The sequence below is a fragment of the Macrotis lagotis genome, chromosome 1 (assembly GCF_037893015.1).
Source record: "Macrotis lagotis isolate mMagLag1 chromosome 1, bilby.v1.9.chrom.fasta, whole genome shotgun sequence".
Taxonomy (NCBI): Eukaryota; Metazoa; Chordata; class Mammalia; order Peramelemorphia; family Peramelidae; genus Macrotis; species Macrotis lagotis.
The window spans coordinates 30,526,573-30,598,661 of record NC_133658.1 but is presented as its reverse complement, the minus strand read 5'-3'; the positions used below and the strand labels follow the sequence as shown (position 1 = coordinate 30,598,661).

The 72,089-nt window shown below is 35.1% G+C and overlaps 2 pseudogenes; one reads left to right on the top strand and one right to left on the bottom strand.

Annotated features, from left to right (window-relative positions):
- The first annotated feature begins 18,223 nt into the window (after positions 1 to 18,223).
- LOC141495227 (small ubiquitin-related modifier 1-like) lies at positions 18,224 to 19,731 on the top strand (annotated as a pseudogene).
- Positions 19,732 to 39,512: 19,781 nt separating this feature from the next.
- On the bottom strand, positions 39,513 to 49,852 carry LOC141494380 (eukaryotic translation initiation factor 3 subunit H pseudogene; annotated as a pseudogene).
- Between the last annotated feature and the right edge of the window lie 22,237 nt (positions 49,853 to 72,089).

Genomic DNA, 72,089 nt, shown 5'->3' with positions numbered 1-72,089 from the left:
AGTATTTTTATATTGTTGGAAATTACTTTGAATGGGATATAGTTCTTTTTGCTGTATCTTCTTATATGGAAATACTGAGGATTTATGAGGGTTTATTTTATAGCCTGTGACTTTCCTAAAGTTGCTAATTGTTTTTAGTAGTTTTTAGATGATTTTTTTAGGATTCTCTAGGTATATTATCATGTCATCTGCAAAAAGCGAGAGTTTTGTTTCTTCCTTCCCAATTTTAATTCCTTCAATTTCATTCTCTTCTCATTGCTGAAGCTAACATTTCTAATACAGTATTGAACAGTAGTGGTGATAGTAGGCACCCTTGTTTCACCCTTGATCTTATTGGGCATGCCTCTACCTTATCCCAGTGCATATAATGCTTGTTGATGGTTTCAGATGGATACTGCTTATCATTCTAAGGAACAATCCATTTATTCCTATGTTCTCTCCTATTTTTAGTAAAAATGGGTGCTGTATTTTGTTAAAGGCTTTTTCAGCATCTATTGATATAATCATATGATTTCTGATAGGTTTATTACTGATATAGTTAATTAAACAAACAGTATTCCTAATTATTGAACCAACCCTGAATTCCTGGGACAAATCCTGCTTGGTCATAGTGTATTATCCTAGTGATAATTTGCTGTAATCACTCTGCCAAGATTTTTTAAAAAGATTTTTCCATCTTTATTCATTAGAGAGAGATAGGTCTATAATTTTCTATCTCTGTTTTGACTCTTCCTAGTTTGGTTAGGCATCAGCACCATATTGGAGTCATAGAAATTGTTGGGTAGAGTTCCATCCTTACCTATTTTTGCCAAAGAGTTTATGTAGAATTGGAACCAATTGTTCCTTTAATATTTCATAGAATTCATTTATGAATCCATCTGGCCCTGAAGATTTTTTCTTAGGGAGTTCAATAATGGCTTGGTGGATTTCTTTTGCTGAGATAATTATGTAGGTTTTTTTTTTATTTCCTCTTTATTTAATCTAGGTAACTTATATTTTTGTAAATATTCATTCATTTCACATAATTGTCAAATTTATTGAGCAAAATCATTCCAAATTATTACTTTAATTTCCTCCTCATTGGTGGTGAGTTCACCTTTTCTCATTTATGATACTGGTAAATTGATTTTTTAACTTTACTTTTTAAAATCAAATTAATCAGTGATTTATCAATTTTATTGGCTTTTTTCATAAAACCAACTCTTGGTTTTATTGATTAGTTCATTAATTTATTTATGAGTTCTTGCTTTCGATTTTAATTTCTCCTTTAATTTTTAGAATTTCTAATTTGGTATTTATTTGGAGGTTTTTAATTTGTTCTTTAAATTTTTAATGGTGTATTTAGTCCATTGATTTCCTCTTTTTCTAATTTTTTTCATGTAAACATTTAAAGATATAATTTATCCCCTGACAGCTGCCTTGAGTTTTTTTTTTCCATAGGTTTTGGTATGTTGTTTCATTATTGTCATTATCTAGGATGAAATAATTAATTCTGTCTATAATTTATTGTTTGATCCACTCATTCTTTAAAATGAGGTTATTTAGTTTCCAATTAGTTCTGGGTCTATACCTCCCTGGTCCAATATTGTATATGATTTTTATTGTATTATTATCTAAGAAAGATGTATTCACTATGCACTATTTCTGTGTTTCTGCAATTGATCATTAGGTTTTTAATGCCCTAGTACATGATCAATTTTTGTATAAGTGCCATGTACTGTAGAAAAAACAATTATATTCCTTTCTATCCCCATTCAACTTTTTACATACATCTATCATGTCAAGATTTTCTGACAATCCATTTACCTCCTTAAATTCCTTCTTGTTTATTTTATGCTTAGATTTATCTAAATTTGAGAGCAGGAGGTTGAGGTCTCCCACTAGTACTAGTAGTTTTGATATCTATGTTTTCCTGTAACTCATTCAACTTCTCCTCTAAGAATTTGGATGCACCATTTGGTGCAAACATATTTAGTATTAAAATTGTCTCATTGTCTATGGTAGCTTTTAGGAGGATATAGTTTCCTTCCTTATCTCTTTTATGATATCTATTTTTTCAGCTGCTTTGTCTGAGATAAGGATTGCTACCCCTGCTTTTTCACTTCCGCTGAAACAAAATACAATTTGCTCTATCATTTAATGATTACTCCATATGTATCTCTCTGCTTCAAATGAGTTGCTTGTAAGTAGCATATTGTAGATTTATGCTTTTTAATACAACCTGCTATTTGCTTATTTTTTATGGGAAAGTTCATCCCATTCACATTCAAAGTTATAATTACTCTTTATTGCCCTCCATGCTATCTTCCATCTGTTTATATTTTACCCCCCCTTTTTTTTTACTTTATCCATATTCCCTAGTATTTTGTTTCTGAATATCACCACCTTCAGTGTGTTTGCCCCCATGTATCCAAACCTCCTCCCCTTTCTTTCCCCTTTGCCCCTTCTCCCTTCTGTTAGTTTCTCTTTCCCTCCCCCTTCCACTTTCCCCTTTTAATACTTGAAAGATAAAATGAATCTATCAACTTGACTGAGCATATGTATGTTAACTTTAGGCCTAATCTGATGAGAGTAAGATTCAAGTAGTTCTCACCTCCTCCTTTCTTCCCTTCTATTGCAATAGGCCCTTTGTACCTCTTTATGGAATGTGATTTACCTCATTCAATTTCCTCCATGCTCCATCTCTTTACTGTACCCCTTTTTAAAGATATATTGTTTTTAAATCATTCTATCAGAACCACAGATAAGTCATGAGTGTCCATCACTTCTGGCTAAGTAGTTTCTCTCTAATAGAGTTACAGTTCTTGAGAGTTATGAGAATCTCTCTCCCAGGTGGGGATATAGATAATTTCATCTTATTGGATGGCAGTTTTTTTCTTTATCCTTTTTGTTTTTTTATCTTTTCATGAGACTCTTGTGCCTCCTGTTTTATGTCCAAATTTTCTATTTAGTTCTTTGCATCAGGAAAAGTTGAAAATTTCCTATTTTTTTGAATGTCCATCTTTTCCCCTGGAAGAGAAGGCTCAGTTTTGGTGGATAGTGGATGCTTGGCTGCATTCCAAACTCTCTCACACTTCAGAATATGACATTTCAGGCCCTTCGATCTCTTCATGTTGATGTAGTCAAGTCCTTACTGTGGCTCCTTGGTATCTAAATTGTTTCTTTTTGGCTGTTTGCAGGATTTTCTCTTTTATCTGATAGTTCTCGAATTTTTTTTTAACAGTGTTCCTTGGTGTTTTCATTTTAGGATTCCTTTCATAGGGGATCAATTTATTCTTTCAATAACTATTTTGCCTTTTGGTTTCATGGTATCAGGGCAGTTTTCCATCATTAAATCCTGTATATTTTTTTCTCTTCAAGGTTTTTAGGAAGCCCAGTGATTCTTAAGTTGTTTCTCCTGTATCTATGCTGGAGGCCAGTCATTTTCCCAATGAGATATTTTACCCTTTCTTCTATTTTTTCAGTTTTTAATTTTCTTTAATAGACTTTTGTTGTTTTCTCATTAAGTCATTTGATTCCACAGATTCCATTCTTTTTCTAGAGAAGATTTTTTTTTTCCCTTTTACCTTCTGCAATGCCCATTCCAACTGATCAATTCTATTTTTGAAGGAGTTCTTCATTTTCTTGATTGTAGTTTTGCGAGAAATATTTTCTTTTTATATTTGTTCAATTTAATTTTCTAAGGATTTGTTTTCTTGTTGTGAGATGTTAATTTTCTCTTGAGTTTCTTTTCCCACTTTTTCCAATTGATTTTTAAACTCCTTCCTGATTTCTTCTAGGAAGTCTTTCTGGGCTGGAGAACAGTTCATATTCTCCTTAGAAAGTCTAGATCTCTCTGAGTTTGGGTCTTTACCTTTAAAGTAGTTTTCAGTATGCCCCCTACTAATGGCCTTTCTTCATTTTCTTAGGATCTTATGATTGGGGAGGACCTGGTTCACAGATCTTTGGTGTTGAAATTCCTAAAGTCTTTGCTCACTTGGTTTAGTCAGCCTATGTGGGCTGGCCAGTAGGTGGCTTTCTCTGGAGTGTTGTGACCTTGATTTGAGGCCCTCTCCCTAGGCCTGAAGAGGGGTAGGGATACTGCTGGATACTGTTATCCTTGAACACTGTGAGCTGGGTGATAATTTTAATATCCCTATTCAGCTGAGGGAGCTCTGCTGCCCATGCTTGAGTGTGGAGTTGGTACCTTTGGCTTCACCTTGCCACTGCCCCTGTACTGGCCATCTGCTCTCTGCTCCTGGCTCACCCATGATCCCCAAAGACAGACCTTGTTGGTAGATGTTCTTCAACTAGCTTCTTTTTTCCTGGGTTTTGTCAGTTGAATTTCTGTTAAGAGGTTTCTTTACTATTATTTCTGAGGGAAACCAGGAGACCTTCACACAGTGCCTGGCTTCTCTCCATCATCTTGGCTGGAAGACTTCATGAATCTACAGTTCCTTTAAATGGAATTTCTCTTTCAATTTATTTCGCTTAGGCTTTGTTGTTGATTTATAGAAATGCTAATGATTTATTTTATGTGGGTTTTTTTTATATCCTGCTACTTTGCTGAATTTATTAATTGTTTCAAGGAGTTTTAAAGATGGCTTTCTCAGGTTCTCCAGGTATATTTCACTCTGCAAAGAGTGAAAGCTTTGCTTCCTCATTGACAGTTCTGATTCCTACAATTTCCTTTTCTTTTCTTATTGCAAAAACTAAGATTTCTAGTACTATAATGAAGAGTAATGGTGATAATGGGCATCCTTGTTGCACCCTAGTTGTTATAGGGAATGTTCCTAGTTTTATCCCCATTACATATATTATTTGGTGATGGATTTAAGATACTACTTACTATTAAGGAAAACTTCATTTATTTCTATACTTTCTAGTGTTATTAATAGGAAATTTTGTTGTGTGCTATCAAAGGCTTTTCCATACTCTATTAAGATAATAATATGCTGTCTGTTCGTTTGGCTATTGTTATGTTCAATTATGTTGTGGTTTACTAATTCTGAACCATCCCTGCCTACCTGGTATAAATGCTACCTGATTATAATGTACAATCTCATTCTAAAATTTTATTTAAGATTTTTGCTTCAGTGCTCATTAAGGAGATTGGTCCATAATTTTCTTTGCCTGTTTTGGTTCTTCCTGAATTAGGTATCAGCACTATATTGATATCTTAAAAAGAATTTTGGAGAACTCCTTGTCTTTTTTTTTTTTTTTACAAAAATAGTTGTGTAGGATAATAATTAATTGTTCCTTAAGAGTTTGATAGTAAATCCACCTGGACCTGGAGACTTTTCTCTTAGGGAGTTTATCGATAGTTTCTTAATTTCTTCTTCTGAATGATATTATTTAATTAATCTGGGCAGTTTGTATTTTTGTAAATATTCATCCTTTTCAATCAGGTTAATGTATTGGCATAGAGTTTGGCAAAGTACCTATGAATTATCTATTTAATTTCTGTACTGCCAAGAAAAAAGACATATTCTTTTCTATCTTCATTAAGTTTTCTGCAGAGTTATATTATATATGTTTTCTAAAATATTATTCACCTTCTTAACTTTTTTCTTGTTTATTTTGTGGTTAGATTTATCTAGTTCTAAAAGAGGGAGGTTGCTGTCTATGGCCCTTTGTAATTCACTAAGCTTGTCCTCTAAGAATTTGGATGCTAATCACTAGTTACATACAAGTTTATTAATGATATAGTTTCATTTCCTGTGGTACAAAGATGGTTTTCCTTATTCCTTTAAATGAGATCTATTTTTGCTTTTGCTTTATTTGAGATCAGGATCACAACTCCTAATTTATTTTACTTCACCTGAAACATAATATATTTTATTCCATTCTTTTACCAGTACCCTGTGTATCTCTGCTTCAAAAGTGCTTTTTGTAAACAATATGTTTTAAAATTCTGGTTTTTAATCCATTCTGCTATCCATTGTTGTTTTATGGGATATTTAATTCCATTCACATTTACAGTTAAGATTTCTAAATCTGTCTTTCCTTCCCTGTTGTTTTCCCATTTGAATTTTCTCTTTCCTTTCCTCTTATTCTTCCTCACCAAAGGTTTATTCCCTATCCTCTTTAACTTTTCTTTTGAAATTTAATGTTGTTTATTTTCACCTATACATTTTCCTTCCCTTTTATCAGTCCCTTCTTCCATTATCTTTCCTTCCCTCATCCTCCCTTCCCTTTAAAGTAGGATAAACTTTTAAACCCAATTGGAAATGTATCTTATTCCCTCTCTGGGCCAAATCCATTAAATAGAATTTACTCAGTATTTATACCCTTCTTTCTCTCTAAAATTAAAGATCTTTTTTCCTCTTTAGTTTGTGCTATTTATTAATCAAGTATTATTAATCAGTTACCATCAATTACAGCTTGATTGCTTGAGAAGCTTCCATCAAAGTATAATCACAGATTGACTGATTCATTGCTTAATTTTCTGAGTGCCTCAGAAGCCCTAAATATGCTCCTCTCTTCTGCCTCAGTTTCTATTGAGTACACTTCTTAAGGGTCTTGAATTATATCAAATTATAATTTTTTCCTTAGCCCCTTTTCAAGTACCCTCCAATGACACACAATCCTCATGAGCAAAAATATCATCCTAAGTAAAATCATTTCATGAATCTTTGTACCCCTCTACCCAAGCATACTTTCTTCCATACCCCCTCTTCATAGATCCCCATCCAGGATACTTGACACCTCATTCAGCACAGTATGGATTAAGAATTTGATTTAAATAACTATAGAGTCTTAAGGTGTTCTAGGTACTGGGACACTCTGAAGGTCTCTCTTAAGAACTTCACAATTGTTTATAAGGTATAGGAGACACTGACTCAAGGCTGCCCAGCTTATGATGCCCCCATCAGAGAAAGTTCTTAACTCTGTGAGCAAAGTAGAATTAAAGTCAGAATTAAGCTGATGCACTTAAGTTTAGAGTAAAGAACTCTGCTTTTCATAAATTATTTTTGTCTCAAATATAGTGATGTCATCCTGCTCCTCTTCAATGGAGAGACAAGACCCAACCAAACCCATATCCTCTAAGTTCAATCTCTTCAATTATAGTCAACCCTTTTACTGTCCTAAGAGAAATACATTTGTCAAGAATTACAGGTTTTATATCTTCCCTTATAGTGTTGTATACAATTTGATAGTCTTGACTAACATCTGCTTTGTTTTATTTTTTCTTTCCCCTTTACATTTACCTTTTTATGTACCTCTTGAGTTCTGTATTGGGCAAATGAATTCTCTGTTTAGTTCTGTTTTTTATTTTTGGTCAGGAAATTTTTGCAAGTCCTCTATTATTAAACATTCATCTTTTCCCCTGACAATATATGCTGAATTTTTCAGGGGGGTAAATTCTTGGTTAGGGATGGGATATTTAATATGCTCAAGGATGAAAGAAATTATACATATATATATATATATATATATATATATATATATATATATATAACAAATAGAAGGGAAAACAACTTTCTCATTCTAAGCCACTTGAGGATGAGTGTTGATGTTTATCTTCTTGTGCCCAATGAAATGTCTGACAGGGTACATGTTTAATAATCTTTTCTTGTTGAATGATTGCTATTACAGAGAAATTACTTTAAATAGACAGAGATTTTTTTCTCTTTTTTTGAGAATCCTATTCACTTAGCTCTTAGATTGGATCTGAAAGATTATCTTGTCATGAATTCCTATCTCTGTATTGATTTTTATATATCCCTCTGTGTTCAAATGTGGGTTTAATCCTACCTAGATGCATAAACAACATGGGACAAATACATCTTTGTCTTAGGATTCTGATATCCCATGGAGGCAAACTTTTTCTGTGATCAAACATGTTTGATTTATATAGTCCTTATGACAACACTCTTCTTGGGATGTATTTTCTACATTTACTTTCTTCATGGTTTGATCAGCTTCTAGCTCTTCAATTATCTCTTCTGTCCAAACAGTTCTTCAAACTATGCATGTGAGAGGAACCGTGGTAGACACAAATAACAATGAATTTGATGCCAGAGGTCTTAAGAAGTGTGGAACCTCTGTCACATAAGCTGTATCAAGTAAATCATATTCCTACAATAGGCATGTTCAAAATAAATTTCCTATCTCACATTAATTTTATTTCTATTCATGAGGTGAGCAAGGTTTATTCTTATCAATGGAATCAATGGAAAGATATTTGATCATTGGACACAATTATTAATCCCTGCAAATATGTTCAGTTCTTACAGCTTTTTTCTAATTCAATTCATTTATTTTGTTCATGATTTTTTCCTGTGGCTCTTTGAAACTGTCTCATTTCTTGTAATCATTTTTGAGGAAATTCATTTATCAGAATTTGTTCATCCCATAGTTTGTGCCATTTTACAACTGATTGAAATGCCTTTAGATTGTTCCTTTATTCATCAAATTTCTTCTCTTTCCATCTTCATCAGTGGAAATATTAAACATTATTCACATTCTAATGCATCATATTAAGCCTTCCCTGTTCTTTCTAACTGAATGATTTTTCTAAGTTTACTGAATAATAAATACAGTATACTATCAGTATGTAATTTTGTAGAATTAGATTAATTTATTTCTCTACTTTTATGTTTCTTATAATTTTGGAGCACTGATACCTGAAAATAGAGCCTCTCACATACTGCCTTTCCAATATTATAGTTAATTGGTGACATTTTTATCTCTTCAGTAGACATTAATTTCCTTTAGTACATTGATCACACCTTACTAATTAATAGCATCTTTTAGAATTTGCCTAAAATGCAACCAGCGATCAATAAGTATTTGTTGAGTAGCATACCTTTTGCACTAAATTCTTAACTCCCATCCATTTTTCCAGGCTAATTTCCTAGAGAAAAATGAGTACTATTCTTTCCTTAGGGTTGTAAGAGTACCATTCAGGGTAATAATTACCAGGCTTTTACTATAGAGGTCCCCATTGAACTTCAGTCAGAGTTAACTGCATTTTTTGGGAAAAAAAAAATTACTAAATAGATATAGGAAGGTCAGTTTATAATCACCACCCCTTCCCCCAAAAAACCCTCCCAAAATTACTTTTCCCTTGCATACCAAAGATCTAAGAGGAAAGTGGTCTCAAAGTTAAAGATCACATGTGGATAAAAGTTGAATTCTCAGCTCCTGAGTTTTGGAAGTCCTTTTCTCACACTATGGAATACTCATAAATTTCTCCTTGCCTGTAATTCTCTCCTGGGTGTTAAAGGTCAAAGCACTTGCATCATGTTTTAGCTCCCTTTTCTGGGAATTGTGCTCAAATTGTTTTTTTTAAAACTCTGATACAGATGCTAATATGTTCCACTGATACTCTGGAGATATTGCTACCAAATTCAGTGGAAATGGGGAAGAAATATTGCTACCAAACTCAGTGGAAAAAACCATAAGGAAAGAATAGCACTCATTTTTCTCTAGGAAATTAGCCTGGAAAATGGATGGGAGTTAAAAATTTAGTGCAAAAGATATGCTACTCAACAAATACTTATTGATCGCTGGTTGCATTTTAGGCAAATTCTAAAAGATGCTATTAATTAGTAAGGTGTGATCAATGCATTAAAGGAAATTAATATTTACTGAAGAGATAAAAAATGTCCCCAGTTGTCTATCTTATGTTCTTTTGAAATTCACATACTTATCATACATCCAATAGGCAGGAAGAAGAGAGACTTGCTTCTCACTTCTCAAAGAAAAATACCTCCAAGTATTTATATCATAAGCAATCCTTTATTGCCATATTTTGCCACCTCTTGACAGCTCTGATATTCCCATTCACAATTCAGAATGCTTCCTTTTATAGATAGGCCCAATTATGTACCTGATTATTTTATCTAATCACAAGATATATCTGGTGTGATGCTATTTACGTTCCTCAAAAATGTAAAGAACATAGTTGTCATTATTCATTTGGTTCAGTGATGTTTGACTCTTTGTCAAAAACCATTTGGTTTTCTTGGCAAAGATATTGGAAAGATTTATCATTTCTTCCTTCACTCATTTTACAGATGAGAAAACTAAGGCATCAAACAGGTTTGACTGACTTCCTCAGGGTCACACAGCTAGAAAATGTTTGAGACTGAAATTAAACTCAGTTCCTCCTGGCTTCAGGTTCACCAGGTTGAACGAAAGATCTGCTCCAAATTACTTAAGGGTTTGTTAACACTATTTTGCCCTTTGTTTGATTCATTTAAGAATTCTAGGGTACAATTAAGATGTTAATTGGCCCCCTATCCTTGTAGAAGAAGGAATGAACCAAAATGATCTTCAATTCCATAAAAAAATATTTAAGTCCTTTCCCTGCAATGACCCTTCTTTATCACTTTTTACCTGTGTCATATAAAGTTGTATAAACGTGAAATATTCTTCAACAAACTGTAATGTCTTTTAAGGTTGGGATTCGTTTTTTTTGCCTAAAGTTCCCCATTCACAGTTTACACTTAAGGAATGATTGTTGACAATTGAACTCAAGAAGCACAAATGACTGGGTTCCAGATTCCCCTTTTTTCATAGAATAACAAGAATCTCATTATGGGAAGAACCCTAAAAAAATAAGTCCATCCTATATTTTCAAAAGAGTTCTACCTTTAATATGCCAAGTACATGGTAACCAAGATTTTCTTTCATGACCTACAACAAAAAAGAATCCACTACTTCCTAAGACAATGTTTTCCATTTCAGGGACTCTCTTGTTAGAATTTTTTTCTTATCACCTAAATTTGTTGGTTTGTGACTGAAGATTTCTCCTAATTTTGTCCTCTAAAGAAAGTAGAATAAATTTCATCAGAGCAAAGTTTTTGGAACATCTTGAAGATATTTGGTCAGTACCTATGAATTATTTTTCCTAATTAAACTAAAAAAATCATTATGTGCTCCTTCAGTCAGTTATTGAGTGAATTGATGGGAAGGGATCTTTATTATCTTGCTTTCTTGTGCTGGACCTTATATGTTAATCTATTTCCTTTGTAAAATTCATAAATGCATTTGGAGACACCAGTTCAATTATATTAATCCATGGAATCATTTCAACTCTTTGAACTTCCTGAATATCACCCAATCAATTGCTGCTTGCCAAAAGTGATAATAATAATTGTTTACCTTTAGAGAGAAATCGCAAGATTATAAAACACTCTGTTCTTCCTTTGATTCAAGAGACAGAGTTCAAAACATTAATACCCTCAACTTGAAATAAAAAAATAGTCATCACTCAAGTATCTAGCAAAATTTCATAGAGCAATTGAATTCAAAATGATTAACATGCTTACAGAATGTCTTTTCTTCTGAAATGATATGTTCAGAATTTCATTTAATTTTCAGAATAATATTGAAACCAATTATTTGAACTATGACTTCATGTTGCTGATTAGAAAAGTAAATGCCACAGATATACAGTGGTTTAGGACAGCTCAGTTAATGCTGACCAATAAAGAGCTCAAATTTTCTTGCTTTTTCTATAAAAATAAATAATATCAAAATGAGAGCTGAAAAAACATAAAAGGAAATTGAAAGTAAAGATACAATGAAATTTAATATAATTGAACTATCAGTTTGGAAGAATATATTCATAGGGTGATAGTATATAATACTTTCCAGTAAAATTAAAATAACCTAGCAATGTAATGTAATGTAATGGCATACAACACAATATAATAAAAATATAGATTAAGTACGTATTTTGCTCAAAACATTGTGATAGGCAGTAGAGATCAAAACAAAATATTAAAACATAAAGGTCTCTGGTCACAAAGGGCTTATGGTTCAACTAAATATATACAGATCATTTACAGAGTGTTTATATAAAATAATTACAAGATTTTCAGAAGACATAATAATTCAGGAATCTTGAGAAGCAGGAAAAGTATTCTGTGATAAGCTTTGGATAGAGGTAAAGATAACATGATATGGAATTAAGAAGAGAATTCATTTTAGACATGTGTGATCGCTTTCTCCTTGCCTTTGATATTTGTGAAGGCATTGTGTGCGTACATAGGTGACAAACCAGTTTGACTTTGCTCAGACCACGTGAGTAGATGATGAGTGGGGCCTAGATTGTGAAGGACTTTAAACAAGAGACTGAGTCTTTCATAATTTTCCTAAAAGCAAGAGTTTCATACTCTGTTCTATTTTAGAAATAAAAATTTGACAGATGTGAAGATTAGAGAAAGGAAAGGTTAGAAGTGGGTGCTAATTAGACGGTTTATTGCAATAGTTGAAATAAGAGGTAATATGAGTCTGAACCAAGATAGTTATTTTGCAGTGTGCACCTATGTATCCTTAATAAATTTGTCATCTGGCCCTCATTTTTAGGTAATGAATGATCTCAGAATTATAAATGCTATGTTATTGGTCATAATTTTTGAAAATGATAGAAAATGGGCAAGAAGCCTTGATACTCTATATCTGCAAATATTTTTTCTGATTATATTTTAAATGTTAGGAGATAATTCACAGTCAGGTCAATCACCCCACCACTCATTCCCCCAGACCCTAAGAATTCTAGAATCAATTATTACAGGCAAACTTTGCAGGAAATTAAAAACCAGAATTGTAATCATTGAAATTCATGCTGGATTTATTATGAATCATTCCCAATTTAAACTGATTTCTTTTGGACATGAACATGACATATAATATAATATGAGTATTATATATGTTGATTACATTAATGTTTTTCCTTTTATTTAATTATTTTCCAATTACATGAGAAGATATTTTCAACATTCATCCTTTTTCAAACTTTTGAATTACACAGTTTTCTACCAACTTCCCTTCCCTTTACCCTCCCCTTGGAAGCAACAATCTGATAGAGGCTTTACGTGTATAATTGTTTTTAACCTATTTACATTTTAGTCATGCTGTGAAAGAATAATTGGAAGGAAGAGAGAAAATATGAGAGAAAAAAATCATAAAAGAAGTTTTAAAAAGTGAACTTAGTATGCTTTACTCTACATTCAGAAACCATAGTTTGAGCTTTTTTTCTCTCCCCTATGGATTACCCTAAACTTCTTATAGTGTTTCTTTCTTTGTAGACATGATGGCTATGTAGAGGCTAAGTCATAGTACAATTGTTTGATCTGAAAACCAAACATTGGTAGAGTTGGAAGAAATCTTCAAGGGTACATAGAACAGCCTCTACTTGAAAAAGAATTCCCTTTATACTCTAGGGATAGTATAATAAGATAATAACACATAATAAGCATGTTAAGTAATCAGACAGTCATTGAAGAGTTGTAATGAGGTAATCCCACTTATTCCCAAATCAACTCTTTTTTTATTTTTCTGAATATAATTCTAATTGCTGGCGATGGTTTTGTTTTGTCTTTTAAAAAATATATCAACACAATATTTCTCTTTGCAATTTCAACCATTTACATCTAGTTCTAGTGATGAAGAAAACAAAGCTAGTGCTTTTTTTAACTAACTCTCAGAAATGGAAGATATGTCTCATGATTGTCCATATTCTTTCCTTTTCTAATAAGAACACCTCTGCTTACCTGAATTATTCAAAAGACATTGATTCAGCAAAGTAAAGTAATGATGTGGAAGGGATGTAGCTAATGTTTCAATATGAAATGAAAATAGATATTAAATTGAAAGTATAGTCCTATGAAGTACAGTGCTGTTTTTTCAAAGTTTTTTGTAAACTTTATTATTCCTTTATTTTTAACTTTCATTTTTTTTAAATCTTGAATTTCAAATACTTTTTTTTGACTTCCAAATTCTTCACCTCTATCTACAACCAATCCCACCAAATGAAAAGATAAGAAATATGTCATCAATTATATATGGGACTTAATGCAAAACATTTCCTCATTACCATGTTGCCAAAAAAATAGTGAAAAAATATACCTCTATTTGCATTCAAAGTTCATCAGTTCTGTTTCTGGAAGTAGATAGAATTTTTCAGAAGTTTTTTGGAATTATCTTTGATCATTATATATAACAGAGCATCTGTCTTTCATGGTCAATCCTTGTTATAATATATTTGTATAATGATCTCCTAGATGTAGGTATTTCCAGATTTTTTTGATATCATCCTGGTCATTATTCCTTTTGTTTAAAATAAGGCAATGGGGTTAAGTGACTTGCCCCAAAGTGTCTAAGGCCAGATTTGAACCGAGATCCTCCTGACTCAAGAATTGATGCCACCTAGCTGACCCCTACTCATCATTCCTTATAGCCCAATGGCATAGCAAACACAGATACATAACTTGTTCAGCCATTCCTTAATTGTTGGGCATTTCCTCAATTTCCAATTATATTTGTCGATATCTAGTTTCTAACACCTTTCCAATTTTTTAAGCATTTCCCATCAAATAGTGTGTTATTGCCCCCCCCCCCCAATTGAATCTTTGAGTTTTATCTAACACTAAGTTATTAAGGTCATTTGTCTATGGATTGTGTGCCTGATATTGACCAACTACTTCATTTCTCAATCAGTACTAGAATATTTTGATCACTGTTTTATAGCATAGTTTGAAATCAGGAATGACTAGACCACTATATTTCACATTTCTTTTTCATTGATTCTGAATTAATTTCTTTATTCAATCTTTTTGCTATCCAAGTAAACACTCAAAAGTTTCCTAAACACCATAAATTAAAAATGTCAATTCTATGGCTTTCATCTTTCCTTATAGTGTAACTCTTAGCCATTCATTGCTACTGCAGAAAAACAAATCATAGTTTTGACTATATACACGGAGAGGCAATATCCATGTGTATTGGAATACTCTCCAGTTTCCTTACAAGGAAACTGTGGTGATAGCAAGTGATGATACACTATGGATGAATACGCTGTGATCTGTAATCACAGGTCTGGCTACATGAAGCCCAGATCATGGGGTCATTACCACACTGGAAGAAGCAGTAGAATTTGTTAGCCTTATGGATTTCTGAGTGAAACAAGGCTGGCAAATGAAAATCTTGCTGAAATTGGAACTGGACAGATGTTTGTTTTGTTTTCTGGAGAGAGTACAGTGAAACTGTGGCAGTGCCATGAATTGAGGTAGGTTTTGCAAGCAAAACTAATCTGGTTAATCTGCGTGTCTACCAAAAGGTGAAGATGTGATTGCTCCTTTCAGGAGGAGTTCATCAGTGCCTATGCTTCCACCATGATGAACCCTGTTGAAGTTAAGGAAAAATTTTATGAAGAACTGCAGACATTTTTCATCAATTTACCAAAAGAGTACAGGCCTTATAATTTTGAATGACTTTAATACTAAAGTAGGTTCAGACTATCAGACATTTCAGGGAGACCTTGGGAGGAATAAGTTAGAAACAGCAACAGCAATGGTCACCTACTACTGAAGACTTGTACATCTCATGACCTTCTTACCATAAACATTATCTCCCATTTACCTAAAAACAAAAAACAAAGAAAAAACTTCTGGTAAGCACCCTCACAGTACACACTGGCATCTACTAGACTATTTGATTACAAGAAGAGACATAGAGGATGTGAGAGTTATGAAGGCAATGTGTGGTGCAAATTATTGGACTGATCACAGACTCTTCTTCTTCAACTAAATGTTCACACTCAACCAAAGTACTGGATCCAAGGCAAAATTATTACAGAAGCATTAATGTCAAGAGATTACTTTCCTTCTCTGAGTGGGAGTAGTTGTTACTAACACGGAGGGAAAGTTGAGTCATCCCATAGTTGGCAACAATGGAGCAGAAAAGGAATGAACAACATTCAGAGAACTGGTATACTGTACTACATTTATTCACCTGGTTCAGAACACTTGAAAACATCAAGACTGTTTTGGTGAAAATGATGTAGAAAATACAAAAGTTGCTAAATGAAAAATGAGAACACGGGTGCTTACTTTCAGGATAGCTTCCCCATTTCTAAGAAGACAGCATTTAATTTTATCAGAAGTATAATACAAGTGAAACTCAGGGAGATGCAGGATTCTTGACTCAGTAAGAAGGCAAAGGAAACTATGTAGATAGTAAAACTCCAAAGTGATTTTATAATGCCCCGTAGGTTGTTTATGGGCCAGAGATATATGGTACAAGTCAACTATTCAATGCTGATAGAGGTACATTGATTAATGATAGGGACATGATCCTAGACTAATCAATTCCATAGTGTCAAAGACCATCATCAATCAATGCAGAAGTCTTTTACCATTTACCTCATGTTGAAATCAATCCATCCCTAGCTGAAGTTCCAACTAAAGAAGAGGTTTTGAATGTCATTAGGCTCTATTCATATAACAAATCACCTAGTGCTGATTTTAGTCCAGTTGAGATTTACAAAGAGGGGGGAATCTATTGCTCATACAAAAACTTATTGAAAAGTATCTGGTATGAAGAAGACAAAGCCCCAGGAGTTCAAGAATACTTCCATTATCCATCTCTATATAGATAAAGAGAATAGATTGTCCTGTGTCAATCACAGTGGTATTTCTCTCTTAAACATCATTGGCAAGAATCATTATGGAGTGCTCCTCAATAGATTGCTCCTCCACCTACCTGAGAGTCAGTATGGCTTCATAAATAATTAAGGAACAGTGAATATGGTGTTTCCTACTCGATTACCCCAGGAAAATTGCCAGAAGTAGAGGTCTGTTTACACTTGTAGATCAGACCAAGATCTTTGATGTCACCAGGCATGAGGACTTATGGAAAATTATGTCAAAAGTTGATTGTCTGGAGAAGTTCATATATATCATGCATCAATTTCATGATGGCGTGCTTCTTTGAGTTCTGGATAGCTTATGTTCTCATGATTTCACTGTCAACAATGGAAGTGAAACTAGTCTGTGTACTTGCTTCAATAATTTTTAGCATGATGTTTCCAGCCACCTTATCAAATATCTTCAATGTAGAATAATATGACATCAAGGGTCAGCTACTACACTGATAGCAAATTCTTCAGCTTGATTGTGCAACATGTGAGACACTGATGTAGTACTGCCCAGCATGGCATGACCTCATCAGAGAAGCTGTTGTGCTCTATGAGAAAGACAGAAGTGAAGTAGCTCAAAGGAAATCTGAGATGCTTAAGTTTAGAGTAACCACCCCAGATCTTCATATGACTGTTTGTGCTAGACATATTATAGAACATTTTGAGCTTGTAGTGGTCATATCAGTCTAAGTCAGACACTGTAAATTTTCTCTCATTTTGTGATGTCATTTCTCTTCTCTTATAACAAAAGGCAAGAAGCACAACCTTCTGAGAAATTGATACTTTTATAAATGTTCATCCATTTCATTTAGGTTTCATTTTTTTGCATATAACTAGATAAAATAACTCAACAATTTCTTTAATTTCATATTCTGTGGTGATCCATTCATACTTTTAATTTTTGATATTGATAATCTGATATTCTTCTTTCTTTTGTAAGCCAATTCCACCAATGTTTTATCTATTAGATTATTTCCCCCTATATAACCCACTCCTAGTTTTAATACTTCCTCTTCCCTTCTTTTACTTTAATTAATCTTCTTTATGATCTGTTCCACCTTCTCCCAGTGCATCCTTCTTTTTCACACATTAATTTTTTGAGATCCTCTGAATAGAATCAACTCCTACTCAGAGCTTCTCAGAGTTCTCTAATGATGCTAAATTTTTAGGAATTACAGGGCAATCGCATTGATCTCATTTCTTTTTAATGGTTACCTTTTAATTCTTATCATGGGTCTTGGGCTTGAATCTAAAATTTTGTGTTCAGCATATTGATCTTTTCAGGAATTCTTGAAAGTCCTCCATTTTATTAAAAATTCATTTCCCTCCTGAAGGACTTTATGCAGTATTGCTGAATAAGTTATTCTTGGTTGTAATACTAACTCTTTTGCCTTCCAGTATAACATATTCTAAGCCCAAACTGCTAAATATTGTGAAATACTGACTTATGGTGCTATAATATTTCATTTTTCCTGTCCTGATTCAGTGTTTGCACATTGATTTGGGAAAGCTGAAATCTGGGTATAATATTGCTAGGAGTTTTCATTTTGCAATTTCTTTCAAGGGGTGATTGGTGAATACTTTGAAATATTCTTTCAATACCTTCTCTTAACTTGTAACGCAATATATTCTTTGTAACAATGGCATTTTTTCTGGCAAACCAGAAGTCCCTGTGGCTGTGGTGTTCTGCTGTGGGGAAGAGACAGACAGACAGACAGACAGACACAGACATCTATAGGAACCTGGGAGAGTGATTTTCGTATTTTCCCAGGCTGGTATCGAGGACCCCAGGGAGAAACAACTGTTGCCATGTCTGACCAGAAAGCAGAGTCTTCTACTGAGGATTTGGGGAAAAAGAAGGAAGGAGAATTCATTTCACCAAAATAGTTGGGCAGGATAGCATTGAAATTTATGTCAAGGTGAAAATGACAACAAATCTCAAGAAACTCAAAGAATCATACTGTCAAAGACAGGGTATTTCAATGAACTCAATCAGATTTCTCTTTGAAGGTCAGAGAATTGCTGATAATCATACTCCAAAAGAGCTGGGCATGGAGCAAGAAGATGAGATTGAAGTTTATCAGGAACAGACAGGGGTCATTCAGCAGTTTAGATCATGTTTATTTTTCCTTTTCCCCTTAATTTTTTTTTAATTTTTAAACAATAGTTCTTTTGTAATGTGGTGTTTGACACTGAATTGAAATTGGCACCCTATCTCTGCAAGTTTTACTTTAAAAGTCTGGTAGTTTGAATTCTAGTGCTCATTACACACTATCATTTGTTTTTATTGTACTGAACTCTTGTGATCAAGCTGCAACCACATTCACTAGGATTGTGCATTGCAGGCTTGAAGGTGGTAAGATCTGCCAGAGAGAGTTCTAAATGTCTTTCATAATGACCCTGAAGTTCTGGTGTGTCCTTGCTTCACTCTTGGACTTTAACTTTCAGTAGGCAATGGAAGTTTTTTCAGAGGACTGAGCTGTGGACAAATGTTTCCTTAATTTGAAGCTACTTTTTAACAAATTTGATGGCCTGGCTTGGAAGAGGAATATTAGGTTGGAAATGGAGATGATAGATTAGGTTACAATCATGACTAACTCCAGAGGTGCTTCACTGAAGAGACACATTTTATGATTTTACAGTTTTTTTATGATTTTTAAATGATTTTTTACGATTTTAAATTTTGTCAGAAGAACCCAGGAAAGTTACTAATTTTCCATTAGCAATTAATAAAGGTATTGATGCAGAAATGCATGTAGCAGACCACTGCTAGCTTTTGACTTTATTGTACTTTTTTTGACCTGGGACTTGGGTTTTAAATGGATATTATCTGTACCACCTTCATTAAAATAAACAAAATATTTGTAAAATAATGGCATTTTTCCTTATATACAAATCATATCACATCAAGCTTTTGCTCAAAACCTTCATTATTTTTTTTGTTTCTAAATTCAATTTAAATTCTCATGTTGATACTATTTTTTTCTTTCCAGCTATTGTTCATATCACTTATTTCCTTGAATATTCTACAAGAAAACTTATTTCTGCACAAAAAAATACACTGTATACATTCTATATGAAGGATATTCTTATTACTAGAATGTTTTCTCTGGTTTTTGTTTGTTTATATCTATTGAAAAACCAACTAAATTCTTGCCATGTTCTTTTGGACATTTGATTTGAATGCCCAGGAGACATCTCAAAAATAATATTCAATTCTCCCTAGTTAAATTTTGCATTTTTTACATAACCAGCTCTACTTGGTTTTAACTCCACAATCATCAACACCTCCCCCAGATAAACTCATCATCTGGTAGCTTCATGAAGATTGATTCATCTTTGTTACTCGACATTTCTTCAGCATATTCATTTGCCTCTACCCACTGATTGAAAGACTGGAAGTTGGAGCAATGACCTCATAACAAAGAATCCCTTTAGAGAAGGCCTGGAACTATCCAGATAATTTCATTTCCCATAAGATGCTTTGATTTTGACTCCACAAACATCATGCTTCTTGTAGGCAGGATTAGTCTATATTTTGCTTATCTCTATCCTTAGAATTTAGGAAATAGTAAGTGCTTTGGGGTGTTTTTTTTTTTCTGTAAAGGAAGGCACATTCTTCCTTTCACTCAGCTTCTTTACTTAGTTAATCTCTTTATATAAATGATTACCAAGTCTTCACTGAACTGTCATTCCATGGTCTCCATTCTAATTAAGACACTCATCACATAAACAACATTGATTCCTATAGATCAGACCATAATACTCCATTGCTAAAACTGCCTCAATGGTTCTATATTTAGTGTAGGGTAAAAGGCAGAAACACCTTTAAGGCATTCAAATCCATCTATAATAATGGTCCATTCATCTTTTTAACTTGATGCAGTATTATTCCCACTCATGCACTATATGTTCTATTCAAGCTGGGTTACATGAACCATCTTTATTTGTCTCATCCCATAGCTTTGTAACTTTTAAGTCTTTTTCTCCATGTCTATAATATTCCTGTTGCTCTCTTTGTTTTTCAATCCCAAGGACTCTGTGAAATTTTATTTCAAGTATCATCTGTTAAGTGAAGCAAGTCCTTGGTTCATTTTTCTTACCCAAAACAAAATTTTGTATTTTTAAAAATATAGTGTTACTAAGCTCCCTGTTGTTTTGGTCTTTGTTGCCATACATTCTTTTATTTTTACTGTTCTAGCCTTAGACCTTAACATAGTGCTTGGAAGACTGTAATGTAAACTTTTAATCATTGATTATTAAGTTGAATTGAAATATATAAAAGCCCAACAAAATAACTTTTATTAATTATCTGAAAATCCATTCATTCGTACTTTCTGATGAATTATGGCCTTCCTTATCTGATTTTATACACGTTGAAGATTGTTTTATTTCTGTCACAAATTTTCTTAGAATGTTTGACAATTGCCAAGTGATTGAAACATGTTCCTGAAAATGGTTTCTAGTTTAATTTGCTACCACCTCTTTAATGCTCAACAAAATTAATACATGCGAATCAAGCTATAGTCTTGTTTTAGCAAATGAGGTACAGTGAATTTTGAATCAAAGAAGTCATGTGCAATAATAATTTAATGAACCAATATTATTGGTCAGACATTGTAGTAAAATATCAGAATTTAAAATATGATAAAATTGCCCTGGACTAAAAGGAGATCACATTCTGATGAAGGACATGGAATGCAAATAACTCTGAGTAATAATATCTGTGTGTGTGTGTGTATATATATATATGTATATATATATACACACAGAGTTTGCATATTTGCATACATAGGGACATATGTATATGCCTACATGTAAACATATATGAATATATGAGGAGAGAGAGAGCACAACTTGGTTTTTGGAATAGGAGCAAGGCATGGTATGATATAAGAAAACAACAGTAGATCAGTAGAGAATAGACTGGCATGAGGAGAGACTTGAAGAAGCAAGCTCAACGAAAAGACTTTTGCAATAGTCAAGGCTTGAAGCAATAATAGTCCGTATCGCCCTTTTTGTAGTGCCAGAGGAGAGAAAAAATTATCTCAAAGATGTTTCAAGGATTAGTGTAATAGAATTTGGCAATTGATGGGATATGGTGAGGTTGATAGGTGTTGAGGATGACATGTATGTTATAAGCCTATGTGACTGGGAAGATGGTGATACCCTCAATAATATGAACATAGAAATAAGGAAAGATTTAGGGGAAACAAAAATGGATTCAGAACTGAAACAGATCAATATATCTTATTGGTCTCTACTTCAAAGTATCCATCTGGAAATTGGGAGTATGAAACTACATTACGCATTTCTGCTATATCTCATACTTTATGTTTCTTCCTTTAGGGATATGATTTCTCTCTCATCGCATTCAACTTAGATCAATGCATACTATGGAAACAATGTAAAAATTAACCAACTGCTTTCTGTGGGGGGTGGGGGAAGGGAAGTAAGATGGGGAAATTGTCAATTTCAAAATAAAATCTTTCAAAAATTAAAAAAAAATTAAAGTCTGTATTAAGACTTAAATCTAAGAAAATCATTGGCATAGATATAATTGAATTTAAGTTAATGAGATTACCAAGTGAGACATTATTGAAGGGAGAATAGTCTTAAAATAGAATTTTTAGGGGTAACTTAGTAAGTGGTTCTATATATTGGATTTGAAGTATTAACTCTCAGATATCCCTCTTCCTTCTTATCTCTCTCTCTCTCTCTCTCTCTAAATATACACAAATATTCATTCGCTCTCTGCTGTGTGACTACCAAGACAATACTATTTAAGTTGAGAAAGTAAGTATATAATACTGTCACAGATCCAGGTCTACTGTAATGCAGATTAGGTGCTTGAGTATATACCTCATGATTTTATTTGTTGTTTGAATTTAAAAATAATTCCCTTTCCAAAATCTCTGGCAATATTTCAAAATGAAAAAGTTATTCATTTGATCTAATCAAGAGGAAATCAAACATAGATATCATGTAGCATTCAGAAGTTTAAGTTATAAAACTGCAGAACAAAAATGATTATAGATTTTAGGATATGATTTAGAGAAAGTTCTATCTTTATACTTAATAATTTCCTCTAAGCAAATTGGATAATATATAAAATGGCCTTCTACTAAGAAAAGTTTGAACTTGTAGTCTGTCCATGATTGCCATAGATATCGAGCAACTAAACCAGACATTTGTTTTCATCTTTTTGAAGCATATGATATTGTCTGTGGATTGATTTAAAATAAAACCAAACAATTCAAAATATAAACACTGTTTTTAGAAAGGTAAGAAAAGAAGTTCTTTGGATTAACTACTCCATTCACTAAAAAGAATGATAATATTTTAATGTTTCCAAAGTGAATTTCAAACATGTTCACATTTGATCTTCACAATAATAAAGGAAGCTACTTGACACTGTGTCGCCCCTTTTTACAGAGTAAGAAAAAGAGGCATTATGTGACCTATCCAAGGGCACACATCTAGTCAATGTATGAGAGTAAATTTGAACCCAGTTCTGTACGATTCCAGGTTTTTCCATTCTATCAACTGTACTATTTGACTTGGTAACTGGAAAGAAAGAAAATTTGAATTCTTGGATGACAAGGACTATGTCTTATTACTCTATTATCTTTATGTCAGAAATTAGAAAACTATGGGGCACAAAGATACACACACACAAACACACACAGAATTTCTTTTTTTTTTTTATTTTGATATCAGTTCAAAATCCCTCCCTTCTTCCTCTCCTTATTCCACCCCTTGAGAAGGCATTATAAATATGAAATCTTACAAGCATATTATTCAGGTTTTCAAAGAAGCAAAAAAATAAAAATAGAAAAATGTTTCAAGTTGAACTCCAAGTTTACTAATTCTCTCTGGTGAGGGATAATCTCTTTCCTCCTGGGTTCTTTGTGATTGTCTTGTATTTTTTCAGTAAAATTATGTCTTTCAGAGTTGGTCATTGTTGCAGTTGTTTCTCTGTACAATGTTCTCTTGGTTTTTCTCACTTTATATCATTTCTTATAAGTATTTTCAGGTCAATTGAAAACTTTTCTCTTCATCATATCTTAAATCATAATATTCTTTCATATTTGTTTCATAGATTTTTGAACCATTTCTTAATTGATTCCCTCATTTTACATTTCTTTAACATCACAATAAAATTGTTATGTACATGTACACACATACACAAAATACAATTATTTCTCTTTTGATATCTCAGGGATATAGATATAATAGAGTGATTGCTGGGTCAAAACAGAGCTTTATCACTCGTTATAAGGTGCAGAGTTTCAAATGGTTTTCAAGAATGTTTGGGCTATATCAAAGATCCATCCATGGTACATAAGTATACCTGTGTTCCACTTACTTTCCTGCATTTGTCATTTGCTTTTTCATCATCTTATTCAATTCCTTGGATTTGAGTTACTATATCAAAGTTTATTAAATGAATATTTCTTGATTAGTGATGTAGAATTTTTATATGACTACTGATGACTTTAATTTCTTCCTCTGTTGACTGTCTTTTTGCATTCTTTGGAAATTTATTAGTGATAAAGTTACTCATTGTCATGAGACACAATTTTGTATATATTTGAGAGATTTAGTAGGGAAAAAACATGTATTTTTTTCCAGTTTCTTGTTCTTCTGCTATTTTTGACTGCATTTAAAAATTTAATATGATAAAATCATCTATTTTTTCCCATGAAACTTTCTATTCCTTGGTTTTGATTGATTTTTTGCCTGTACATAGATCTAACAGGGATTTTCTCCTGACTTAAGATACCACCTTTTCTGTTTAAATCATATATCACTTTAGAGCTTATCTTGATAAATGGCATGTTAATGTTTATTTTCTGCCAGACTACATTCTAATTTTCCCAGTAAGATTTATTTATTTTTATCAAATAGTGGATTCTTTCCCTAATTACTGAGGTCTTTAGGTTTCTAAAACTCTAGATAGCCGTGAACATTTGCTTCATATGCTATGTAAATGATCTTGTGTGGTGATAAACTGCTTTTTTCCTTATCCGCTACCAAATAATTTGAATGATTATTGCTTTGTAGTATTGTTTTCAATCTGGTACAGTTGGGGCTCATTTTATTTAAACAAAATAATTCTTTTTAGATTCTTGAACTTCTGTTTCTCCAAATGAATCTTGTTATATTTTCTAGCTATATTAAGTAATTCTTTGGTAGTTTTTTTGGTATAGAACTAAATTTTTTGGTATAAAACTAAATATGTAATTAATTTACAAGCAGTATTACTTTTATACTTTTAACTTAGCGATGAGCAATTAATGTTTACCCAATTATTTAGATTTCTATTTGTGTTCAAAGTATTTAGTAATTGTGTTCTTATAGAGCCTGTCAAGTAGACCCCAATATTTTATATTGCCTGAAGCCATTTTAGTGGAAATTCCCTTTATATTTACCTTCCTGCTTTGGGGGGGGTAATATTCAAAAGCTATAATTTGAGGGTTAGTTTTATATCCTTGAACTTTCCTAAAGTTTATGTTGGTTATTATTTTAATATGATTGTGTAGGATTCTCTAAGCATATTAACATATCACTGGAGGAAATACTGCCTCTGCTCATCCCTTCAGTTTCTTTTCTTTCCTTTTTTTTTTTTTTGATTTATTGTGTTATTTATTGAGTACAATATTATCCTTGCTCCTAATTCTTCTAAATTTCTATTTATCCCCTTAAGGTCTTCCATGTATTTGCTTTCTTTTAAGACTTAATCTAGGGCTGAGAGGAATATATTGTTTCCCATCTAGTATGATTTTGCTATTTCTTCCTATAACTCAACTTTCCCTTCAAGAATACTAATACTGAGACTAGTCCATTGTATATACCTTTTAGTAAAATATGATTTCCTTCATGATCTTTTAATTAGCTTTATTTTTAGTTTTGTTTTCTTTGAGAATGTTTGCTGTTGTTGCCTTTTATACTTCAGCTTATTTATAAACACAAATATACATATACATAAGTAGTCATATATAAATATATGTGCCCACACACATGTGTATATATGAATATGTACACATATACAAATTGATGCACACATATTTATATATTCTTACCTCTTTGAACTACTGTAAATAAAATTGAATTTCAAGTATTGCCTACTCCTTTCATTAAGAAAAATCTTCTTTTGTGCCTTTTAATGTCCCTCTTCTTCCACCCATTTCCCCCTTCTCCTAGTGCAAATCTTTTTTATCCTTCATTTCTCCTTTTGAGGTTATTCCAACTTCATAGACTTACAATATTGTCTATATAATTAGACATTTTTTATGGTTCCTGATGCCGAAAGTATTCTGAGAGGTGCATATGTGCATCTTCCTATAAATAGTTTAACCCTGTTTAGTCACTTCTGATTTCAGATTTACTTTCCTGTGATTCCTATGTTTGAATGTCAAATGTTCCACTGAGTTCTCATCTCTTCATCAGGAATGTTTGAAAGTCCTCAATTCATTTAATATCCATTTCTCCCTGTAGGATTATATTTAATTTTTCTTGGTAGTTAATTCTTGGCAATAATCCTAGCTCTATTGATTTCTGGAATATTATAAACCAACACTTCTTGTCCTTTATTTTGGCAACTGTTAAATCCTGTATGAACTTGACTATGACTCCATAGTATTTGGCTTATTTTTTCTGGGTTCTTGCATTATTTTTTCTTTCTCTTAGAGCTAAGGAATGTGTATATAATTTTTCTGGGAGATTTCTTTTGGACATTTGTTTTAGGAGATAAATAGTGACTTTAATCTGGTTTCAGCTATATGCATAGTTCTCTTTATAATTTATTGAAATGTGTCAAAGTTCTTTAGTTTTTGCTTACAATTTTTTAGCTAGTCCAAGAATTTTTAAATTATCTCCTTTCAATCTATTTTCTGTCATTTTTTTTCTCATGGAGAAATTTGACTATCTTCTTTTGTTTATAGTCCTTTGATTTTGTGTGATTATATCACATTTCATTAAATCATTGCACTGCACTTGAACAATTTGAATCCTTAAGTAATAATTTTAGCCAAATTTTATACTTTTTCTCATTTGATCTTTTATTATTTCAAGGAGCTATAGTCTTTAATATTTTTGTGCCTATTTTACTTAGTTGTTAATTTTCTTTCCATAACTTTCTTGCAAAATCATGCTTTTCAAATTTTCCTTTATTGCTTTTATTTGGTTATTAATGTGCATTTTTTGCTCCCATGCATATTTCTTTAGTTCTTTTATGAATAATTTTAACTTGTACTCAGTCTACATTTTCCTTTATGCCTTCATTTATAATTTTTTTAAAATAAGTGTCTTCTTCAGAGTTTGTGTCTTGGCCTTCCTTGTCACTGTTATGTCTTTTTAATGGTCACGTTCTTTTTCCATTGATTACTCATTTTTAAGCCTTTGTCTTAACTTTTGACTTTTTGTTAGATTTGGGTTCTTCTCATATTTGCGGGGGGAGGAGACTGGTATAAACTTTTCACTTTTTTAAATCTTGATGCTATTTTTCCATATCTGTCTAGGGAAGGCTGCAAGATCTCAGAGCTTCAAATGTGATATGATATGAGAAGAGAACTTTTCACTTCTAATTATTACCCAGGGAGGATCGAAGACCATTAGCAGCATAACAATTTCTCTCTGACCTGAGACTACTTCTTTTTGGTTCTTCTCACTCATTTTTGAAGAAGATCAGAATTACATCATTAAGTTTAAGATTAATTATAGTGTGTCTGACTGTGACTGATTAGACCAATACAAGTTCAGAATGTTCTAACTCAGGTCGGACACTAATAGTCCATATGAACACATGATGTGCTTACTCTAAATTTATGTCATGTTTCCTTTGAGCTGCTTCAATTCTGCCTTCCTCATGGAGTGCAGCCCCTTCACTGATGAGGGCATGCCATGCTGGGTGTTTCTTAGTCAATGCCTACCATACTGTAGAATCAGTTTTGAATTCTTTGATATTCCTTCTTCTAACCCTCTTTTGAGTGCTTCCTCTGTGTGAGTTCTCCATCGAATAGTCTTTTTGGAAATGGTATATCTGGCATTCTAACCACATGTTCAGTCCATCATAGCTGTACTCTTTTTAGTAATGTTGGAATGCTTGGCTATTTATCTCCAGAAAAGACCTCAGTGTCTGGTATCTTCTCCTGTCATTTGATCATCTGAATCTTGCTAAGAAAAATTAAATGGAAGCTGTTCAGTTTTCTGATGTAGGACTGGTAGACTGTCCAGGATTCATAGGTGTACAACAATGTGGTCAGCACAGTGAGTCTGTAGACCGTAAGTTTTGTAGTCTATCTAATACCTCTTCTCTCACACACTTGCTTACAGAGTCTCCCAAATAGTGAGCTAGCTCTGGCAATGCATTTGTTAGCCTCATTGTCAATGTGTACCACCCTAGAAGGAACAATGCCAGGGTGAGGTGAACTTATCCATCGTACTCAAAACTTCTCCATTTGCTGTAATCAATGGTTACACATAAGATAATCCGATGCTGACTTATGGAGAACCTGTATTTTCATGGTGTTGTTAGTCAAAAATTGGCACAAGAAGTAGAGAATCAATCCATACTTTGTTGCATCTTAGCTTCAGAGGCTGCATTGAGGGCACAATCATCTCCAAACAGAAGATCCTGTATGAACATTTTCTCCACTTTGGTCTTGGCCCATGGCATTTTCAAGCTGAAGAATTTGTCATCAGTTCAGTAGCTGACCTTGATATATTATTTGTCTTCAGGAAAGGTGTTTGATATCATGACTGAAAACATCATGCTGAAAAGCATGAGGAGGACACAACCTTTGATGACTGGAAAATCTCTAGAGCATCTTCCTCTTCAGAATTTGGCAAAACATATCTTGAGACTTATGTATAATACTGAAAAACTTCTTTGGGAAACCAAATTTTGACATAATTTTCCATAAATCCTAATGACTAAAAGTATCAAACACCTTGGTCAGATCTAGAAAAGTATAAAGACCTCTGTTCTGCTCCTGGCCTTTTATTCTGGAGTTATCAGGCAACAAACACAATATCAACTGTTCTTTAAACTTTCTCATGTCACATTGGCTTTCCAGGAGGTGACCATCTGTCAGGTGAAGGATTAATCTATTGAGAAGGACTCTGGCAAGAATCTTACCAGCAATGACTAAAAGAGAAAGACTCCCATTTTGAATAGGCATCCTTAAATTCTTAAGGGATAATCTTGTCATGTCATATAACCTGGAAAATTTCAGTTAGCTTTTAGATGAGCAGTGTATCCCCTAGACTGTAGATTCAGCTGGAATAGAATCAACACCAGCTGATTTGCCTGTGAATATTTGAAAGGAGCCTAATGATATTCAAAACCTCTTCTTCAGATGAAACTTAAGGACTGATAGATTTCAACTTGAGGTAACCGATCAATGGCTTGTACATTAATTAATTATGGTCTACTAAGAATATTATGGAAGTAGTCAGTTCAAATCTCTAGGCTCATGCCTCTATGATGAATGAATGTGGTTTTATCAGCAGTGAATAATTTACTTTCATCATATCTTTGACACATAACTAACATTCAGGTCATAATAAAAGCCCTTGAATTTCATGTACCTTTTTACTGAGTTAAGAGTCCTAAATTTTGCTTGCAATTTACTTTTGATGGAATTAAATGCCATCTTTTTAGAAATGGATGAACTATCCTACTGGTAAACCCTGTGGAATTCTCATTTATCATTTAGCTGTTCTGTATTTCCCCATGATTTTTATCAAACTAGTCGTGATGTGTCTAGGGCCAGCCCCTAAGAGTGATTTACACATGTCTTTGGTGACTTTTGTCACCAGAGATATGCATGTATTCTTTCTCTTAAATGTATTTGTTGGCTCACCAGTGAACCCTGACCTAAAACATCTGTGGCACTAAAGATGTGTGGGAAGCTTTCTGATTAGGAAGTCTATAGACTTCAAAGGATAAATATAAATTTAATCAGGGAAGCTATATGACTGGGTTCTGTCTGACTTGTCATGTCTGAGATAAGTTTTGTTATAAAAGTGTGGGTATTCAATAATAAAGTGAAGAGATTGTTTTCATGAACTAAAGTGTTTACTTTCATAACATCTAAGTGTTTGTGAGACACCTCTTCAACCTGGCTCTCAAGTAAATGTTCACATGCACACCTGAGTTATCACAGGTGATATTGATGTTTGCGTGTCCTGACTCAGATAAGCAAATGCAGTGCTGTACAACAGATCTCTGAAAGCTGCCTATTCCTTTTCTGCTCCACTGTTGCCAGCTGTGTGTTGACTGTTTTCCCTCAAGTTAGCAAAAACTGTTCTTGCTCAGAGACACACAGTAATATCTTGGCATTAATTCTTCTGCTATTCATTTTGCCTTTTTGCCCTATTTTGGTTGAATGTGAATATTTATGTGAATATGAAACTTTAATCAGTCCAACACTCTGTACCACACATTGCCTTTGTCACTATCTCATCCTGTATGTCTCTTCTCCTTACAGTCACATAATCTATTAAATGCTAATATTTGCTACAAGGATACATCCAGAAAGTTTTAATGCATTTAGGCAAATGGGAAATAATGTTTGTGATGAAGATCAGGAGATGCACAAGTCTTCATTAGTAGGTGACCATTGCTGTTTCTGTTGCTGTTTCCAACTCAAATCCTCTGGAGGACTCCCTGTCATGTCTTTTATGCTGATCAAGTCCAGTATTAAATCACCCAGAGTTCTAAGCCTGTCCTCTTGGTACATTGATACTAAAGGTCTCCTACTCTTCATAAAATTTTTCTTTGACTTCATCAGGGTTTGTCATGGTGGGAACATATGCACGCATAATGGTTACATGATATTTTCCTGCAGGTGGCAATGCCATTGCCAAGAACCAGTTGTCAATCCTTTTGATAGGCATTCAAGCTTGTTGATTAGATCACTTTTCCTCACAAAACCTACCCCAGGTTTATGGGGCTCCCTATCACTGTGGACACTCCAGAAAAAACGTATATCCAGCTTTGACTTCAATAAAGTGGTCTTCATTTACTAGCCTCATTTTATTCAGGGCTGCTATTTAGATGGGATGCCTTTTTAGTTCTCTTGCAAGAATGAGCTGCTTGTCTTTCAGGTCTATTGTATTTTGAACTGTCTACAGTTGTGTGTGCACATTCCATGCTCTGATGGTAAGCAGAATCTTCTTTGAAGATTTTTTTTGTAGATTGTATTTTGTGTCTGGGCCATGCTATAGGGTCCCTTCCTGCTCAAGTAATCAGACCAGGGTTGGGTAAGCAAACAATTTTTATGGAACCTTTTCTAACTGCCTCCATCAGGAGAATAACAGTTTGATCCTGAAAAGAGCTGCTCAATGACACAGAGGGCTGCTGAATGCCACCACTGCTTTCCATTGGGAAATAAGCCCATGGCTTGGGGGTCATGTGCAGGATTAGGAACATAAATCCCAGTATATTAGCACCTTTCTACTGTGTCACTTGCCTTGTCTCCACAGACTTTGACTAAGAAATGGTAATGTGGTTTAGGTGATGTCGTGTGTGTGTGTGTGTGTGTGTGTGTGTGTGTGTGTGAGAGAGAGAGAGAGAGAGAGAGAGAGAGAGAATTGGATTTAAATGATATAGAGTTGCATGAAGTTGTTGGCCTCACTCTCTCTTCCAAAGTCATCATGATCCAGTGGCAAGGCAGAGTCAAGACAACTGGTGACAGCTGTAGTTGCAGCGGATGACTTTGGCATCTTTGATGTCTGACCAAGCTCTAAGTGTTCCTCAACATCTGCTTCAGCTGCATCATGGGCATTGGAATGAAATGCTCTCCTCTGCTCATTCCATCAGTGGAAAACTTCACATACTTGCCAACTCACTGTTGAATTTGAGACTCCTTGGTTTACTCTTAATCTGGTTTAGCCAACCTACTAAAAGGGGTTACTTGGTTGTGACCACTGTGCATGCTATGGTTTCTTGTAGTCACAGGTAAAGCTGCCTTCACACTACACCAGAGTACTAGTCTTCCTTGAACACACATTGCATCCTTCCTAGGAACTACAATCCAGAACAAGATGATAGGTGAAAGAGCTTCCAGATGGCATCCATTTTTTTTTCTCCCAGTACAAGTAAATGGGTGTCCTGGTAACTTTTTTCCTAAGTGTTTAGTTCCTTTACTCTCCATGTCCACTAGACTGTCTCACACTGCCATTTCTGTGGCTTTTGTCCATTTCTGATTCTATTATTCTGTTATGTTCCTGGTCAGCCCCCATTTTTATTTTTTTTTAAAGATTTATTTTGAGTTTTACAATCCCCCCCATTTTTGCTTCCCTCCCCCATCCCCCCCCCCCAAAGGCAGTCTGTTAGTCTTTACATTGTTTCCATGGTACACATCGATCTCAGTTGAAAGTGATGATAGAGAAATCATATCCTTAATGATATCCGGCCAAGATGGCAGAGAGAAGACAGACACTCTGTTAAGTGCCCCTCTTTCCCCTCAGAAACAACATGAAAGAAACCTCTGAATAGAAATTCAGTTGACAAAACACAGAAAGAGAAGCTAGGAGAAGAATGTCTACCATGAAGGTCTGTCTTGGGGGACGTGGATGAACCAGGAGACAGGAGCAGAGAATCAGCTCAGGGACCACAGTTGGGGGGGAACCAGAGGACCAACCTCGGCTGTACAGACTTTGAGTGGCAGATGCGAGATCCAACTTTAGCTGCAGTCTTTGGCCCAGGGGAGAGGAACTATAGGAGGGTGAATTCCAGCTCAGAGTTTCATAGCATTCCTGGAGAACAATCACTTGGGCTTGTGACTTGAGCTCCATACTTTCAGTGGAGCCCTTTGCCCAGAACAAACAACAAACAATCCCCCCACCCCCTCAGGCTTAGTCATGGTCAACTGAGTTCACTCAAGGGAAAGAGATTAACTCCCTCCCCCAGGGCTCAGCCCATTATTCAAGGTCAACTCAGACCCTGCTGCTGAGGGCTCCAAACACTCCAAAGAAAGAAAACATCTCCCCCTACTGGTCGGCACTTGGAATTACTAAGCCAAGTGAACAAAGTCGCTAGGCTCTTCTAAAGCAACCCTCTCAGTGACAGCCAGCCCACCCCCCCAACACAAGATCCTAGAAATATGAAGAAAAGTCAGCAAAAAGGGGGGTCCATGGAGAAATACTTAGCAGAGACAGATTCTAACCCAGACAGATCTAGCATTGCTGAGGAGAATATGAATTGTTCTCCAGCCCAGAAAGACTACCTTGAAGAAATGAGGAAGGAGTTTAAAAATTAATTGGAAAAATTGCGAAAAGGAATTCAAGAGAAAATTAACACTTTGCAAGAGAAAATTAATATCTCAAAACAAGAAAAAAATCCTTGGAAAATACAATTGGACAAATACAAAATGAGAATAATTCTCTTAGATCTTCAAATCAGCAAATGCAAAAAGAAAATGATTCTCTCAAATCCTCAGTTGGTCAAATGCAAAAAGAAAATGACTCAAAACTACACTTGGGCAAATGGAAAACTCCTTCAAAAAATAGAATTGACCAACTAAATCTTCTTCTCTAAAAAAAAGGCATGAAATTGGCAGAAACTAATGACTTCATGAGACAATAAAATTGTGTTAAACAAAATCAAAAGATCAAAAAAATAGAAGAAAATGTAAAATACCTCATCAACAAAACCACTGACCTTGAGAACAGATAGGGAGGGAGAACCTGAGAATTATAGGTCTTCCTGAAAACATTGAAGAGAAGAAAAGCTTGGACTTAATATTACAGGATTTAGTGATGGAAAATTGCCCTGATATCATAGAACCAGAGGGCTCAATAGTTATTGAAAGAATATATCAATCCCCTCTGGAAAAAGATCCTAAAATGAAAACACCAAGGAGTGTTGTAGCCAAATTCCAGAACTATCAGATAAAAGAAAACCTGCAAGCACCCAGAAAAAAAATGTAAATACCAAGGAGTCACAGTAAGGATTACATAGGACCTGACTGCAGCAACATTAAGAGATTGGAAGACCTATTGTAATTGATGGAAAGAAGGGAGGTGATGAGAACCACCTGAATCTTCATCTCATCAGATTTTGCTTAAAGTTAACTAAGATACATGCATTTCTGTGGGGGTGGGGGGGTGGGAAGGGAAGCAAGAAGGGGGGATTCTAAAACTCAAAATAAATACAATCTTTCAAAAGAAAATAAAACTGGGGGCTGGCCAGGAACATAACAGAGCAATAGAATCAGAACTGGACAAAAATCACAGTAATGGCAGTGTGAGACAGTCTAGTGGACAAGGAGAGTAAAGGAACTGAACACTTGGGTAAAAAGTTACCAGGACACCCATTTACTAGCACTGGGAGCAAAAATGGATGTCATCTGGAAGCTCTTTCACCTATTGTTCTGGATTGTAGTTCCTGGGAAGGATGCAATGTGTGTTCAAGGAAGACTAGTACTCTATTCCTGTGTGAGGGCAGCTTTCTACTTTGATGCCCACCTCATCACTTAACTCTTACCTGTGACTACAATTCAGTTAATTTACCTTTCAAGCAATAAAAGGGTAAATGGAGAGAGGGGGAATGAAGAGGAGGAGGAGAAAAAGGGGAACTAACAGAAGGATGGGGGAAAAGGGAAAAGGGGAAAGAAAGGGGAGGAGGGTTGATATAAGAGGGAAAACACATTGAAGGTGGCAGTATTCAGAAATAAAACACTGGGGAATGTGGATAAAGGGGAAAAAAGGGGGAAAATTACAAACAGAAGGAAGATAGCATGGATGCAATAAAAAGTTAGTAATTACAACTTTGAATGTAAATGGGATGAACTCTCTCTTAAAACATAAGTGAATAGCAGAGTGGATTAACAACCAGAATATGGGATGGCTAGGTGGCCCTGGAGTCAGGAGTACCTGAGTTGAAATCTGGCCTCAGACACTTAATAATTACCTAGCTGTGTGGTCTTGGCAAGCCACTTAACCCTATTGCCTTGCAAAAAATAAAATAGAATAAAAAACTAGAATCCTGCAATATGCTGCTAACAAGAAACTCACTTGAAGCAGAGAGATGCATATAAAGTAAAGGTAAAAGGTTGGAGCAAAATATGTTTTGCTTAAGCTGAAGTGAAATAAAGGGGGAGTAGCAATCCTTATCTCAGATAAAGCAGTTGCAAAAATAGAAGGAATCATTAAAAGAGATAAGGAAACTATATCCTCCTAAAAGCTACCATAGATAATAGTGATTTCAATGCTAAATATGTATGCACCCAATGGTACAGCATTCATATGCTTAGAGGAGAAGTTGAAACAGCCACAGGAATCCACTGACAGCAAAAGTCTACTAGTGAGTGATCTCAGCTTCCCACTCTCAGATTTAGATAAATCTAATCACAAAAGAAACAAGAAGGAAGTGAAGGAGGTAAATAGATTGTTAGAAACCCTAGATAGACTTATGAAGGAAATTGAATGGGTAGAAAAAGAAATATCCTTTTTCTTCTATAGTTTATGGCATTTACACAAAAATTTCCCATGTACCAGGACATAAAAACCTAATGATCAATTGCAGAAAGACAGAAATAGTGAATACATCTTTTTCAGATCATAATGCGGCAAAACTCATATGCAATACTGGGCCAGGGAGGTATAGACCCAGAACTAATTGGAAACTAAATAACTTCATTTTAAAGAGTGAGTGGATCAAGCAATAAATTATAGAAAGAATTAATTATTTCATCCTAGATAATGACAATAATGAAACAACATACCAAAACCTATAGGATACATTCAAGGCAGCTGTCAGGGGATATGTTATACCTTTAAATGCTTAGAACCCCCATTTTTAAAAAATAATTCACTGTCACTTTTTTTTATTTTCTTGCTAAAAATTTGGTTTCACCTTTTTTTTTTGGTTTACGTGTGTGTGTGTGTGTGTGTGTGTGTGTGTGTGTGTTCATTCATGTTTGTTCATTGCAAAAACAATTTAGGAAACTGCCAATTGAAAATTTTCTTTTTACCATTTTTATTCCACTATCTTCAATATTTCTTTATAAATATAAAATATTAGATGGAGTGGAAAAACAGGCAGATGAATTGGATGGTAGGTGAAAAAAGTACAAAGAACACAAGAATATTTTAAATGGTTATTTCAGAGCTAAGGCATTTTGATGGTTATGTTTTCTGAAGTCAGATTGTTCACAAAACAATCTATTCCCTAAAGGAATTTGCCATAAAATGGAAGAGACAGTATGTAAATAAAACATAGATGGAGGATTGCATACTGTGGGAAAGGTGAGCTTTGAGTTGTCTTTAGGATGACAGGGAAGTCTGAAGCCTGGGGTGAGGAGAGAGAGGGTACTGTTTGTGATTTTTTTTTTTTGACTTACCACAAATGCTTCATGTAATATGCTGGAAGCCTTTCTCTAATCTTTAAACAAGGAAAGGTATAAGAAACAGAGTATTGGAGAACATATCCTCAATCACTTTCACACAAAGACTGGCCCATCAACCCTCTTTTTTGGTCATTTATGTTTATGAGAAGATTGTTTTTCACAGCTTTTTATATTCATTATTGTTAATGATATTTTGCCACCTAATTGTACTTTTTTCTTTTATTCTGAGTTCATAGCCTCCTTAGGCATATATCCTGACTGTGTGAAAGTAGGCAAGTATATTGACCTCTTTCACCCAACTTCTGCCAATATAAAATGTTGTTAACAATTTTTTTTTCTTTTTTGGTGAGGCATGGGGTTAAGTGTTTGCCCAAGGTCACATAGCTAGGTAATTGTTAAATGTCTGAGGTTGGATTTTAACTTGGGTCCTCCTGACTCAAGGGCTGATACTCTATCCACTGTACTACCTAGTTGTCCCTACAGCATCTTCTTTAAAAGGTTTTTGAAAGATTAAGCCAAGATGATATATCCAAAGTATTCATCAGTTTTAAAAAAACACAAAACAAAAACATGTGTAACCTTTTATCATTGTTTTACACTTTGGGTCCCCTTTTTTATACTTTTGAGAACTTAGAGATCTTTAAATAAATGAATCTAAAACAGTGAATTTACCACTTACTATGTGCATAACTAACAGTAAGAATTGAAGATAGTAGAGAAAGGTCATATAATGTGTATACTGGTGGTGGTGGTAGTAGTAGTAGTAGTAGTAGTAGTAGTAGTAGTGATGGTGATAGTGATAGTGGAAGTGTCAGTGGTGATAACGATGATGATGATAATGTTTGTGATGATGATAATCCCTTCCCCTTAAGAATCACACATTATAATAAGAGTGAAAATATAAATCACCTATAGAAGATACACATACACACTCACACGCAAAGTGGAAGGGGCATAATTTTAGAGGGAAAAGTATTAAAAGTTGGAAGCAAGTTGGGTAAATATTTGTGAATAAGGTTGCTTTGAGTTAAGACTGAAAGGAAGCTATAGAAAAGCATCAATAGAAAAAACAACCTTCATTAATAAAGAAATTTGTATTGACAATAGAGCATACTTCAGAGTCATAGGATAGCACTATTGTTTCCCATGTGTGATTGTTCCTTCTCTTCACTTACTGAGCCCAGTTAATTGTCTTTTGTATCTATAAACTTTTTTGTCATATGTATAATATCAAAGCTTTGTAGGTAGGGAATATTTCAGTCTTGTATAGTTTTCCCAGCACTTACTGGAGGGCCTTACTTTATATATGCTTCTAGGTAGTGTAGTAGATGAGTGTCAGACCTGAAATCAAGAAGATCTGTATCCAAATAAGACTAGTGATTTTAACTCTGGGCAAGTCACTTCTAACTCTCTTTGCTTAAATTTCCTCATTTGTAGGACATGGTTAGAAGAAAAATGGCAAATCACTCTAGTATCTTTACCAAGAAAACCCCAAGTGGGGTCACAGTCAAATATAACTGAAACAATCAAACAAATCACATCCATAGACTTACATTTGTATGTATGCATAGACATATATGCTTATTTGGTGTGTATGTAATACTAAGTATCTTCCATTCTAATGTTTAGGTTAAATAATGAAATGAAGTCAATTGATAATGGCATAGATTTTCAGCAAATTTATTGAATTAACAACTTGGCATGGAAATATTTTCAAAGGACTTCACTGAATCCTGTTGGTCAATACGTATGGTATTAGGGTTGTGAAAACCAGCATAGATTCTGAACTTCTTTGACTTTTGTTATTGAATTATAACAATGATAAAAAAAAATATATTTAACTCACAGGACCCCACATTCTCAAACAAATTAAGGGAATTCAAACTAAGTGGGATTTTCAAGGTTGTCAAGACCAACTTATACTTTTCAACATTGTGTACAACAGCATTCTCAATAAGTATTTTTTTTTTCGTCAAGGTAGTGGGGTTAAGTGACTTTTCCAAGGTCACACAGCTAGGCAATTATTAAGTGTCTGAGGCCAGATTTGAACTCAGTTCCTCCTGACTCCAGGATCAGTGCTCTATCCTCTGTGTCAGCTAGCTGCCACAATACTTTTTTTATTCATTGAGTATTAAAAGGGAGATAATGAAAGTGACGTAATTGCCTACTTTAGAATGAGACTTATTCCTCTTTTTCCAAAAGTTCATTTTTGTGGGGATTTTTTAGTATGAGATTTTAATCTCCCCTATTTAAATATGTAATGATGGCTGTAAATTTGGTCTTCTTGGGGTGGCTAGGTGGTGCAGTGGATAAAGCACCGGCTCTGGAGTCAGGAGTACCTGGGTTCAAATCCAGTTTCAGACACTTAATAATTGCCTAGCTGTGTGGCCTTGGGCAAGCCACTTAACCCTATTTGCCTTGCAAAAGTCTAAAAAAAAAAAAAAAAAAAACCATAATGACCAGAATGGAATTCATAGTCATCTGGATTAGTTGTTAAATTCAGTCCAAAGGTACTTGTTAAGTATCTACTAAGTGTTAAACATTTTGAGGAGAGAGTAGGAAATCCATTTATTCTACAACTTGTTTCAGTTGCCCCTTGTCAGTCTTCTTAAGTCATCTTCAATTATTACTTTATTCAGTCAGTTATCTTTCTTTCTCCCTCAAAAATTAAAATAAGTACCCTAAGTCCTCTATGGTAATTGTTATCACTAACTCATTTGTATTGGTAATCTCTGATTTTCAAATAGACATTCTCTATTCAAATAAAAATTTGCTAGGAATTGGTGAATTATAAACAATGTTTTTTCAGTCATTTTAAATGCAGAATTTTATTATTTGAAGGGTTTTAACAATATAGACTCTCATGATCTTCACCTGGCTACCAACCAAAAGAGAAAATACTTTAAGAAATATTTTGAATATAGGGAAGAATATTTTTACAATGGTTTTTTTTTCCTTAACATTCTTAACCAGTAACATCACTTTCCTCCATTGTCATCCAGCTCCCTGTTCAGATGAATCTACCTCAATTAAGGTAGAAACAAGGAGAACAAGGATTGCTGAAATTCAAAGAAACTAAAGTTTCTACTCATTTAAGTCAGATCTTCCTCTCCATGTGTCTTTCTCCTCCATTGTTGCCTATTTCAGCATATTTTTCGTTTGCTGCAGCACAGGGTGTCAAATTATTCTTGACATTTACAGGACTGTATCTCAGAAAAGTACCATATTAGACAATGATCCCTAGACTTCCTCTGAAAGATGTTGTTCCAATTTTGGTAGAATGATCACTATTCAATTAAGTAATATGGCATGTACCCATAATGTAAATGGTGAAAATTCTGGGAGTGAAGGTGACAGCAATGGCAGAAGTGACATTCTTCAATACATTAATTAGCCTTGGGTTCTGCTGGCAAATTTCAGTATGTTATCCCGATGCTTTCCATTTTTAATATTAAAAACAAATCTTATTTTTTTATAAGAACAATTTTATTTCCAAAGTAAGTCAATGATATCAAATGAGTACTGTCATTTTCATTAAGGAAATAATATTTCTCGCAAGAGCTATCTGCAGGCAATCTCAGAGTACATGTCAGCAACTTAGCTGTTGACTATTTATCAAACCAGAAGTCATGGATTTCCTCTTTCTAATTATGTCATTGGGGAGTCTGAGCCTTGAAGAGTTTGCTTACAATCTATGTAGTTAACACTTTGATGTTCTGGCAATATGTGCTAATTTGTCAGCAATAAGGATCAGGTCCATCATGGCCAGTGGCAGGGAATTTGAAGAATTTGAAGGAGTCCAATCCAGGGATTGAAAAGGCTTTTTTACTCTGGCATTGTTGATTCTCCTTCTGTCTTCATGGCTCCTTCTGATGTTTTTGTTGATGCAGTTTCTCATATAAGTGTTGTATTTCACAATATCCTGAATCATTTCATCATCTCAACATCTCTGTCCATCAATAACTACAGGTTCTTCCCCAGAGGATTACTATTGACTAGACTAAGCAATTTACATTTGTTTGTCGTAACTAATTGTATTTTCTCCTTCTCACATTATTACATTGACCAAATGTAAATTTTTAATTATTATCAGCACTTTTTCAATCATGTTCTCAAAGTTGATTATTGCCTTTTTTCAATGCTTCTGGAGAAAACTTTCTCTTTACAAAAATCCATCAGCTTAGGAGTCAGAATATAGGTCTTTAATAATAGAGACTCTCAAGCACATTATTATGGACTCATAAATGAAAACTTTAGACTATTTAATTGTATGTTGTTCAATGGATTAGAAATATAGGAGAGACTGGCACTAAACAACATGAAGATTATTAATATTGAAGACTGTGCTTTGTCTCCTTCTGATATTAGAATTCATCCAAATCATCCTCCTTTGGATGTTAGGGAAAGGGAAAAGAATGAATGATTTCAAATCTGTTTACTACCCCGGTACCCAAAAGTCCTTCCTCAAATACTTCATTCCCCTGTCTTTCTTCTTGGTGAAGTTTAATTATTTTTCAAAACAACCAGTCTATCAATTTTCACTTGTTTCATGTGTGAATCTACTGAACTTCCCTTTGCATTTTCCTTTCCTCGGGTTGGTTGTAGATGTCAAACTGGTAGAGCTACAGCTGGTAACTTCTAAACTGGATGCCATCTTAGTAGAAGGCTGTTGATGCTTTCTATTGACTATATATCGGACATGATAATAAGACTAAACCCTATAGATAGTAAAAACATAAAAAATCAACTGAATAAATGAATGAAAACTGGCATTATTTGTGATGAAGGAGAGAATACTGCAAACATGTGTCTGTTGTTTTCATTTCTATATTAAAATCATGAAGAAACTGGTGAATGATAGTCACAGACTAGAATGCTATATTGGTGTTTTGTAACCTGATACTGTATACAGTTTTGGTTATTGTGGCCTATGTGTATTTGCTGAGCAATGGAAAGAGATCTGTAATAGATGCAGATATCTAATCTGATGGATAGAGTTCTAAGTCCTGAGGTAGGAAAGAGGGGGAGGGGCAGAGTCAGAGTGAGACACAGAGAGAAGGCAAGAGATACAGAGACAGAGAAAGAAAAAGATAGAGATGAGAAAGAAAGATGGAGATGGAGATACAGAGAGTCAGAGACAGAAATGATTTTAGGAAGAGAAATTCTGATGCTTTAAAAGGGACTGAGGTCCCCATAATATTCATAGAAGGAAAATATAAAAGTAGATATTGCATAAATAAAGAACCTCAAAAGGCACAGAGAATGGGGCAGCTAGGTGGTGCAGTGAATAGAGCACCGGCCCTGGAGTCAGGAGTAAATGATTTCAAATCTGGTCTCAGACACTTAATAATTACCTGTGTGGCCTTGGGCAAGCCACTTCATCCCATTGCCTTGCAAAAAAACTTTTAAAAAAAGGCACAGACTAACATTTCCCTATCAAAAAAGTATTTGAGCTATATCCTTCCTTTACTCAGGTGGCTCACCTGAGTCTAAGTCATGTCTGTTCCCCTCTCCCACTATTGCATCATAATCTCAACTAATCTCTCTGTTGTTTCATCCACTGGTCCACATTCTATCATTTAGGTACAAATAGAACATGTTAAATTCATTTTCTATATCATGTACTTTCAAGTACTTTGGGGCAACTATCATGTGAACACTTGCACATCTTTAGGCTAAACAAAAACAAAAACAAGCAACTCAAAAATCTTCCTTTAATAAATCTTCAGAAAATGTTGACTATCTCTATTTTCTTTGTCTCCCATGTATGTCATCCATCATCTCAGTGCCTTTTCTGAAATAATCTTTCCATTTCTAGCATGTTCAATCTTTTTCCACAGGCAAAATGGAGTACACTAGAAAAATAGAAGACAATTTCGGTTAACTTGAATTTGCATATATGTTTAGATTTTTGACTACCTTTGTTTCCAGAATTATATACCCTGAAAAGTGAATAAGCATTCTAATATTACCGTCTTTCATACATTCAAGTCATGACTTGTAAGATGGTCTAATGGAAAGGAGATGTCATAGTATATATATATTTCTTTTTCTAAGAATTTTCCATAGACATATTCCCTAATAATATCTATAATAATCCTAATACTGATATAAAGTACTGAAATAAAATGTATTAGTGAATTAACAAAAGCAACTTTAGATGCATGAATTGCATGAATAAATTATAGAATGAAGCAACCTACATCCACAAAAAAGAAATAACAATCTCTTAAGGGGAAAATAATGACAATTTTCTTTTTGTATACAGCACTGCTTCTCTGTGTACTGAGTTCTCAGGGGCTCTTGGTGATAATATAAATTATTATGAACTACAGTTGCTCACATTTAAAGGAAAAGAGAAAGAGTTACCCAATATAGAAAGCAGGAGAAAAGGAAAATACATAGCGTAAGGAAAGCATATGTTCCTTAAAAATCCTAAATCCAACTATATTATCATCATCATCATCATCATCATTATCATCATCATCATCATTATCATCATCATCATCTACCACCAACATATTCATCAAAGCTAAAACTGACATAGCATCTTAAGATTTATAAAAATAACATTTATGAATATTATTTTCATTTAATAATATATTTGGGCAGTGAGATGCCTTATGTATGCCCAAGAAAGACACTAAGCATAAATAAATATATGAAATGCTAGACAGGAAATTAGAGATCATCTAGTCCAGAAGAAAAAATGGAGACCCAAAGAGGATCAGTGATTTGCCCAAGTTCATACCGGGATCAAATTTGAGATTTCAACTAGTACTTTCTCATTCCAAATTCAAGAACCTTTTTACTCCTTCATGGAACCCATATAGGGAATTATGATAGTGGTCACTGGGTAGTGAAACACCCTTTTATTCCTTTAACAAGACAGTCCAGGGAAGCTTAGACTGTATCCTGTGTTTTGGAGCACTGGAAGCAGTTGCATGGCTTTTGGACACTTTTCGGTAGCTGATTTAGTGAGAGAGGTCATTATAATGTAAAATATTCCATAATAGGTAGGCTCTCCTAACTTGTTAGAGTCTAGAATAAAGATCAAATCAGTCATGGAGATGAATGTGTGAGCTTCCAGAAAGATCACATTCCAAGGAAATAGTAGTGAATTTACAGGAAATCATTCTGAATTGGATTTGAATCTGAGCTCTGTGACCTTACAAATTTAGAAAGCAACCAACATCATTGAAGAATCTACTATACACCAGCCATGATGTTTCACATTGTGGATTATGACAATGGCATCCAACAGAGGTCCATATTGCGGAGATATTAATCCTAATGAGTGAGAAACTTTGTACAGATCCAAGAATATAATGAATACATTAAAAGTAGTTTAGGAAGGATACTAGCAGTTAAACTATAATGTTGAAGGCAGTGTTTGAAGTGAGTTTTGAAAGTAGTAAGATATTTGATTAGGCAAAGATGCAGAGAGATGCTCCATGTGAGATACTGTAGGATAATCGCTAGGATTTAGAGTCTGGAATGAGAGTCAACATACATCTCAGATGTGTGACCTCACATGATTCCCTGAGTCTCAGATTCTTCCCCTGCAAAATGAAGATGTTAGAATCAAAGTCTTTCAAAGTCTCTTCCAATCCTGTCTGTCTCACCCTTTAATGGGGCAATAGTGGTAGACTTTGCAAAGGCACCAAGACTATAGACTGAATGGTGTATGTGAGGAGCAAGATGAATACCACTTTGTTTCAATCTTCTCATCTGGAAAATGAGTGGAATTGGATGTGATCAGCTCTCTGATGCCCGGATCCTATTAACTTTGGTGGTCATTTATCACAGTGATGTTACCTGAGAGGTAATCTAGTTTAGGGTGTGCTCACCTGTGGCTCCAAGAAGCTGTAGCATCCACAGCAGCCCCACACCGGTAAACCATTTAGTCAAACAAGTTATACCAGGTTGAGGGTAACTGAGGGAGTTTTGAATTCAATGCTGAATTGTGAGGGTTGTCTACCCTAAGCATATGAAGTCTTCCACTTTGTTCCAACGGTCATGAAGTCAGCTGAAGAAGATGCTGTGGAACACTGAGAGCTTGGTTAGACATTGAAGACAGGAAGGTTATCCACTACATCTAGAGCCTTACTGGTTGTTTTGACTCAGTCTTGCCATGCTGGATCATAATGACTTTGGAAAAAAAGAGTGAGGCAAATGACTTCATGCAGCTCTACCTCACTTAAATTCAATTTATGCATACAACAGAGGTTATCACCCTTATGTTGCCATTCCTCAAAGTCATGTGTAATAGGCATGTGATGAAGGTGTGGATACCAAGGGAGCTATGATCACAACCCTGCACACAGTTGGTCCAGGTCGTAGGGTCATTGCCCCACTGAAAGCAGCAGTGAGATTCGGCAGCCCCTGAGTGAATGAACAGTTCTTTTAACTATCACACTTCTTATCTCCTGATGTGAGGATGGGGCTAGAAAAGGAGCCCTAAAAATTGTCTGCTTACTTATCCTTGGCCTGATTACCAAGGAAGGTGGGAATCCCACACAGTGGTCCAGACACACACAAAAAAAAATCTACAAAAACTTCTTCAAAAAGATTCCACTTGGGGTGGCTAGGTAGTGCAGTAGATAGAGCATTGACCTTGGAGTCAGGAGTATCTGAGTTCAAATCTGACCTCAGACACTTAATAATTGCCTACTGTGTGGCCTTGGGCAAGCCACTTAATCCCATTTGCCTTGCAAAAACCAAAAAAAAAAAGATTCCAGTCAACATCAGTATATGGAATATGTATACCCTCAAAGAGAACATGAGATCCAATAGACCTGAAAGAAACAGCTCTTTTTGCAAGATAATTCAGCAGGTGTCATATCGAAATAGCAAGCCTGAATGAAACAAGACTTGTAAATGAAAGTCATCTTGCTGAAGTGAGAGCTGGATGTATGCTTTTTCTGGAGTGGCCGAAATGAAGGGGAGTGCTGGGCACCTGAGGTAGTTTTTTTTTTTTTAATTTAAATTATTTTTCTATTATATGTATTATTATTATTATATGTATTATTATTATTATTATTGGCAATGGAGTTAAGTGACTTTCCCAAGGTCACACAGCTAGGCAATTTTTAAGTATCTAAGGCTGGATTTGAACTCAGCTTTTCCTGACTTCAGGGTCAGTGATCTATCCACTATGCTACTAGTTGCCACACACATGTACATTTTTAAGTTACAAGATTTCCTTTCAACCTCCCTTCAGCAGGGAACACTCAGGTTAGCATTGTACATACATATTTTTGATAAACATGTTTACAGATTAGTCATTTTCAGCATGAGGAATTAGGATTAAGGGAAAGAGATACATAAAAGATAATTTCTATGAAGTGTTCATCAGATTCTGAAGGCTTGGTTTTTGCTTTGTTTTCTTTTTCTGCGTCTGGATGGAGATAACATTGTCCATAATTAGTCTAATATTGTTGTCCTAGCTCTCTGAACTGCTCCCATCAAGGATGGTCATCTCATGTTATTAATGTATACATTGTTCTCTTGGTTCTGCTCCTTTCACTCAGCATCAGATCCTGCAAGTCATTCCATATTTCTCTAGAGTCTGACCATTTATGGTTTCTTATAGAATAATAATATTCCCTAACTTGTTAAGCCATTCCCAGGTGATGGGCATCCCCTTGATTTCCAAATCTTTGTCACTACAAAAAAAAAAGAGCTACTATGAATGTTTTGAAACATGTGGGACTTTTCTCATCTTTTGTGATTTCTTCTGAATATAGGACTAGAATTGGAATTGATGGGTCAAAGGGAATAAACATTTTTATTGTTCTTTGGGCATAGTTCCATATTGCTCTCCAGGATGGTTAGATCTATTCACAACTCTACCAGTAATGTATCAATGCTCCAATCCTCCTACAACCTCTCCAACATTGATAATTTCCCCTTTTTGTAATCTTAGCCAATCTGATAGATGTGAGGTGATATCTCATATTTGTTTTAATTTGCATTTCTCCAATCAATAATGATTTGGAGCATTTTTCCATATGATTATGCATAGCTTTAATTTCTTCATTTGAATACTGTCTATTCATGTCCTTTGACCACTCCATCAGTACATGGAGCATGCATTGGAATCCTAATGCATTTCTGGTAGTTTTAAACTGCTCTAAACTTTCTGGGGAGTAATTTGGAATTATGCCCAAAGGAGCAGAAATCTGTGTATATCCTTTGATCCAGCAATAACACTATTGGATATGTATCCCAAAGAGATCATAAAAAAGAATATAATCCATATGTACCAAAATATTCATAGCAGTTCTTTGTGTGGTGGAAAAAATTGGAAATTGAACAATGTCCATCAATTGGGAAATGGTTGAATAAGTTTTTATATATAAGTATAATGGACTACATGCAATGTGTTCTAAGAAATGATGAGTAGGAAAATTTCAGAGATACCTAGAAATATTTTCATGAAATGATGCTAAATGAAGTGAGAAGAAGCAAAGGAAAATTATACCAATAACAGCAAAATTGTGCTATGATCAAGTATAGAATAGATTTATCTATTTTTGGCAATACAGTGATCCAGGAAAATTTCAGACTCATGGTAGAAAATGCTATCCACTTCCAGAAGAACTATGGAGTCTGCTTGCAGAACAAAGCATACTATTTTCACTCTTTCATTTTTTTCTCATTTTTCTATTTTGTTATGATTCTCTTTTCATGACATTTATTAATGTAGAAAGGTTTAATATGATTGCATAACTAATTATACATGTGCAATCATGTTACATGTCTTGGGAGGGATGAGGGAAGGCAAAGAGGGAGAAAATTTGGAACTAAAAACCTTATAAAAATGAATATTAAAAACATATGAAAGAATAAAATACTATTAAAAATAAATATCTTTGAAATAGCTTCCTTTGATTTGTTACCACTGATGTTTATATAGGTAAGGACCCCTAAAACTAATTCTTGTGGGCTTGATATATACATTATTAATTTATCAATATCTTTCAAACTTTTTCAAAGCTTTTTAAAATTTAATTCTGAAGTCTGGAATCCACCTGCTTTAAATTCCTAGACTGGCCATCATTCACCCAGTCCCTCCAACCCATAAATTCCTATTCCCTTCTAGAATCTTGCCCTCTAGATCTTCTTCCTTCCTTAAGAAGTGATGATCAGAAACATTCATACTATTCACACATGGATGCATAGGGGGGGATAGGTTTTGACTTAGTTTTTTCTCTTTTCTATGTCCCTTGGATGATATCTACTTGGTCTTTTGTACAGTAGTTGCACAAAAGACTTAATATTTTTATGGCGTTCAGGTGTTGTTCTTAAGTTGTGATACGTTACACAAATCTGTTCATTTTCTATGTGTAGTTTAGAACACTTAAATGCATCATTTTTTGCCTCACCCAAGTTAAAATTATTATGCCACTTTTCTACCCACCCACAGATTACTAGAATCTTTGTATTTACTGTCTCAGTTGAACTAGGTCAGTATTATCCATAAAAGTCTGTCCTTCCTTCCTTCCTTCCTTCTTCTCTCTATTTTCCCCTTCCATACATCTATTTTTCTACACTTGTACTCCTCTATCCTTCCAACTTTCCATCACTTCATTCATCTGTATTACTTGTCTCATTAATACATACAAATGAATAAACTTTGTAGGGTTTCTATTCAAATGAATGTTAAAATCTTGATGAAAGGCATCTTCCCTCTAATTGGTCTATGCTATATGGACAGATCAATCCTCTTTTAAGTTATTATAAATCCCTGCCAAGGATGTCTTTAATATACTGGAACAGTTGCAATGAGCACAATATAATCCACAAATAGAAGCACTATCCATAATCAGATAGCAAGCCTTTATTAGGCATTTGCTATGTGCTAGGTATTGCAATAAGCATATTACAAAAATATAAAGGCAACCTTGGTTCTCATGGGAAAACTATCAGAAAGGGAAACTGAAAATCATAAGGGAAGGGAAGAATTTAACAACTTTGAGTCATAAAGATCAATCAAATATAGTCATGATTAATCCCTTAATTGTGTAGCCCATTCACCAAAATAAAGATTTCAGAAAGACCTCAACATTGACAGAAGGGATATTTGGAAAGGGGCAATGGAAAGTTGAGTATGTTGACTAAGTAAAGAGAATGAAGGACTTCTGACCCAATTTTTTTACATTTAGGAAAGTGATCAATATCCTTAAAAAAGCATCATTTTACAGAACATAGTAAAAGGAGTGGGGGGGGAACAGCAAAAAGACCCTCTTTCATTTAGTTTATTCAATAAACATTTGTTAGACACCTATTATATAGTAGTCAGAGGACTGCAATAAAAACGGTATGTCCTAGAAGTGGTGAACAGGTAATTTTGGCTAGTGTCTAGAGAGAGATAAGGGAAACAAGAATGACTAGTGCTTCCCTCCACTAACAAGCATTTAATACATCATTTATTTATTTATTCATGTATCACGCAGAGGTTAAATCCAGGATTTCCTTGTATGGATAGAATCAAGCTCTCTATCTAGGTTACCCATCTTCATATTCCCTGCAAAACCACATATAGGACATCAGACATTCTGGAGGCTCAATCATCTGCTTATCTATTTTGATTAAATGCACTAAAAGATAATTTTGGTTTGTTAGGTATATATATTTCTGTTTCTCAACAGGATCTTTTGAACAAGGTTAGACTCATGACAAAATCTTTGCATCCTTTTTCAAAATATAGTCATTATGTAAATGGTTCATTCAATTCTTTTCTAATTATCATATCCTTCATGACATAAGTGTTTACTGAACAATAGTTTTCACTGTTCATGTGGAGCACTTTATTATTTTGGGATACTTAGAGAAGGGAGAACAAGTCATTTGAACAATTCAAGCAATTCATTTCGTGAATTACTTTAAATGTTTAACAATGTATATGTAAATTTATATAAATTCATTTTGGAAATTCTATATTGTGAAACTTTATAAATGGTTCCTATGACAAAGCAATACTATCCTTTATTGCATCAAAGTGAAGAAATTCATGCTGTCCTTTACTCCTGTGATGTCTTTTTGTAATACATTCAATAGGGCAGCAACATTGCATTTAGTAAGGCAACAACATTTCTTTTTTTTTTTAATATTTATTTATTCTCATTTTGTACAAATGATGTTTTTTTAATACATTAATAAAATATTCTTGTTTTAGAGCAAACTAAGTACCCCCTCCCTTAAAAAATATAGACACACTTGAGCAATAAAGTAAAGGGAATAGAAAAAAATTAAAATTAAAATTAAAAATAATAATAGTAGTTATTGTAGGTATGGACAGGTGGCACAGTGGATGGAGCACCAGCCCTGGAGCCAGGAGCATCTAAGCCCATATCTGGCCCCATACACCCAACAATCATCCTGCTGTGTGACATGCAAGTCACTCCAACCCCACTGCCCTGCAAAAACCAAAAAAAGAAAAAAAAAGACCCAAAATAAAATACTAATAATAGTAGGGGTGGCCAGGTGGTGGCCCTTGAGCCAGGAGCACCCGGGTCCAAATCTGGCCTCAGAAACCCAATGATCACCCTGCTAAGCTGCCCCAGCCAGGCCACCCAGTCCCATTTACCCTGTACTACCCTAATAATAATAATAATAATAATAATAATAATAATAATAAAATGTGCTTCAGTCTGTGTTCCAACACCACCAACTCTGTTATGGGTGGATCACATTCTTTATGATAAGTCCATCACAAAAGTTACTTCCATATTTTTCCACCATTGCCATTGCTGATAGTACTGATAGTAACTCCTTTCTTTCATATTTCTCCATTGCCATGTACTATGTTTTCTCTTTCCTCTCACTCTGACTCTGCTGTAGGGTAACTGAATGGCATAGCAGACAGATTCCTGGCCCTGGGGCCAAGAGGACCCGAGCCCCCCTACCACCCCTTAGGCCCAGCATCTACCTGGCCCTATGGTCCCAGACAGGCCTTCCATTCCTAGCCCCTTGCAAGAAGTAAAAAAGAAAATGTTTTATATCTGACCACTGTCCCCCCATGGTCCATCCTCTCCTCCTTCATTCACATCCCCACCCCTTCCCCCTGTCCCCTCCCTCTCTCCCCTCCCTCTCTCCCCTCCCTCTCTCCCCTCCCTCTCTCCCCTCCCTCTCTCCCCTCCCTCTCTCCCCTCCCTCTCTCCCCCTCCCTCTCTCCCCTCCCTCTCTCCCCTCCCTCTCTCCCCTCCCTCTCTCCCCTCCCTCTCTCCCCTCCCTCTCTCCCCTCCCTCTCTCCCCTCCCTCTCTCCCCTCCCTCTCTCCTTCTTACTCCAGATGCCTATACCCCATTGAGTATATATGCTGTTTCCTCTCCTAACCACCTCTGATGAGAGCAAACATTCCCTCATTCGCCCTTGCCTTTTCCCCTTCCATATCATTGCAATAACTCATTGTAATAAAGAAAAATCTTATTATATGAAATATCTTGGCCTATTCCCCACTCTCCTTTTTATTTCTCCCATTACATTTCCCTTTTTTCTATTGACTCCATTTTTACACCATATTTTATCTTTGAATTCAGCTTTCTCCTGTGCTTCATCTATAAAAGCTCCTTCTACCTGCTCTGTTAATTGAGAATGTTCATATGAGTATTATCAGTTTCATTTTTCTATACAGGAATACATGCAGTTCATCCTCATTAAGTCCCTCATATTTCCCCCCTCTCCTCCAATCTCTATGCTTCACCTGAGTCCTGTATTTGAAGATCCAACCTTCCATTCAGCTCTGGCCATTCCAACAGGAACATTTGAAATTCCCCTGGTTCATTGAAAGTCCATCTTTTTTCCCTGAAAGAGGACATTAATTTTTCTGGGTAGTTGATTCTCAGTTGTATTCTCAGTTCTTTTGCCTTCTGGTATATTATATTCCAAGCCCTACGAGCTTCCAATGTAGTTGCTGCTAAGTCCTGTGTGATCCTGACTGCAACTCCACAGTATTTGAATTGTGTCCTTCTGGCTGCTTGTGATATTTTCTCTTTGACTTGGGAGTTCTGGAATTTGGCTATAATATTCCTAGGGGTTGTTATTTTTTTGGATCTCTTTCTCGGGGAGATAGGTGGATACTCTCCATTTCAATTTTGCCCTTTGCTTCTAGGATATCAGGGTAATTTTCCTGTAGTAACTCTTTGAAAATGATGTCAAGGCTCTTTTTAGGTATTCCAATAATTTTTAAATTATCTTTCTAAATCTGTTTTCCTTATCAGTTGTTTTTTTCTCAATGAGATGTTTCACATTTTCTTCTAATTTTTCATTCTTTTGGTTTTGAAGTATTGAGTCCTGATTTCTCATAAATTCATCAATCTCCTTGTGTTCTATTCTTTGTCTGAAGGTTTTGTTTTCCTCAGAGAGCTTTTTTATCTCTTTCTGTCTGGCCAATTCTGCTTTTCAAAGCATTCTTCTCCTCAATAACTTTTTGAACTGTTTTATCCATTTGACCTAAGCTGGTTTTTAGCATGCTATTTTCTTCAGGATTTTTTTGGATTTCCTTGATTAAGCTGCTGACTTCATTTTCATGTTTTTCCTGTATCTCATTTCTTTCCTCAGTTTTTCTTCTAATTCCCTCATTTGATTTTCAAAGTCTTTTTTGAGCTCTGTCATAGCCTGAGCCCAATTTCTGTTTTTTCTTGGAGTCTTTAGATGCAGGAGCTTGTGCTTCCTCATCTTCAGACTGAGTTTTTTTATCTTTCTTGGCCTCACAGGCAAAGTATTTCTCAGTGGTGTTCCTCTTTTTTTCACTGTTTACTCATTTTCCCAGCCTGAGCATGGTTTTGGGGTACTTCCTGAGCTTTTGGGACACTCCCACAAGGGTCTCAGTGTGTGAGGCTCTGTCCTCCCTCCTGGTCTGTGAATGACCATAAGCTCCTCCCTCTGCCATGGGGCTGAGGTGGGGGGGCCCTGCTGTTCTATGGGGGGGGGCCTAGACTGCGATCAGGATCTGAATGTGGTCAGAGCCCCAGAGTCCTGTTCCAGGGGCAGAGGACAGAGCCCAGCAGTCTCTCTCTCTTCACTCCCCTCCCTCAGCTCAATGGGCTCATGCCCTGGGGGCTCCTGCTTAAGGCTCTGCCTGCTTCTGGTTCCTGGATCTAGGCTGCCCTGGCCACTGCTGGCTGTGTGCCCTGAGGGCTGGGCTTAAAGTGCTCACTCTGGCAGAGGTCCCCCCCCCCACCCTGCTGTTCCCTCAAGTTGTGCCAAGTTCTCCCCTGGGCCTAGGTCAAGAAACTCCCCTGCTGCGGTGATCCATGTCTGCCAGTGCCCTGGGGCTGCCTCCAGGAGGCTGAAGTTCTTTCTCTCTGCTGGGCCGCCCCTCCGACCCCAGGAGCGGAGCCTTTCTGCTCTTTTCCAGGTTACCTTGAGTAGGAGAACTGCCTCACTGGGTCTCTTTGTGGGTTCTGTCCCTCAAAAATTTAGTTAGAGTCCTTAGTTTATGAGTTTTAGGAGAGAGTGCCTAAGCAAAGATCTCCTGTCACCATCTTGGCCCCCCATGGCAACAATGTTTCAAAGGATTAAAAAAAATTCTCTCTCTCTCTCTCTCTCTCTCTCTCTCTCTCTCTCTCTCTCTGTTTGTCTCTGTTTCTCTTTGTCTGTCCTTTCTGCCCCCTACTTTCCTCTAGTCTAACATTAATTTATCAGTTCTTTTTTGTACAATAATAGACCTTAAAACATAATTAAACACAACTAAATTTAAAGTGTAAAAATAGGAAAAATATTGAAAGTTACATAAAGAGTATCTTATGCAAAATTTTTTAAAAGTATTTGGATAGGATAAGCTAGGTGGCGCAGTGAATAGAGCAGCGGCCCTGGAGTCAGGAGGACCTGAGTCCAAATTTGGTTTCAGACACTTAATAATGACCTAGCTGTGTGGCCTTGGGCAAGCCACTTAACCTCAATGCCTTGCAAAAATAAAAACAGCAAAAAGTATTTGGATAATATATATGTGTAATATATATATAAATATATATAATATATGTATGTATATGTATTATGCTGTATACATTTAAATAGACATGTGTGTTTATATCTGCATATTTTTATGTGTAGATTTATATATGTACATGTATATATGTGTGTTTATATATGTATATATCCCAAAACAAAATACTTTTCATTAGCATATGCATGTACTTTAACTTTCAAAACAATTAATTACTTACTCCAGAAAAACTGCAAATAAATCCCCAACTTCTTTAAATGGAAACATATTTTAAAATGGGTCTCCCAATGAAAAATAATTTTTTGCTCAATCTTTCTGTAAAGTGAAGAATACTTGAGGAAGTTTTTAACATTATTTTAGATGTCAAACCAATTTTCTTAATGCAGGGTCAGGTAAATGGTGCAGTGGTTAGAGCTCTGAATCTGCAAGAACACCCAAATTCAAATCCTGCCTCAGACACCCATGGGCTGCGTAACCCTGGGTACATATGCTTCCCTCTCAGGAATGTTTTCTAGACCAAAGGAGAAGATAATTATCTAGGATTTACCAAAGCCCTTGGCAAGAAGCAAGTGCTATAGTAAAATTGGCTATTATCATCATCATTACTAGTTCTCCCAGAAATAAGGATGTAATGGTTATCACTTGTCCTTGTTCCCAAAGAAGACGATGACATCAGGGAGGTGGTGTCATTTATGCAAGTGTATTGGATTTAAGTGAGGTAGAATTGTGCAAAATCCCCAGCCTCACTTTCTTTTCTGGGGTGGCGGTGGCAACATATAGATCAGAATGACTGGAAATGGTCCAAGATGCAGTGAAAGATCCTGGCAATTTTTAGTAAGGTCTTTAACTGGTCTCAGTTTTCCTGAGGCAATATCCATTCAGTGATTAAAACTAGGTAAGAAATGAGATAAAGAATGGTTTCCTTTACCTAGTCAAAAAATAGAATCAATCTGAGAGAAGACCCTCAGGGTTTCTGATCAAAACAGAAATAATTACTATGTACATTCACTCTGAGACAATCTGGACTGCTTGTTTGGAGACTCATTGCCAGTGGTCCTGATTCATATCTGGCCCCTGGTCCTAGATGACTTTGGAGGAGAAAGTGAGGCCGGAGACTTAGCACAGCCTCCCCTCACTCAAATACAATGCATGTGCTTGTTTTGGCATCACCTCCCTGATGTCATGGTCTTCTTTAAGAATGAAGACAAAAAATTTGAACAACTCAAAAATAAGTTTCAATCCACCAACCTCAGTAGCCACGCAGGTTCGTGATAGTCACAATTCCTGGGCTCAGAAACAGCCCTGACATGATAGTCAGCACACACCTCTCTGGGCAGAGTCTGGCATCCAATTCTTGGTTCTAGTGCAGCAATGTCTTCCCTCCTTTCTGATCATCGGACCTGTTCTCAGTTCCTTTCTCTGGCACACTGAACACCCCCACTGGGGCTAAACTGGCCTAGAGCGGGCCTACTCCTTTCATTTGTTTTGGTTTCCTTGCCTCCTCAGTTTCCTCCTTTTCCTCCCACTCCCTCTCCCTCCTTCCCTTTCATCTTCCTCCCTTTCCTTCTCGACCTTCTCCCCTTCTTCTTTCTCTTCCTCCCTCTTTCCCACTAGCAAATCTGGCCCACGTGGAGTTGTTTCAAGCCCTTCTGTTCTTTTCTTTTTGACCTGCTCCAGACTCATTCTCATAGCCAACCACAAGGGCAGCAAGTCATTAACTGAACATTCCTTCAGTGTACAAGGCTCCCTTAGCATCCAAATTTAGGTTGTCCTCTTAAAAGTCAGCTCATCTTCCTGGGGATATGCAGCCTTTCTCACTGCCCCATGGGCAAGGGTTCTGATTTGAGGAGCAGCTCACCCAAGTCCAGGTGGCTGAGAGTCAACTCATAGACAGTACCCTGGAGTTTCTACCACTTCCCTTGGAAGAAAGGGGCAAATCTGTCTCAGGATTGTCTGGGGCTATGATCCTCCTCATTGCCCCCCAGGGCTCTGATGGTCTCATTAGCAACAAGCCACTTTCCCGGACCATCTGGGGATAGGGCCCTCCGCTTGTGCCTTAGGAAGCAGGGTTCCTGTGCCAGATGCAGCAGGTGCAGACTGCAGCTCAGGCAGGAGCAGAGCCACATGAGTATGCAGGTTTAGAAGTGGAGATGAAAATTTAGCAAGGGAGTCATAAAATGGTACTGAGCATTTTTGCCCACTCTGAAAAGCTTTTTTTGTTTTTTCTAAAAATATTGCTGTTATAGCTATTTGTTTATTTTCTTCCTTCCTTCCTTCCTTCCTTCCTTCCTCCTCCTTCCCTCCCTCCCTGTCTCCTCTTTCCTTCTTCCTCCCTGCCTCCCTTCTTCCCTTCCTTCCTTCCTTCTTCCTTCCCATAAAAAAGGAAAGAAGAGCGTTCAAGCATTTAAATCTATAAACAAGTGGAATGTTGGTTCTTGTCTGTTGTTATCAAAGAAAATCAATGACATCGGGGGTGATATCTTGACTCTTGGGTGAATTGAATTTAAATGAGGCCATGTCATCCAAAATCTTCAGTCTCGTCATCTCTTCCAGTGTCGTCTAAGTCCAGTGACAAGACCAAGGGCCATGACCCAGGCTAGTAGTTCAAGGTCCAGGCACCTTTGGTGTCTGCCAAGATCTAAGCTTGTGCCTCAGTTCTTGCTTTCGCTGCCTTCGTGATTGTTGGAACAAAGCACTCTCAACCACCCATTCCACAGAGGGAAATCTTCACATACATCCATACCAACTCACTGACATGTTTGAGGTCTGGTGTTTACCCCTCAATCTGGCTTATAAAATTTGCCTGCTGAAATGCTTTGCTGAAGGGCATGGTGCAGTTCATTGGAACCTCAGGGGGCGTTGAATACAGTTAGACACCAAATAGATGAGCAGCTCTGAAAAAACAAGCTCTCACGCCAGAAGGGAGTCTTCTTTGAACAAGTGGAATAGAGTACCTCACTATAAATGGTTCCAGAGTGGTCAGAAGTCCCTTGAATTAGAAGCGAAGGGAACTTGAGCTCCCTTTTCTAGGAGAGGAACAGGACAACTTTGTGAGCCACGATAGGACAAGGAAGTATGGGATTTAAGAACAGAAAATAGATTTAAAACTAGAAGTGGAAAGCTAAGCTAGCTCATCTCCTGAGCAAGGCTGGGGAGTAGATAATGATCAGTACAGGGGTAATGGTCTGGGGACAAAACAAATGAAGGATGGAGACAATAGATGTCACAGTGATGAAGACTAGCAGTCTGTAACTGTAAATATATGGTCTATTACTCTATTCCAGCTTAGCTTCTCTCTCTCTCTCTAGGGGAAAACCTCTAAACAAATTAAACCTAAAGCCCTCTCAAACATGAGACCCTGGAGGGACAGAGTGTTTCATTTTGGCATTTCTATCTAAAGTGTTTATGATAATTCCCTAGCACAAAATAGTCTTTTAAGAAATACTAATTGATTAATTGCTACTTCAGGCACTGATCGGCCTGTGTTTTATTGGTTTGTTGAAAAAAGTTTTGCCCACCAGCAATATTATCCCAAGAGAAGTGCTATAAATGTCCAGAGAGGCTAGGCATTAATGTCAATTGAATTAGGAGAATACTCTAGTGTGGCTATGAAGTATAGGTGATATTCAAAGAGGAAGGGAGAGGATATTTCTGTGTATTTATTTTAATTGTTATATATATATGACTAATAGACACATTGAAAAATAGTAGATAAAACTGTTCTATGGTAATAATAATAATAAAAATAGTAATAAATATAATATATAAAACAAATAAATAAAAATGGCAAAAATATAAAGAACTTTACATATCATATTTGAGTCTAATAATAACTTTATGAGGAAGATGCTATTAATATTGCCATTTTAAAAGGAAACTGAACCATTTTGAGTTTAAAAGACATTCCTAGAGTCATGTTGCCAATGTGTACCTGAGAAGGGATTTGAACTCAGTTGTATTCTCCACTACACAGTTAAACTTCTTTAGAATAAGGAATATTGGGGCTAATTTGCCTTCTCATATGTATACTATTTGTTTGACCTTTGGAGCACTCAGGATATTAAAAATGTCTTCAAAAGTAGAAATTGCAGGAGAGGTTCCCATTTGCATTGGAGGAGGTTTTCCTCATCCAGGAACTTTCTCAATACATGTAGCAGGTGATAGAGTGATTAGATTGTTGGGTCTCAAGTCCATTTATACCCGAGTTCAAATCTGGTTTCAAATTTTACTAACTTTGTGACTTTGGACAAGTCCCTTAAAATTTGCTTGCTTTGATTTTCTCATCTCTAAAATGGGAATAATAGCAGATGAGGATAATAGAAACATCTATCTCTCAGAGTGTTGTGAGTATTAAATAAGATCATAAAATAGTGCCTGGAATACAATACATAGTATATAACCATTTCTGTATTTCATTTTTTCATGCATAACCCATTGCCTATCCTTATACCAACCATCCTAGCTAGGGTATAATTTTGGCAAACTAAATGCATCTAGACTGACTTAATGATATTAATGATTAGTTTGAAAGGGAACCTGCCAGAGAGCTAGATGCACATGATGATGTTTGTCCTTCATTCTCGAAGACTAAGATCTCAGGGAGGTGATTCCATGACAAGCACACGAGCTGAATTTTATTGAGGGGAGCTTTGCTAAGTCACCAGCCTCACTTTCTCCTCCAGAGCTTCTGGGTCCAGTGGCCTGATATGAATCAGAATGAATGGAGATGGCCCTGGATGTGAGGCAGTCAGAGTTAAGTGACTTACCTAAGGTCATACAGCTTGGAAGTGGCAAGTGTCTGAGGTCAGATTCAACTCATCCTCCTGACTCCAAGCCCAGTGTTCTATCCATGTTGCCACCTAAATGGACCAGTATTTGGTATTACTTTTCTGTAGTACATCCCCTTTCCTGGAATGAAATAATTATGCCTGATTAGTTCCTTTCACTGGGACATTTAAAAAAAAGAGGAAAATTGATTCCTGTAATTGGGGAAAACAGTGTGCTGGGAGTCTGCACAGTAACCTCTATCTAGCCCTAAAGCTATAAATATCCTCTCAAATGACTTTTGGAACCTTCTCTCATGGGACTCTGTTCTACCACACCACTTTTGCTTTAAATATAGGAGGGGGGGCGACTTTCTGCTTTTTCCCTTTCCCATTAGCAATGGAATCTCATTTGTAAAGAGAGCAATTGTTATTATCCTGTGCTTTCCAAGGGGATCTAGACCTAGCATCCATAATCTGTGCAGCTTCTAGCTCTTTCTGATTACATGTGGAAGGTAGTCATCAGTGACCAGCAATCAAGAAGAATGGCCATTGCTAGTCTAGAAACATTTTGAGCCAAGTTTTCCTCCTGATGATGTGAGTCTTGTTCCAACTGCCCACTAGGAGACTGCTGGAATAGCATCAGGTTTATCAAAAATGATCACCAGCCAAATCATGCTGAAGTTGAAGGACTCAATGACCTACTGGGTCAGACATCAAAATATTTGAGTTGCTTATACAATTTAGGTCTAAGAGAAAAGAGAGATATTTGTTCCACAATCTTCAGAAAGTATTTTTTTTTATCATTTCAGAGGAAAGAAGCATACATATTGGGTCATGTGAGATCATCCAATTCTCTAATTCTTAATGTGTTCCTATGAGCCTTCTGAGCTTTGATTGGATTCTTTATGGGAAGAAATAAATCATTGTCTTAGACCTGATATTCAACTAGTATGTATAGTTTATTTTTTTTAGACTGGATTATATTACCCACATTTTTTGGAGACCCTAAACACAGACCATACCCAAGTTTATTTCATGGATTTCTGTGCAGTTACTCTGGGAATTGGAACTAATGAACCAGTGAGAAAGAGCGTCCTGACAACCCCCTTTAGGGTCAGGGCCCCAAGGATGATTTATATGTAATCAATGCTGGTGCTTCTGCTTAAGAGGACTTGCTTGTTTGTTTTTATATATTTATCCTCTTAAGATCTAGCAAAGTGCCAGACATGGTGTAGTCATTTAATGAGTACTTTTTAAAAAATTTATTGAGGGGATAAGGGGTCTCCTTTCTTCTCTTAGAGAAAAGTTTTATAAATTTAAAAGGACTTAAAAAACAAATCAACCAAACTAACACATTAACTTTGCCTGATGGTGTTTACACTATTCCATAACCATAGATCCCCATGTCTACAACAGAGTACTATGAATTTTCTTTTTTAATTTAATATTTCATTTTTGAAATTTATCTGTGAAACCAATTTTAGCATTTTTATTTCAAATTTTGAATTTCAAATGCTTTCCCTAACTCCCCTCCCCACAATGAGAAGATAAACAATTTGAGAAAGTTTATACATGTCTAGTCATATAATACGTTTGCATGTGAGTTATACTGTAAAAACACAGACAAAAAATCCCCAGAAAATTAAGGAAAGGAAAATTATCCTTGATAGACATTCAGTCACCACTCTTTATTTCTCTGAAGAAGGACAGTACCTTTCATCATAAGTTTTACAGATTGTCTTGGATCATTGTACTGCTGAGAATAACTAAGTTATTCACAATATATCATCTTTCAGTATTTTTTGTAGATTTTTTTTTTCAAGGCAATGGGGTTAAGCGGCTTGCCCAAGGCCACACAGCTAGGTAATTATTAAGTGTCTGAGGTTGGATTTGAACCCAGGTACTCCTGACTCCAAGGCCTGTGCACTATTCACTGCACCACCTAGCCGCCCCATTATCTTTCAATATTGTTGTTGCTTTGTAGACCTGTTGCTTCTCATTTTACTTTGCATGAGTTCGCATAAGTCTGTGCTTTTAAAGAGCATCCTACTCATCATTTCTTGAAGCACAATAGTATTCCATCACAATCATTACAACTACTTGTTCAACCTCCCCAATTGATAGGAGATCTCTCAATTTCCAATTTTTTGCCATCATTAAAATAATTACCATAAATATTTTCATACATATATTTTTATTTATTTATTCCAAGGATAAAGATCTAAAAGTTGTATTGTTTAGTGAAAGGAATGAGTGTATCAGCATATAAGTTTACCAACAGTATATTAGTTGTTTAATTGTGCCACATTTGCTCCAATATTTCCTTTTCTGTCATATTAACCAATCTGTTAAGAGTGTGGTAGTAGCTCACTTGTTTTTATCTGTATTTTTATAATCAACAGTGATTCAGAGTATTTTTTTTCAGATGAAATTAAGAATGACTCTTATTTCTTCAAATTTGTCTCAATTTTCTATATATTTGAGAGATAAAGATTTTTATCAGAGAAATTTCTGTAACTGTCCTTATAGTAATGATTTACAAATTATATATTTCTTTTCATCTTATTTTCCCCTACTTTAATATAAACAGTCTAAGCTTATTAAGAATCTTGTGGGGCAGGTGGTACAGTAGACAGAGCACTGGCCCTAGAGTCAGTAGGATCTGAGTTCAAATCCTACATCAGACATTTAATAATTACCTAACTCCTTTATCCAAAGGAATATTACAAGTCCTCCAATGCATTAATGTAGAATTACAAATCTTGTGTTATACTGAGTGTGACTCCATGTTACTTGATTTGTTTCTTTCTGGTTGCTTTCAATATTTTCTCCTTAACCTTGATGCCTTGGAATTTAGTCATCATATTCCTGGAATTTTTTTGTTTTGGAATCTCTTTGAGGAGGTGATCTGTAAATTCTTTCAATTTCTATTCTCTCTGGTTCTATAATATCAGTGCAGTTTTCCTTGATATGTTCCAGCAAAATAACACCTAGGCTTTTTTTATATCACACACACACACACACACACACACACACACACACACACATATATATATATATATATATATATATATATATATTTATATCATATATCATCATATAGTACAATAAATCTTAAATAATCTCTCCAGGATCTATGAGCTACATTTCAGGGCACATATTTTTTCATTAAATTATTTCACATTTTCTTCTATTTTTTCCATTCATTTATTTGATTGATTCATGATGTCTCAAAAAGTCATTAGTTTCAACCTGCCCAATTCTACTTTTTAAGAAGTTATTTTCTTCAGTGTGTTTTTGTACTTAGTTTTAGCATTTGGTGAATTCTACATTTTTTTTTTTTTTTTTTTTTTTTAGTTTTTGCTAGGCAATCGGTTTAAGTGGCTTGCCCAAGGCCACACAGCTAGGTCATTATTAAGTGTCTGAGGTCAGATTTGAGCTCAGAGACTCCTGACTCCAGGGTTGGTGCTCTATCCACTGCGCCACCTAGCTGTCCCTCAATTCTACATTTTAAAGCAATATTCTCTTCTTTGGATTTTTGTGCTTCTATTACCATTTGATCTATTCTACTTTTTCCCTAAGATACTGTTTTCTTCAGGTTTTTTTGTGCTTCCTTTATCAAGGTTTTGATCTTTTATTCATGATTTTCATGCATTACTTTCATTTCTCTTTTCAGTTCTTCTTCTACCACTCTTACTTGACTTTTGAGATCCCTTTTGAACCCTTTCATGACTTAGGCCAATTTGTATTTTTCTTTGAGGCTTTGGATATAGGAGTTTTGACTTTGTTGTCTTCTAATCATGTGTTTTGATTTTTTCCTTGTCGCCATAGTAACTTTCTATACTCAGGATCTTTTTTTCTGTCCATTGTTGATTTTTCTATTTCTTAATATTTAACACTATGCTAATATTTAACACTATGCTAATGTAAGTATCCTCACTTCTACTTCTGGAGTGTACAGGGGCCATGCTAAGCTTCATGTTCTTCAAACAGCTGCGTTCAGAGGTAATTCTGGGGTCCTGTAATTTCCTAGTTCTTCCAAGGTGGTATGATCCAGAGAGAGAGGAGTGTTTGCTAATCTCCGTACTGAGGCTGGTTTGTGAGTGACCACAAACCCTGGTAATGTTTTTCTAATGAATTATTTCATATATTCTGCTATTTTTCCATTCATTTATTTGGTTGATTCTTGATGTCTCATAAAGTCATTAGCTTCTACTTGTCCAATTTAACTTTTTAGGAAGTTATTTCCCACTTTGGAACTGTGATCAAGATACATGCTTCTCTCTGACTATAAGCTCTGGCTGGCTAGTATTCCTCCTCTTCACACTGAATGTTTTCACCCTTTTGAAATTACTCTGTAAATAGTTATTTCCTTATATGTTGCATCCATGCAATAGAATGTACACTTCTCAAGGGCAGGGACTGGTTAAGAACTCTGAAAATTTTCTTTCTATCCTCAACTGCAAGAATATGGGACTCATGTAATCTCCTATTGATCAGTTGTCTGACCCTCTGACCATCTGTGGGTTGAGAGATTCAGTCACCACCACTGCTGCCATTGATTCAGTCTCCTGTTCTCCACCCTCCTTCTTCCCCCTCACCCAAATAAACCTTTGCATGGTTTTCTAGGACCTACTCTCTTTTTCCTGAGCTGGTCACATCCTTGATTCAAGACATCTTTCCTGCCAGTCTTCTAAGATGACTGGGGCTGGAAAAATCTTTTCATTTTATTCTTTAGTGTGCCTAGCTACTCCATTTAGCTGGACCAAAGGTATTTGGAGGGTTTTAGGAGAGATCTTGAGTTAGTCACTTTCTTTTCTCTGTTTTTTCCCCTCAATTCCCAGTTATTTTTGAGCACTGTGCATTTTATCAGTTCTGGTCTGTGGATAGGATCAGTCCTTCTAATTATAAGGAATTCATTCCCTCCCCCGCCCATACCATTTACATTGCTGTAGTCATTATGTGTGTGTGTGTGTGTGTGTGTGTGTGTGTGTGTGTGTGTATTATTTTCTCAGTTCTAAGATATTTTAGAAATACTGAGTATGCATAAATTTTGGAAGCAAAATGGAGCATGGCATGTAGCTGATAGTAAGGGCCTCTCTCTGACTGGAACTTCCATTTCTTTTTAGAAGTAAAATTAAAAATGTTCTACTTTTCTCATTTTTCTTTAATCAACAAGATACACTAGCAGTTATTTTTGATGATTTTCTGTTCTTCATGGTTGTTCCATTTTTATTGTAAAATCTAGATAAAAATCTAGAAATTTCTCTCCCATCCTCTGTGATAGATATTCTGAATAATCAAATTTTTTATCTTAAAAATCTATTAACAAATTTTCAAATAATTACATACAAAAGAGAAATTAAGGGGGGCATCTAAGTGGCACAGTGGATAGAGCACCAGCCCTGGAGTCAGGAGAACCTGAGTTCAAATGTGACCTGAGACACATAATAATTGCCTAGCTGTGTGTCCTTTGGGCAAGTCTCTTAACCTGATTGCCTAAAATAAATAATTTTTAAAGAGATGCCAAACTCTAGTCCTGTGAGAATAAAGAAATTTTATTCAACAAAAATATTTCAATGTGTTTCAGGCACTGTTCTGGGAGCACAATGAGGAAAAAGTCCATTGTCCTAATGTCTCTGAAACATAACTCACAGGTCCCTCCCTCCTTTAGGAAGCCCTTCCTAATCTCTTCTCACTGAGTGTTCTCACCCATTTGATATCACTTTATATATAGTTATTTGCCTGTATGTTGCAACCATGCAATAGAACGTAAACTTCTCAAGGGTAGGTGCTGTTTAGGAACTCTGAAAGTTTACTTTTTTATCCTCAGATAGTTAATTACAGATAATATTTATGATATTATATGACTTTAAAGAAGTTTTCATTCCACTATCTAATAAAATATTTATACAAATATGAGATAACCTGAGAAGAGAGCAAGTGCTAACAACTATGTTAACATAGATTTGTCAGATTACCATCCGAATTGAATCCTCAAGTTAAAGATTCTCTGAATCAAAGACAATGATTCAAAGTGAATGAACTCTAGCGGTGTGTGTGTGTGTGTGTGTGTGTGTGTGTGTGTGTGTGTCTATTTGTGTGTATACATACTTGCTAGCATTCATGTTTGGCATCTCATGCAAAATGATTGGAGATATTCACTAAGAAGTAATTCCCAGTCCCAAGAGTGAGAAACAAAATCAGGAAAGATGGGTTAATAGCCTTTTTTCATACTATCCAGATGTATGATCATGTGTAATCCATTTAACTTCTCTAATTCTTGATTTCCTTAACTGTAGGATGTGGATAAAATAATGGCAATATTATCATCAGAGTTTTGTGTCAAAGCAACATATTTAAGCATGACCTAATTGAGTTCAATATGATTAACACTCTTTGGTAATATAGCAATTATAGAGTTAGGCATTGGAATATTCAGAAAGACATAGATGGGAGAGATGGGTTTTTTTAGGTTTTTTGTTTTTTTTTAATTTTTTTTTCAGAGATGTTGAAAAGGGACAGTTCAGTTCACCAGTGTCATTAGTGGCAGGTGTTAGATGTGAAAGACTAAATTTACTAATTTCTTCAATTTCCTAAATTTGAATTTACTAAAGAAATTTATAGAAATAAGTGTTAAGAATAAGGAAACATATCCCCTTAGCCTGCTCTATCAAACTTCTTGTAACTTCAGTTTGTTGAGATTGAGAGGGGGAGAGTGAGGTTTCAAAATTCTCCAGGAAGAGCAAAATACATTGCTAAAGAAAATAGGATGATATGAAGTCACTAGAAAGCTAGAAGGAAATTTTATTATGGTTTTTCTCCTGTTTTTTTTTTTTTTCAAATCATTTTGTATGTCAGAACTGGGGAAATCTTTGATCAGGAGTGAAAAGCAGACTATTTTACAAATAAGACTCTTGATTCTGCCAAAGGCAAGCACATAAAGTCCTTCTATAAGAGCAAATGATGTGTCAGTCCCTTGGTCTATGAGGGATGAATTATTAAGTGTAACAACTGGTATTTGGAAGTACTTCTTCATCTGTTTCACCCAATAATTGGAATTTTAGAATATAGTCACTCTTCCTAAACCATGTTTTTCTCATTTAGTTAGGAGAAACTATTTCTCTATCACTTCTCATGGAGAGAGTAAGGAAAAAAAAGAGAGAAGAAAAGCAGGTTAAATCCTTAAAGGGTTATTCTGAGATCTTCCCTATTTACCATCTTGGTCCAAGGAGAAGGAACCACCTAAACATACTGAACCGAAGCATATTAGGCAAACATGTTCAGGGGTAAGGAGTGCTGGGGGACATTCTGGGTAAACATGTTTTGGGCTCCACACCTGCAGATTTGTTCTGGCCCCGAGTGTTTACTACAATACACCTGGAGAAAGTGATTGTACGCAGGATCTGAGACCATTTTGACTGAAACTCACAGATCATTGAGTTTGGTTGAGAGAACCCATTAATTACTGAATTCAGTCTTCTAAATTCCTGAACCTGAGCCAATTTAGATTGAACACTATAAAAGTCTTACTTGGGAAAGGAGACCTTGGAAGTCACCCCCTTTGGAAAGGATGCTCTGCTCAAGGGACATTCATAATCGAAACCCTGGAGGCTCTGTTGTGACTTAACTTCCCTAGCCAGCCAGATTTCAAAGTGTTGGAGCCTCCTTAGTTGGTAACTTGTCTCTTCTTTATGTGTTACCTTTCCTTTCCTTTATATACATTGATATTTTCCTTCATATATATGCATATATGTAATTGTATATCTCTTAGGTTTCACGTATATTAATCTTAGATTATAAGTATATTAATCATTAAATTTTCATTTAAAGACATAAGACAGAGTGAGAATGTCATTGTGGGGACAGATTGAAGCTTGATATATTAAGAATCTGTACAATCTATAACCCTTTCTGTTACAATTCTATTTATGGGGATATATAGACAAAGTCAGCAAACTGACTCAACATTTCAATATGAATTCCCAAATAAAGTATTTGTTTGAGGGTTTCCAACTCTGTACTTTTATTCTGCAACTTGAAACAAATAAAAATTCCAACTAACAAAGTTCCTGGGTAATGAATAATCAATTTATTAAATATGATTAGCAACTAATCAATAAATTAAGTCAATGATTTTTGTTGTTAGCAAAGATAAAACAGGGAGGGTCATTAAATTGTTAAATACCTTTGGAAAAAAGGATTGTCCATGATGGGTGGACAGCAGCTATGATTGTTTAACAACTAATAACACAATAAATATTATAATAAGAGGTGAGTTTATTCTAAGGGGAGAACTGGGGACCTTGATTCTAATCATGTCATTCTTGTGACTCATTCCTCTCAAATATGATCATTTCTAACTAGTCTTCATATAATCAATGAACAGTGAATGATGTGTTTGTGTATATATGTTGGGAAGTGGGTAAGAAATCTACCTAGATAAAATGGACTGGGTGGGGTTAATTCTTTGGGCAAAGTTAGAAATTAACTTTTTTCCTGCATTTCTCTGTGTGATCGAGATACCAAAGTGTCACAGATCACTCTTTGTTCTGAGTTTAAGTGTGTATGTTTGTTTAAGTGTGTGTGTGTGTGTGTGTGTGTGTGTGTGTGTATGTGTGTGTGTTTGTCTATTCTTACTTGTGGGTGAGATTGTACAGTCTTGATTGGATCACCTTGTAAACAATTAACTAATTTATCCAAGCATACAAAAGTATCGACTTTTTGTATGTATGTACAAGTATGTACTCAACTTAAAACATAGCTCTATTCCTCTGATCCCTCCAATCCATCCATTAAATTTTCATTTTCCCTTTCTTTTGACTCTCTCTTGCTTCTTTGGTTTCCTCTCCTCCATGCCTTCTCTACTTCTCTCTGAAAAATATAGTCGATTCTGCTGGAAATTTGTTTTGTAATATGGATATATATCTATAATCAATTACTTTCCCCCTTTCCTTTATAATATGGTGGTTTTCTGGGAAATTATTAGAATAAAACATATATATATAATATATATATATATATATATATATATATATATATATACATACACACAAAGAATAATATTTACATGGGATCTTCAGGTAACTTGATAATAGTTGAGTAAAAATAGAATAGAAAAGAGATATGAGAATTGGATAGTGAAGAAAGAAGAAAGCATTTGAATAGTGTTTCTCTTTGTCCCCTCTCCTAAATGCTGATTATTTACCACATAGGATGCCATGGTTTCCTTCTGATATGCTGCTATTATTACTTTTTGGTTTTACTTGGCCTTGCTCCCAAGGTAACTACTTGCAATTATTTTATTAAGAGAGGATAGAAGTATATGAGAAGGAAAATCTCAATTGTAATTAGCATTTTTTTCCTTTTTAAAAGACTCATTCCATTACATCATTCCAGATACAATGCCCTCTACAATCTGTGTGAACTGTGCACGTGCATGCTATTTCTTAGGAAAAAGGAGAGTCTCTTCAACCTTAGCTAAGAATCTGGTGCACTTTTTCTATTCTAATTTTGGAAATTTTTTCTAAGTTTTTACTCATTTAGTTGATATCCTTCAAAGAGATTGTCAATTTTCCTTAGACAGGTCCCAAAATACATGTCAAAGCCAAATATTAGACAAAGAATAAAATGCAGTGTTAATCAAAGTCATACCTGTGTCTCAGGATCACAAAACTTTTGGATACAGTGGCATAAATGAGGAAAGAGAATTCATGTTGCAGAGGATGCCAAGGAAACAAGCATAAATAAGGGATTCATATACCTGTCACTTTCTGAATATATTAATATATTTATACATATAAACATATATAATACATATTAATTATATTCAATATATTGGGAAGGGGAGAGAATTTTCAGACAACAAAGGAAAATTGAGAGAACATCAGAAGCTATTCACAATTTGAATGGTCTAGCACAAGCAAAAATATATTCTCCACTCCTAGGATGTCTCTTACAAGGAAGACTTGTAACTTATCAGTCATGAAACAGTGGAGACCCTTTCATGTATTGATTGGATAGTGTCTACATTTCCTTCAAATGCTGAGATACTATTGCTCTGACTGATCTTTTGAATCACAGATAGGGGCAGGAAAAAGGACTGTGATCTTATTGGAAATTACCTTGTTGAGCTGAAAAGGAAGTTATCACCAGAGGAGTATCATAAAATTCCTTTCAGCACAAATCACAGGTAGAATACTTGGGGTAGAATAAATATCCATAATATCCACAGGATTGTGCAACATGTTGAGAACAACATAGAGATTAATTTTGACATCTTAATATATCTGACATTTGACTATTGCTAAAAAGTAGTCAAGCAAGGCAGGATCCATCATCCACAGCAGCAACGGTAATAAGAACAACAAAATTATAAGGCTACCTGTCATTTACTCTGTGTTTATCTTACATATACCAATTTTTATAAATAAGCTCAATAAAGGTAGTGGCATATATAATCGTTAAGAAAGGAGATCAGATCAGTCACTTTAGTAAGACCAGTGACCTCAGTGAGAAGTGGAGACCCTCTTTATTGCCTCACTATAAAGAAGAGAATTTGCATAGCTGAGGAATAATTCATTTGTCTATATAAAACAAATGGTTTGATATATAAATGTGACTAATCATGTCCTTCACTGATAGTAAAGGAATGTTAATTTTATTATGAAATGTTAATATCAATATGAAAATTTTATTATCTATTTCTTATAGACTTTATTAGGGGATTAATATCACCAGTGGATGTCAAATTTTCCTCTAATTATGGAAGTATGGTCAAGGATTGAAACAAAACTTTTAGGGAATGGCACCCAGTTTAAGCCAGTTCGGGCTTACAAACAGCATACAGCTGTCTCAGGGGCCAATGACATGAATGATAACATACACATCTGTCTATCTATCTAAATAATGTAGATAGATAAATACATTTTTCCATTTCAACTACACATTTAACTAATTTAGAGGTAAAACTGAACTCTGGAATTTAGCTCAATAATAGAAGTGGGGCAGGGATATTAAATAGGTTTAGGTCCAGAATAGAATAAATTCTTTAAAGGTATAAAATAATTTTAATTTTGAGTCTCTCTTTATACACACACACACACACACACACACACACACACACACACACATAGGTGGCATTGCCCATTCATGGGTTTGGGTCTATATCATTGTGATCAAGGAACAAAGCCTAAAATGAGCTAAAAAAAAAGTTAGAGAAAATCATGCCAATTGAAACCTACTTTGAAGGTAAGGGAAGGCACAACATGACTTCAAAAGAGAATGGTCGAAAAATTACTACTTGCAAAAAATATGGGTACAAATTGGGATCCAGTTCAACAAGATTTCTTGAAGAGCTCAAAAAGGATTTTAAAAATTAAGTAGAAAAATTGGATAAAGGAATGAAAGAAATATTTGACATCTTGTAAAAGAAAACAAAACAACTGACTGAAGAAACCAAACCTTAAAAATATACTTGGGCAAGTAGCTAAAGAAAAGAACTCATTTGATGATATAATTGACCAACTGGAAAAGGAGATGTGAACGTTAACTGAGAGGGGTGACTAGGTGGCGCAGTGGATAAAGCACCAACTCTGGAGTCAGGAGGACCTGGGTTCAAATCCGGTCCCAGACACTCTAATGACCTAGCTGTATGGCCTTGGGCAAGTCACTTAACCCCATCTGCCTTGCAAAAACCTAAAAATAAAAGCTAACTGAGAAAATAATATAGAATTGCACAAGTTGAAGCTAATGACTCTATGAAGCTCAAGTATCATTGAAGCAAAAAAAAAAATATCCAAGAAATATCAAATACCTTATTGGAAAAAGCAACTAACCTGGACAATGGATCCAGGAAAGATGATTTAATAATTATTGTACTACATGAAAGCCATGATCAAAAAAAGCTTCAAACCACAACTTACAAAAAATCATCAAGAAATTCTATTCCGATATTCTAGAAACAGAGGGTTAAAAAGTCATTGAAAAGAATCCACAAATCACCTTCTAAAAGGGATCCAAAAATGAAAAATGCCAAGAAATAGTTTAACATAAATAAAAAATTATTTGGGCAAGGAGAAAATACTTCAGAAAACCTGAAAGTAGCAATTCAAGTACCATGCTACCTCTGACAGGAAGGATTACACAGAATTTGACAGCATCAACATTAAAGAGTCACAGGGTCAGGAAAAAGATATTCTGGAGGGCAAAGGTGTTTGGATTACAACCAAGAATCAAAGACCCAGGAAAATTGAGCATGCTCTTTCAGAGAAAATAGGGACAGTTAACAAAATCAGTGACTTTAAAATTTTCCTGATGAAAAGATCAGAGCTGAACAGAAATTTTGATCTTCAAACAAGAGACTCAATAAAAATATAGAAAGAAAATAGAGGAGAAAACAAAAGAATGTTATTCGATAAGATTAAACTGGTTTCATTCCTAGAGAGGAGGAGGATACTAATAACTTTTGAGAATTGTTACCTCTTTTAGAGGGAATATACTTATTGACATAAGTTGGTTTTGATGAGATAATACCAAAAAAGTTAATGCATTAATTGTACTGGAATGGAAGGAAGAAGGAGGCAAAAATGGGATAAAGTACATCACATGAGAAGGATCAAAGGACCAGTTATAATAGGGAGAAAGAAGAGAGGGGTAAGAATTGTTAGAATGTTCGTTAGATCTGACTCAAAAGAGGAATAATATATTTACTCAGTGGGATTTGAAAACTATTGTAGGGCATTATTTGGGGGAAGGATCTGTTTGAAGGATCTTTTAGAAGATATGGATGAAGGAAGGAGAAGAATAAAAGGGGAAATGGAAAGAAAAGGTGCAGAGAAGGGGCATAGATTGAAGGAGGGAGTATTCAGAAGCAAAGCACTGGTGAGGAGGGAGCCAAGAGAAAGTACATAGAAAGGGAAGATAAGGATGGTAGATAATGAAGACAAAGGGAGGATCTCCCCTAGAAAATGGAAGCAGATAGCAGCATGGATTAAAAATTATTTTTTAAGAAAAAACACATTTGAAGCAGAGAGATAAATATAGACCAAAGAAATAAAAGAATGAAGCAGCATATATTATGCTTCAGCTGAAGTGAAATAAGAAGTAGCAATTCTAATTTCACACAAAGAAAAAAGAAAAAATAGATCTCATTAAAAGGAATAAGGAAGGAAACTACACCTTTCAAAAAGATACAGTAGACAATGAAGTTATATCAATACCAAATATATATGTATCATGTAGAATAGCATCCAAATTTTTAGAAGAGAAGTTAAATGATTTACAGGAAGACGTACCAAAACTAAACTAGTGTGAGACCTCAACCTCCTTCAACTTCCCTCAACCTCCCTTTCTGGTTAGACAAATCTAACCACAAAATAAACAAGAAGGAAGTTAAAGAGGTAAATAATATTTTAGAAAAGTTAGATATGACAGACCTCTGGAGAAAATTGAATGGGTTTGAAAAGTAATATACCTTCTTTTCTCCTGTACATGGCACTTACATAAATGTTGACCATGCATTAGAGGATAAAATCATCACAATCAAATGCAGTAAGGCAAAAATGTTACATACATCATTTTCAGAACATGATCCAATAGAAATCATATGTAATAAAGGACTAGTGAAAGACAGACTAAAAATTAATTGGAAACTAAGTAACCTATTTTGAATGAGTGAGTGTATCAAACAACAAATCATAAAAATAATTTATAATTTAGAGATCAAGACAAGGACAATCTTGAGACAACATATCAAACTTTTGGCATAAAATTAAAACAATCCTTAGAAAAGTTTAATATCTCTAAATGCTTGCATGAATAAAATTGAGGAGGAGATGTTTGTTTCAAAACGTAACTAAAAAAAGCTATCCTTAAATTAAAAATCTCCAATTAAACATTAGAAATTCTGAAAATCAGAGGAGAAATTACTAAAATTGAAAGCAAATTATTGAACTAATACATAAAACCTACAGTTGATTTTATGAGAAAAATCAGTAAAACATGTAAACTTTTGGTTACTCTGATTACAAAAAAAGAAAATCACATTAGTATTAAAAAATGAAAAATGATGTGGAAATTAAAGTAATACTTCAGAACTATTTTGTGAAATGTGTGCCATTAAATTTGACAGTCTAAGTGAAATGAAGGAATATTTGCAAACTATAAATTGCCCAGATTAGCAGAAGAGGAAATTAATGATTTAAATAATCCCATTTCAAAAAATAAATGTAACAAGTCATTAATGAATTACCTAAGAAAAATCTCCATGGTCAGATGGATGCACAAGTGAATTGTAACAAACATTTAAAGAACAATTCATTTCAATTCCATATAAACTATTTGAAAAATAAGTGATGAAAGAGTTCTGCTAGATTCCTTCTATTACACCACTATTAATAACTAAATCAAAAAGAATAAAAATGGGAAAAAATTCATAGACTATTTTTCCTATTGAATATTGATGCATTTAAAGTAAGTTATCAATAGGATAATCCACCACAATGGATAGATTTATGCTAAGAATACAGGGTTTTCAATATTAGAAAAACTAACACCTTGACCATATTAATAAAAAAATAACAGAAGTCATATGAT